This window comes from Megalobrama amblycephala, linkage group LG7 (genome assembly GCF_018812025.1).
Source record: "Megalobrama amblycephala isolate DHTTF-2021 linkage group LG7, ASM1881202v1, whole genome shotgun sequence".
In the NCBI taxonomy this organism is placed as follows: domain Eukaryota; kingdom Metazoa; phylum Chordata; class Actinopteri; order Cypriniformes; family Xenocyprididae; genus Megalobrama; species Megalobrama amblycephala.
In genome coordinates, this window is record NC_063050.1 from 15,424,110 (window position 1) to 15,496,198 (window position 72,089).

The 72,089-nt window shown below is 36.5% G+C and overlaps 4 protein-coding genes and 1 long non-coding RNA gene across 9 annotated transcripts in view; 3 read left to right on the top strand and 2 right to left on the bottom strand.

The window, feature by feature from the left end:
* Positions 1–7,872: 7,872 nt before the first annotated feature.
* On the top strand, positions 7,873–12,005 carry LOC125271826. The gene is made up of 4 exons (XR_007185720.1): positions 7,873–8,079; positions 8,239–8,304; positions 8,473–8,554; positions 11,726–12,005. It is a non-coding gene; the product is annotated as an uncharacterized LOC125271826 (long non-coding RNA).
* An 8,188-nt stretch (positions 12,006–20,193) lies between these two features.
* Positions 20,194–22,518, top strand: LOC125271819. Its single transcript, XM_048196078.1, has 4 exons — positions 20,194–20,426; positions 21,025–21,216; positions 21,365–21,461; positions 21,554–22,518. The coding sequence occupies exons 1-4, from the start codon at positions 20,400–20,402 to the stop codon at positions 22,507–22,509; spliced, it is 1,272 nt and encodes a 423-aa protein (XP_048052035.1). The 5' UTR covers positions 20,194–20,399; the 3' UTR covers positions 22,510–22,518.
* A 385-nt stretch (positions 22,519–22,903) lies between these two features.
* On the bottom strand, positions 22,904–24,814 carry LOC125271818. Its single transcript, XM_048196077.1, has 2 exons — positions 24,360–24,814; positions 22,904–23,904 (listed from the first exon to the last, which is right to left on the bottom strand). Exons 1-2 carry the CDS (start codon positions 24,775–24,777, stop codon positions 22,904–22,906), a joined length of 1,419 nt encoding a protein of 472 aa, XP_048052034.1. The 5' UTR covers positions 24,778–24,814.
* Positions 24,815–24,987: 173 nt separating this feature from the next.
* Positions 24,988–50,760, top strand: LOC125271814 (NACHT, LRR and PYD domains-containing protein 12-like). 5 transcript variants are annotated; one of them, XM_048196070.1, is made up of 15 exons: positions 24,994–25,321; positions 25,999–26,074; positions 26,365–26,460; positions 26,751–26,846; positions 32,513–32,608; positions 32,859–32,954; positions 37,712–39,490; positions 44,312–44,482; positions 44,698–44,868; positions 45,082–45,252; positions 49,141–49,311; positions 49,543–49,713; positions 49,942–50,112; positions 50,339–50,509; positions 50,619–50,760. In XM_048196070.1, exons 2-15 carry the CDS (start codon positions 26,010–26,012, stop codon positions 50,626–50,628), a joined length of 3,435 nt encoding a protein of 1,144 aa, XP_048052027.1. In that variant the 5' UTR covers positions 24,994–25,321; positions 25,999–26,009; the 3' UTR covers positions 50,629–50,760. The 5 variants fall into 5 exon arrangements, with proteins under 5 accessions (XP_048052031.1, XP_048052029.1, XP_048052030.1 ...); XM_048196071.1 differs by having other exon boundaries at positions 37,715–39,490; XM_048196072.1 differs by lacking the exon at positions 49,141–49,311 and having other exon boundaries at positions 24,990–25,321.
* A 13,796-nt stretch (positions 50,761–64,556) lies between these two features.
* The window catches only part of LOC125271815 (protein dachsous-like), a 35,070-nt gene continuing 27,537 nt past the window's right edge, over positions 64,557–72,089 (bottom strand). Inside the window, exons 21-25 of the mRNA XM_048196075.1 lie at positions 71,956–72,089; positions 71,290–71,475; positions 67,018–67,068; positions 65,719–65,737; positions 64,557–65,612 (exon numbers count right to left, since the gene is read on the bottom strand). The exon at positions 71,956–72,089 is cut by the window's right edge and continues 31 nt beyond it. Of these exons, the coding sequence (XP_048052032.1) occupies positions 65,589–65,612; positions 65,719–65,737; positions 67,018–67,068; positions 71,290–71,475; positions 71,956–72,089 (414 nt within the window). The 3' untranslated portion in view covers positions 64,557–65,588. The remainder of the gene's footprint in view (positions 65,613–65,718; positions 65,738–67,017; positions 67,069–71,289; positions 71,476–71,955) is intronic.

A 72,089-nucleotide genomic window follows, 5' to 3' on the forward strand; every position in this document is an offset into this window, starting at 1 on the left:
GAATCAGGTTGTTGCTTGATGATTGTCATTTTTTTCTTCACTGTCCTAGCCATAATAAATGTTGTAATTTCTTTGTTTATAAAATGCTTTATAAACACAAAGTTGCAGCAATCCAAGAAAACCTAATGTTAAAAAGGCAAGAGTCAAGAGCCCAACTAAAGCCACCGCTGATCTCCATCATGACTTTAAATGAAACTATTATTTTAAATGTCAGAAATACTTCTGTTATTTCTCAGTAAGCACTTCTGTAGACGTGTGACAGAAATAAAGTCAATCTGGTTAGTAATAAGTGAAGCTGGTAATGCTGTTTGTGGAGCTGTTTAATCAGATCTTCAGAGATTTAACTGAAGATTTATCTTCAGTTGATTTCATTTATGACTGTGGCTGGAAGTCAGTTGTAGTTTTTGTGTTCCTCTTCTCTGTTCTTGTTGTTCCTCTGTCCTTCAGTGATTCTGCTTGTTAACAGCAGGTGTTCATCACTAATGCCAATCATCACTTAATTATCTAATTAACTTCAACACTGATTTAGTGTTACCTTTTCACACTCTGAGTGTGGACTTATATAAACACCAGCTGTGTTAATTTAACACAGGATTTTGCTGTGTAGCATTCTCTCTTTTTGTTCACCTTTTTCTCCCTTTTTCCCATGATCAGGCTTCCTCGCTTTGAACATGACACTGTTACATGCCTGTACACTGGATTTATTTTGCAAGTTGATCACATTTTTCCATGCAGCTTCAGTGACTACAGCAAATTTTTAAAAGCAGTCTCAAATGTCAGATTTGTTTCTGAAAGCAAACGTCTCTGAATCTGATCATCATCTATGCCACAAACAAGTCGATCCCTCAGCATTGGGTCTAAAGTTGCTCCGTAGTTACAGTCTTGTGTTAAGCAACGTAACTCCGCTACATACTCTGTCACAATCTTTGTCGAATCAAATCAAATTTAAATCTCTGTACATTCTCTGTTAACACTTTACTTACTGTTTGTAGTAGTTACAGCAACAGACATAAACACTCCATGCCTCACACATGGGGTATCTTCTTCAACTAACTTTCCAGGTAAGAACATAACACTTGTAATACTAAAACATAACAATTTAGTTTATTTGGATAAATTTGTCTTTTATCAGATTTAACAATTGTTATCATTTCTATTTGTGCTGGTCAATTATGAACAATAGGTAAAATTGAACTGCTAGCAAAAACTTGAGAGAATTGGGTGAGGCCAAGGGACAGCTGCTGCAAATATTTGAGTGGATCCTCCCCTAACAGATGTAATCTCATTCCAAACTTTTGCTAAAACTTGAGAGCCCTGCTATCATTACTAAAAGTGATATTAAACACATTTTAGGGTTAAGAAATGTGCATTGTGCAATAAAGAAGTACTCCAAATAAAGATTAATTGTAATATTTCAATAAGTCTCAAGTGATATGTCAGTAAATATGTTGATGGATTTGTAGTGTACTTAGTATGAAATAAATATATTTTAAATACATTTCGGTATAGTTTTTTTTCACCACTAGGGTTTAGACTCACCAGCATAGAATATGTAATATTGTTGTTTTCTGGAGAAACATCTGCATCTTCAGCGATCACCCTGAGCACATTTAAACCCACAGCGGTCGCCTGGAGCAAAAGACACAGTTTAAAAAGAGATGTGAGTCAAACACAGTGACCACATATTAGTGACCAAACACACTACTGCTGTATAAAGATGACATTACACACACCTCTGACACTGTGGTGCTGTATGATTTACTCTGGAAGATCAGAGGATTGTCATTGACATCCCGAATATTTACCCACCGTTGATGTTTAACCTGCAATGCACAATGAAATATTTGTAATGAAGATTTATGTGTTGGTAATTGTTTCCATAATTCTTATTGAATGTTTTGATAGTGCTATTGTTTAAATAAACATACCCCTGTGTTTGAGCAGGTGACTGAATAAGATAAGACTCCTCCTGACTGGAAGAAGTAAAAAATACAAAAAAAAAACATACAGTATGTGGCACTTATTTTCTTTATGAAAGTAATATGTGTCTGTATGAATATGTAAGTATGGTTATGTTCATTTTTGTATTTATTTACTTGATCTAACAAAGAAAATAGTGAAACAAACCTCCTTAAGTTTTTCTGCGTCCAGTGGTTTGATGGTTCGTACAGTAGCGGTTGAGTCTCCGTTAGTGTAAACCAGCTCCAGAAATGACACACTAATGGATTCTAAAAATCCCTCCAGCACCAGACGATCATCATATCTGATATTAGTGAAAGTCTCTACATTTCCTGAAGGCCAGATTGAATACATATTTAAATACTCTTAATACACTGTCTAAGCATAAACACTGGATAATGCCAGTATTGATCTTGCATTACTACTCTTCTAATACTCCTCCCAGAAAGAATACTTTCAAATGAACACAGAGGGTTTTTATCAAAATATTAACAATTGTAATACAAATACATAAATATTATTTAAAAAAAGAAACACTATCACATTAATCCAATAAAACTGTTACTTCCAAATGTGGAATTAATATTGTGGACTAGTTATACTCAGTTGGTTAGATCTTGTGGACTCACCTTCATATTCCTCCAGTACAGGTGTGGAAAAGAAAGGAGGTACTTGTAATGCACAGTTTATCTCTGAGGTACCTTAAAAAACAAGTAATTGGTTTCAGGACTTAACAAACAAATAAAAAGCTAAATTCAGCAGCACACACTATACTAAACCACACAATCTATTGAAAAACAAGATAAATTAGACAGTTTAAAAAAATGTTCTGAAATGCTCTTCTCTTATATTGTTCTTTAGCTAGCAGCCTACATAGTGAAATGAACAGTAATCCTGTTTAGAGCACTGGTAATCCAGATTTGGTGATCTGAAAAAGTGTGTTTCTGGATCAAGGTGATCCATTTTGCTTTTAATAACTCTGAAGTTGAATTTTTATATAGAGGGTATGCATCGACGTCACTTTCCCGCTGGAACACGCTCCCTCAGCTGGACTGAGTGGCAAAAGAACCTGCTGCATGACTGGATTTAATAGAGGAAACTGCGAAAACTTGAGTAAAACAAACAATTACACTAAAGGTTTGGCTCGAAAGTGTTCCTTACAACTTGTAAAATAAACCTAATCCATGGATATTGACATGCAGCCAGGAGTCGTGTTTCCTGACATTAATATGTGCCTGATTTCGACGGCAGGGATATACACTGTTAGACCTTGCTGGGCTTTTTTACAGTATAATTTACTATTGATTGTACAGTTATTTACTGTAATCTACAGTATGTTACTGTAAAGATACCATGCACTAAATTTAAACTTGTGTTACCTCATTTCATTTGCAGAAACCAACTGTCTCAGACTACCATTTAAATTTACTAACTAACTTTAATTATATGCTAATAACATATGCATATTATTACTATGAACTTATTTCTTTAGAGTTAAAAAAAAAAAAAAAACATTTCAAATAAAAAGATTTTCACTGCATCAACAACATAGTCACCATCTGTTAAATAAAACAACATGCAGCATATCACCAATGTCTCTTGATCTTCTCCTGAACTTAAGCGCAAGCTCTACTCTTCAGCACAATGTTGACCCACAAAACTCAATTTTACAGTAAACTACTGGCAACACCAAACTGTTTTTTAACTTACAGTTTGTTACTGTTAAAATACATTTTGTGGGTGTGTCTTTTTATCTTACACCTTTAACCCTTTCAACCCCACAGGAACATCTTCTAGTGTCCACACTACAGAGTAAAAGTAACATTGATGCTGTGTTGCAGTGAGATAATTATGTTAATATTTAAGAGATGATTGAGCATTAATGATAAACACCTGCTGTTAACAAGCAGAATCACTGAAAAGAGGAACAAGAACGAAATAAATACAAGCAGAAACTATTTCTAACTAACTCTTCCAGCCATTACACATTATTACACTTATTACTGACCAGTTTAACTTTATTTTTACAGAAGATCTTATTGAGAATTAACAGAAGTTTAGATGTTGATGTTTTGTTGAAAATGTTTGGTTTGATGTTACCATTGAGGAGATCAGCGTTTGCTTTAGTTGAGCTCTTTACCCATTACTTTTTATATACCAGTTTTTGTTTTTTTCTCTGGCTGCTTAAACTGTTTTGTTATGGTAGAAACAAATGTGGGAAAAAAATATATACATATATCATTCAGTGTTGATAGTTATGTGTTGAAGACCTAACCATCACATAGTCTCTTGATTCACTGAATTCATACTGTGTTTTATCTATTGTTACATTATTAACAGACTAATATTTTACATTATCACCACTGTGAAACTACAGCAAAAGCTCCAACAACAATCAGCTAAAAAGAGTTTATTTTTAACACCATGCACAAAAAAACAGCCGTATCATTGTTTATACACACACAGATATCAAAAATCAGCACATCAATCTCAACAATGGAGGCAATAAATTTGGCCGTTTTTCTACAGCAAGGTCTAACAGTGTACATAAAGCAAATTTGCCTGTCAATATTTTATATAACTACAATATAGGTAGGTTTAAATCCGCGTAATCACTTATATCAATGTTATATATATCATCACATTGTCCAGCCCTAAAACTTAGCCCAAAAGCCCAAAAACTTATAGTTTTTGTCAGTGTTTATTTAAAAACATCAAATTATGTAGAATATAAGATGGTAAATATTTAATTGATGAGTTGTCAACACAATATATAACAATACAATATATACGGTATGATTTTACCTCAAAATCCAACAATTTGACACAAAATGATAACTGCAAATCCATGTTTCTCTGCTGGAGTCCAGTTGTTTCTGTGAATTGCAGTGATCCATTTGCTTCTTTTTTCTGTAGCTTTCGGCAGTCTTTAAATATATACCTCAGGTTTTGTGTCAAAGCTATTTGTAGAGTCAATCACAAAGCTCTTTCCCGTTTTGGATGTGTTTTGTGTGTTTTTTGCGGCATTCACGCTTTAAACCAATGCTGCCGCTCAGTCTTTGTGCCACTCAGTGGGCGTGACCGCAGTCATAACAGTCGACGGTGACGTCACATTATAGGAATCCTATCAGAACGTTTTTTCACAAAATGTAATATAAGTCTAAGGTGTCCCCTGAGTGTGTCTGTGAAGCTTCAGCTCAAAATACCCCATAGATTTTTTTTAAATAATTTTTTTAACTGCCTATTTTGGGGCATAATTAGAAATGTGACGATTCAGGACTGCTGCCCCTTTAATTGCTCGCACTCCCCGCCCCCCCCCCAGAGCTCTCGACTCTATCATTGCATAAACAAAGTTCACACAGCTAATATAACCCTCAAAATGGATCTTTACAAAGTGTTCGTCATTCAGCATGTCTAATCGCGTAAGTATGGTATTTATTTGGATGTTTACATTTGATTCTGAATGAGTTTGATAATGCTCCGTGGCTAAAGCTAACATTACCCACTGTTGTAGAGATTTATAAAGAATAAAGTTGTGTTTATGCATTATCCCAGCTAGCAGGGAACGTTCTCTGAACTTTGGCTAACATTCAGTAAAGGTTGTTTAATGTTTTAAAGAAAACATTTGAATGTAATGTTCAAAAAATGTTTTAAGAATGTTTTTAAATTCAGAAAATGTTCCTATAATGTTAAGTGCAAACAAATCTAGAACATTTTCCCTGCAACATTTTGAGGATGTTTTGAGGATGTTGTTGAGGTAACATTATATAATGTTGTCAATAAAACATTCGCACAATGTTTCAATAAAACAAAGGAAGAACATTCTCTCAGCAACATTAGGAAAACGCTATAAGAACTTCACTGAGGTTTGAGGTGATGAAATGTTCTGTATAAAATGTTCTTCTAATGTGACGTATTAACAAATCTAGAACATTTCACCTGCAACATTTTGAGGATGTTGTTGAGGTAACATATTATATAATGTTGTAAATATAACATTCGCACAATGTTTCAATAAAACAAAGGAAGAACATTCTCTCAGCAACATTAGGAAAACGCTATAAGAACATCACTGAGGTTTGAGGTGATGAAATGTTCTGTGTAAAATGTTCTTCTAATGTGACGTATTAACAAATCTAGAACATTTCACCTGCAACATTTTGAGGATGTTGTTGAGGTAACATATTATATAATGTTGTAAATATAACATTCGCACAATGTTTCAATAAAACAAAGGAAGAACATTCTCTCAGCAACATTAGGAAAACGCTATAAGAACATCACTGAGGTTTGAGGTGATGAAATGTTCTGTGTAAAATGTTCTTCTAATGTGACGTATTAACCACGATAGAACATTTTACCTGCAACATTTTGAGGATGTTTTGAGGATGTTATTGAGGTAACAGATTACTCAAAGTTGTAAATATTCACTAATTTTTTATAAATATTCACTATTATTCATTCCTTAAATTGAACAATCTCAGAACTAACATTATATTGTATTATTAAACTTGAGTTATCAATGTACTATTGAAATTAATTTCTGCACATTTTAATGTTTTCTTTTTTTCTACAATTGAAGAGTTCAGATGCAAAAGCCTGTGCAAGTGGCATCTGAAATTTTCTTCTTAAATTAGCATTTTTGTCAAGCTTGTATGTTTAGGTTCAGTAAATTTCACTTTAATGGCAATTAATAAGTCCTTCTCATTGCCATTAAAGTGTAATATGCTTGATAAACATGCTTGTTTTATAAGAAAATTTCAAATGGCACTTTGGCTTTTGCATCTGAAGTCTTCAATTATTATTGTACATAACTGATATAGCATTGTATTAGCAACAATTTCCTTCACTGTTTTGTTTCTTTACGCTTTATTAAAAGAAAAAAAAAAAAGAAAAAAGAAAAAAGAAACTTCCCCCCAGTGTTCAAGACATGGTTAGCTTGGTTTATGTAAGAATGGAGAATATACAATATTGCCACAATGTTCCATAATAAAGGAGTAACATTATCAAAACAACATTTGTAAAATGTGGATATTATTTCAGATTGTGATGAAGTTTGGGCCAGATCATCATTACATCTGGCACTTCTGTTTTGGTTCTGGGTGTGGCTGGCATCATGTTTTTAGCACCATTGTGTGAAACACCATTGGGCTTAACTCAAAAGAAACAAAATATAATAAGATACAAAATATAAGAAACAAAAGATGAAATGCCAGATTACTAATCCACACTTGCACCTTTTATACTGTCTTACTCAATTTACTTTTTACTAAGGGAAATTAATGTATAATTAATGTCATTTGTTTTTAAAGATTTTATGAACTGTAATACAAATGGGGAAACTTTGTTTTCAGTTGGCAAGCAATATTAAAGGGATAGTTCACCCAAAAAATTTAAATTCTGTCATCAGTTACCTACCCTCAAGTTTCTGTTGAACAAAGAAGATATTTTAAAGAATGTTTGTAACCAGGTTGCTTTGGGATTAATATGGAAGTCAATGGTGCCCCAGAACTGTTCAGTTTCCCACATTCTTCAGAATATCTTCTTTTGTGTTGAACAGAACAAATACATTTATACAGGTTTGGAACAACTTGAGGGTGTGTAAATAATGACATTTTTATTTTTGGGTGAATTATCCCTTTAATTTCTTTATTAACATTATTAACATCTCAATGGCATTTTCTGTAAATTTGCAACAAACAAATGTACAGTCTATTTTTGATTACAAGGTTAGAGAACATTTTCAACTCAGCCTCGTTAAAAAGTGCTTATTTTAAAATATGACAATCTACAGGGTGTTTAAAGGAGACGAGAGGCGCTGATTGGGCCATGGTAAATCGACGCGTAAAACCACCAATCACAGCGTGCTTTTCTCGTGACGTAGGGACATTTGAAATTGACGAACACCGCGAATGGTAGTTGAAGAAATTGGCGCAAAATGTCCCTGGTCTGATTGTCTTTTTGACGGAAAAAGCGAGTACGGACTCGTTCACAAACAGAGTCGCGGCAGATACAGAGTTGTGATGGAGGATGTTTTACCCGCTGGGACAGTTTGTGGCCCAAACAACAGAACTGTCTCCTGGTCAACGGAACTCTGCCCTCAACAATAAATACTGGAATGTAAGTTTTTAAATGTCTTTTTCAGTTTACATCTTTCGTTTATCCTTTACGTATACACTAAAATACGATAGATCTTTCTTAGAATGACATGACAATTACATTAATTGTGGTTGTATACTGCTTTTGAATAACAGCTAACTTAGATTTGTTTTCATCCAGAATCCAAATGGCCTACTTAAATATGGACACTGATGATGCAACAAAAAGTCTTCATTTACAACAAAGGTACTTTAATTTGTCGTTATGCGATATTGTGTTCTATATGAATACGGATACTGTACATTTGCTACTTAAAAGTGTTAATCTGATTATTTCTTTTTAACTTAAATAATAATATTAAAGTAATTCATAAAGATATGTTGAAATGGGAAAGATATGTTTTAATTTTTTTAGGTACTTTGGGGTTGACAGACAGCCATTGTGAAGGACACAATCTGGCAAAAATTTACCTGCAGAAGTGAATGGGAGGATATGGGTAAGTGGTTTTGTAAGTTTTGTTGTAAATCTTAATAGAATGTCTTTTAGGAAAAGTTTGTAGTAATTATTTACTAATATTTGAACAAAATTAGTAAATGTTGTTTTAAGGAATGCAACTTATTGTTAACCTATTTGAACATTATTATTATTATTATTATTAATATTATTATGTTTTCCTCCGAGTCTAAATTTTTTAACCCTTAAAGGATTAGTTCACTTTCAAATGAAAATTAGCCCAAGCTTAAAGGTCATTGCACACTGAGTCCAAAATTCGCATGCGAAACTTTCACGTTAAAAAATAAATTTGACCTCACGTTATGTCAATTGCGTTTGCACACTGTCTCCGAAACTTTAGTCTGTCAAAAAAATATTCGGATCAGGTTCGATTTTCTGCATTTTTCGCATCTGTCGCACGCATTTTGAGAGACGTTTTGACAATTCAGAGCCACCGTACGCGAACGCAAAAATCCAGAATGCCATCTGACAAGTTGATCCACGTCTTCTACAGCACAAAACAGCAGCACTTAATGACAAACAACGTGCGGAATACAAAGATACAGGTTGTGCCAGTAGTAAAGCATCAAACTGAACATCCTGAAGTAAACTTTGAAACGCTCGGGATAATCCCACAGCTCCTTGATGAGGTGGAACCGGGTGTGTCTCATACGTCCTGAAAAGTGAAGCTGCGGGCTCTTTGATCGCCCCCTGGAAGCTGGATGCAGTACAGGTCATAAACCCCGCCCGCTCAATGCAGACGAATGAGACTTAAGTTAAAACATAAAAATAAATTATGCTTCAAATAAAATTTCGAGGGGAGAGTGAAGATAAATAAATAACTATTAATTTTCAGTTTCTGTGTTATTCCACACCGACAAATTGAGCTGTTCAGCAGTAAACTGTACTAACTGACCTACAGGATCTGACGGATATCTGAGCTTTTCTCGGTAATGTTAAATGTGGACTTCATAAGATAATTAATAAACGTTATTAGTTAAGATAACACGCCTAACGTTAGCAATGACGGGAAAAAAAGCAGGTGATCGTTATCTGGCAGTTACTAATTATTTTTATGGGTATAAAATAATAATTAGCAGGATAAAACTATTGATAGCCTACTCTAATTAATTATAGAGCACTGTCTACTGCAATCGATCTCCCGTAACGTTAGTTTAAACCTTTTATTTAAAATGGCAGGACCGTTTCTGACATTTTAGAGTTGTTTCTAGTGGCATATTATATTGAGTTTATCTACTGAATTTGCTGTTTCAAAAATATTATTGCTTTAGAAACAGAATAGCCTATTATTTTATAGGTAGAATTTTAAATTACGTACAATTTATATAGCCTATTTAAAATACATCAATGATGACGCAGCCGTCTGGTCGTAAGTTTGATACCGCGACTCCGCCTCTGGGCTCCACTGACGATTCCTTCTGCGCATGCCCAGGTTCCAAACTGACGTTTTTGCGTAACATGTCAGCGCCCATCGGCGTCCGTTATGGCTTCAGTTCAATACAATGGAAAGAAGCGGCGTCACGTTGTCCATCTTTTTTTACAGTCTATGGGTGGAACTCTCCTTTCTCTCTATGCAATCTCGGAATTGAATGGACCCAATATTTCCTCTTTCTTTTTCTCTTTTTAAGAAGAGAGGAGACATCTAAATCGTGCTCACAGCTTGAAGGCTTCATTTTGTATTGTTTTGCATTTATTTTCTTTTTCCGCAACGCATTCATTTTTACGCATCGGACTCAGTGTGCAAGGTCTCAGTGCGTGACGATTTTTTAGGATTACGAAAAAACGCATGCAAAAATTTCGGACTCAGTGTGCAAAGGCCTTTACTCCTAGGTGTATATGACTTTCTTGCTTCTAACGAAGACAATCAGAGAAATATTAATAAATATCCTAACTCCTCTGAGCTTTATAATGGCAGTGAACAGGGTTCACGATTATGAGCTGAAGAAAGTGTATCCATCCACATCTATCCATCATAAACGTACTCCACACGGCTCCAGGGGGTTAATGAAGGCCTTCTGAAGTGTGAAGCCATGCATTTGTGTAAGAAAAATATCCATATTTAACAAGTTATGAAGTAAAATATCTAGTGGTCTGGCCAAAGCTAGATATTTTACTTCATATACACCTAGGATGGCTTGGGTGAATAAAGTTTGGGGTCATTTTCAAGCACCAAACACAGACCTTAAGACTGTTCTGAAGTTCAGTGCTATCATTTGTAACTGATCAGACTTAACAGTTTTCATATACAGTGTTATGCGTAAGTTGGGCAACCCTTTGCAGAATCTGTGAAAATTTGAATAATTTTAACAGAATAGGAGAGATCATACAAATTGCATGCTATTTTTTTTTTAGTACTGTCCTGATTAAGATATTTTACACAAAAGATGTTTACATATAGTCCACAAGAAAATAAATAGCTGAATTTATGAAAATAACCCAGTTCAAAATTTTGGGAACCTTTGGTTCTTAATACTGTGTCGTTACCCGGATGTTTTTTTGTTTTGTTTTGTTTTTTTGTGATGATTGTTCATGAGTCCCTTGTTTTTCCTTAACAGTTAAAACTGCCCAATATTCCCTGACTCTAAATGCGTCGTGTTTCGTTCTGGAGCATCAGTGAATGTTTGAAACTTTTTTAATAGTTGAGTACCTTAGTTGTTCTCAGTGTGAAAAGATGAATCTCAAAATCATACAGCCACTGCTGGAAAGGGTTCAAATATGCAGAAGATGCTTGAAAACTGAAGAATCTGCAGGAGCTGGAGGATTTTTCTGAAGAACAGAGCTCAGTTTAACTGCTCAGAACAAACAAGAGACTCATGAACAACCATCACAAAACACAAAAACAGATGTAACGATCCATAGACAAAATAACTGATGAAAACTAGCTATGTCGTAGCAATAGAATTGTTTGCACCGTTTTGCTGCAGCTCTGCACAAGTTGACTCGAGTTCGAGTCTTGGTTCGAGGTTCATGCTTTTCAAGCCAACATCAAAGTTTGTAGTTGTGTTATTAACAAAATGGATTAAGTAGATGTGTTTTAAATAGCAAACAGAGTAGATACTTAAAGTATTATATCTATTGAATATCAATATTGTTTGCGATCTTAAAATGTAATATGTATTTTGTGTTTACGCTGTTGTATGCTCCTCTGTTATAGGCTCTGAGGAAAAACTCTACACACAGACGCTCTACACACATAGACGGCTCAATGCTGCTAAGTGGCAGAGCAGCTGAAAACTAAAAGACAAGAAAACTAGAACATTAATACGGACAACTATATTATTTTTCTGCAAGAACCAGGTCAAGCAAAGACAGTGATGAGCACTCAGAGCAAACACAGCAGTCAGACGCAGGATTACACACTGGACTTTAGAGTTCTTCAACATGTGATGTTGGACATTTGCTGTTTCTAAAGCCAATAATTTATGTGGATGCCATTTATAGACCTGTTAGATTTTGTTTTATTTTTAAATTGTCTGTTTTAACAATGTTATAGCTAAGCTTTTTCTTTCTTTCTTTTTTCTTTTTTGAATATTTAGGAGAACATTCTGGGAACAAAAATAAAACTTCCTGCTAAAAAACTTTATAAGAATGTTAGGGGATAATGTTCTAACAATGTTATGACTAAACAGTTTTAGAATGTTTTTTGGAGAATGTTATCCTACCTTTAAGGAGAACATTCAGGGAACTAAAATAAAACTACCCGCTGAACATTATAAGAACGTTAAGGAATAATGTTCTAACAATGTCATCGCTAAACATTTGTAGAATGTTTTTTAGAGAATGTTATCCTAACATTTAGAAGAACATTTTGGGAACTAAAATAAAACTACCCGCTAAAAACATTATAATAACGTTAGGGAATAATGGGCGAGGCTAGCCCCTTTTTAGGGGTGCTTCAGCACCCCTAAAAAGGAGCTCAGCACCCCTAAAACTTGGAGTAAGAAATGTTATTCTAAAATTTTTGTTCGTCTTTTACAAGGTTAAATAATGTCCAAAACATACTCTGTAGTTTGTCGTTTAAAATGTATGTGTTAAGGATGAAAATGAAAACATCCCCCTTAGCAAATGATGTCATCCTCTTCTCTTCTTCTACTTCTCCTCTGTACCTGCACCGCTCAGCACGACCGTCATCCAGCGCGAAACACGCAGAGTGAGAACCCGTTATGTAGTGTTGTGAATCAACTAAGTTGCTCCAAAGCTGTGTCTCACACTTCTTTCCTTTTACCTAGAGTTGTTCCGATTCCGAAACCATATCGGTGAGTAGCCTACTGGAGTCAGTATAAAAAAAAATATCCCCCCTGGGTGATGCTACTCCTCAAACCACCAACAGAGCATATAAAATACCAAAAATATACATCTTTTTTTAAAACATCGCCAAGTAAAACGCTGCGTTTATATAGAACTGTCTCTTTACGACCACAACAAACGGGACACTTTTCAGACGCGCGTTCCGACCTCGCCTCAGCGCCAGGCGCAAGTCAAACGAGCGCGGAAAAGGTGCAGGTGACGACGAGGGAGCTTCAGTTGAACAACAGTGAACTGCAGTCAGATGAGATGTTGTCAGGCTATGTCGGTAAAACTCAGAAAAATTAACACGACTGTCCAATCAGCCGTTATACTGTGCTCCTGGCGCGCACTCAAGAATTGCATGCGCAAATGCGCCGGCGCGCGCTGCATAATTACCAAGCGGCAACCTCCCCCTTTCTCTCGTGAAGCCAATACGGAAGTAACTTAAACTGCGATTCATCGACTGGCCGCTAGGGACAGGCTCCAAAAGAGAGCAGAATCTCATAGAGTCCCATGTTAAATTGGCCAAGTTTACAGTTATACTATTGGACTATTGGAACATACCAAATTCAAAATGGCCGCCGCTGCATGTGCCGGTGCTGCAGGCAGAAGTAGAATTCGTACGAAACCTGAAATCTACCGCACAGATACAGGGAAAATGATTGTGGAAGATGAGTTTTTAAACTTTCTTTCTATTAAGATCAAAACCGTGAAACAGGACGAGATTGTTTTGATGGCTGTGGACCATTTTGGATCAGAATGGATTACAAACTCCACCAAACTGCTATTTGAACTGTGCCCAGGTACTACTCGCAAGCTTGTGGCTCATACTGGGCCGCAAAAAGATTCAAAGAATGTTAGGAATTGCCTTAGGCTTCTTAATGAAGCTGGTGAAAATGTTCCTCGGTTTGTTTCTCATCATCTTGATGAACTACCACCTGTGACTTTTAACAGCCTCGATGTTTCCTGTCTGCTTGGGAAGATTGAACAACTAGGTGCAGATATCACTACCATGAAACAGGCTGTGTCTTTGCAGACAAACACCTGTAATGATCTGCGGATTATTACCGCAGACATAAATCAACGTCTGGGTGCTATTGAGCAGCCTAGACCAAATCTGGAGAGAGGGCCTATTTTCCAAACCAACAAGCCTGGAACAAGTCATGGATCGTTCACTCCACAAGTCTGTGAGAAGACCCAAGCTGGCATGGAGGGCCAGACCAGCGAGAAAGACTCAAGCCAGAAGGTGGAGAGTTCTGCCTTGGGCTTGGACGGGTCAATCAGCGCCGCAAAGGGAGACCCACATGTCAAGTGGAGTGACGTGGCTGCTACCCCACCCTGGAACTTGGTCCAGGACAAGAGGAGCAACAGCCGTTGGAAACAGGTCCCCGTTAATGCTTCAATTAAGGCCAAACCTCGTCTGCATCCTCCCAAAGGTAAGAAAACTGGTGGCATTGTTGGGACTGGTACTGCTGGACTTGGGTAAAGTTGGTTTTATATTCGCACATTCGGACATCCGTATTCAATAGCCTTGTTAATCACACTACATTGGACATTCAGTGGACATTCACAAGTAAATATGCCATTAAAACAATACTTGCCTATTTTGATCGACTGTGAAAAATGTTGTAAGTTGACAATCGTTGGTTGTCAATATCATGTCGCTGCTTAAAATTCGCAAACATTAATATATTGCACATTTATTGGAAAGCCTGAATTTATCAGAAGTCTGAATGTGCGAATATAAAACCAACTTTACCGAAGTTACTGCTGGAGACATCCAAGTCATTAAGTCTAAGCTGGTGAGTGTATTTGCAACAAAATTCTCACCTGATTTAGACTCTGTCTAGTTACATGAAAGATAAACTTGGGCGTGATGTAACTTGTCAAAAGATAGAAACTGTGCAAAGCCGGTTCAGTTCATTTAAAATAACTGCAGAATGCGAAGAAGTGGGTGAAATGTATAATCCAGAGCTGTGGCCTGAAGGAATTTTTGTGCGGCGATTTTATGAAGCACGCAAACCCAAGTCTACAGGGGGGCTAATGGCTGTGATGAATGTGCCTTTGATGGGGGCTGGGGTACATGATGCCTAGTGCTAGCCACAGTGATGGTGGTCAGAGTGGTGTCATACAACTCACGGGGCTTGCGCCTAGGACAGACTGCTGGGGACAGAGCGCATCGTGTTATTGTTGACCAGCTACTGGAGACCACAGATATTCTCTGCCTGCAAGAGACATTTTTAGCCAAACAGGACCTTGATAAACTTAATTCTCTCCAGAATGATTTCCATGGAGCAGGAGAGTCCACAACTGATTTAAGCACTAGAATGGTACGTGGTAGAATAACTGGAGGTGTGGCCATTCTGTGGCGTAAGAAATATGACCCAATGATCAGTATTATTAGATTAGAGGTGGACTGGTGTATTGCAATTAAAGTTATGTATGATATGAATGTTTTTATTATTTTAAATGTGTATACCCCATATGATTGTTATAAAAATGAAGATGAATATATGAATAGATTGGCATTTTTAAATTCTTATATTAAGGAATGTACATATGCAAATATATTTGTGATGGGTGATTTAAATGCAGACATCTCTGATGATAAATCTCTCTTTGGTCAGCACTTGATGCAGTTCTGTCATGACAGTAAACTGGTTCTTTCCAGCATGAAATTTTTGCCTGTAGATAGTTATACTTACATCAGTGAAGCATGGCACACAACATCCTGGCTGGATCATGTAATCTGTACATCTGATGCTCATGATAGTTTGGAAACAGTTGAAATTATGTATGGGTTGACTACCACTGATCACTTACCTATCTCTATGACGATAAATGTTGATAACCTACCTGATTGCAGCAGTTTGACAGAAGATGGCGCCAATGGGGTCAAAGTGAATTGGGTAAAACAATCTAAAGAGGATGTCATGTTTTATTGTGGGAGGACAGATGTTCTCTTAAGGGAAGTACAGCTACCCATGGATGCTATTTTATGTTCAAATATTAACTGTGATGATGACACTCACTGTAATGACCTATGTGAAATGTACAATAGTATAGTGAGTGTTATATATGAGGCCAGTAGACCTCTACACACTCACCCTAGAAAGGTTAAGAATACCAAGCCTGGTTGGACAAAGTATGTAGCTGCCCATCAAGAAGCCGCTAAGACAGCTCATAGAGCCTGGGTTATAGCTGGTAGACCCAGACAGGGGCCAGAATTAGAGCATAAGAAACTTACAAATGCTAGATACAAATATGCAGTGCGTTTTGTTGAGAAGCATGAGCAAGCCTTAAGAGCTCATTCTATGGCTGAAAACTTGCTTGGTAACAATGTCACTGAGTTCTGGAAAGAGGTAAAAGCTACAAATAGGGCCAAAGCAGTACTGCCATGCCACATTGAAGGGGTGTCTGGTGGAGACAATATTGCAGAGCAGTGGAGGCTGCATTACGCAGCTTTATTTAATTGTATTAAAAGTGAACCTTATTGTGTGGGCAAGTTAAAGGAGGAAGTGATTCATTTTACTCCCAGTGAGGTTTATTATGTTATAGAGCAACTAGCTGATAACAAAGCTAGTGGCAAGGATAACATCACTGCGGAGCACCTTAAGTTAGCCAGCCCCAGGGTAGCAGTTCTATTGTCCATCTGCCTCACAGGGCTGATGACACATGGCACACTGCCAGATACCATTTTGACAGTCACATTAGTGCCAGTCATTAAGGATAAGGCAGGTAAAATAGGGAGTTTGGACAACTATAGACCCATCGCTTTAGCTAGCATTTTTTCTAAGGTGTTAGAAAAGTTGCTGCTAGATAGACTGAGTGAGTTCATTTACACTACAGAAAATCAATTTGGTTTTAAGGCCAAGCACAGTACAGATCTATGTATCTATGCCTTGAAAGAAGCTGTTGAATCCTACAGAAGGCAGGGTTCTACAATATTTCTAGGGTTTATTGATGCCTCCAAGGCATTTGACAGGGTAAATCACCATAAGCTTTTTACCAAACTTAAGCTTAGGGGTGTGCCTGGATGCATCATACGTATCCTGGTTTATTGGTATGCCAAACAACATATGAAAGTTAAATGGGGAAACAGTCTATCCTCACCTTTCAGTGTAGGCAATGGAGTACGGCAGGGGGGACTTTTGTCTCCAGCCCTGTTCAACCTATACATGGACAGCCTGTCGAAACAGTTGGGGAAGTGTAAGACAGGTTGTCTGATAGGGAACACTCTGTTAAACCATCTTATGTATGCAGATGATTTGGCTATTATGTCCCCCAGCTCTGTTGGGTTCCAGCAGCTGTTAGATATATGCTCTGAGTATGGGGTTGAGTTTGATGTAAAGTACAATACAAAAAAGAGTGTTGTATTGATATGTAGGACCAAGGAGGATCAGAAGCTGCATTTTCCAATGTTTTACCTGTCAGGGCAATCCCTCTGTGTATCTCACTGTACAAAATATCTTGGGCATATTATCACTGACAGGTTGGAAGATGATGCAGATATGTATAGGCAGAGACGAATGTTGTATGTTCAAGCAAACATGTTAGTCCGAAAATTCCATCACTGCTCTGATGATGTGAAAGTGAGATTGTTTCGTGCATACTGCACCCCTATGTATGCAGCCCCATTGTGGGTCAACTACAAAAAGGAGACCATGCGCAAACTTCAGGTAGCATATAATGACTGTCTGAGGATACTGCTAAAAAAGCCCAGGAGTAGCAGTGCAAGTAAGCTTTTTTGTGACTCAGGGCTAAGCACTTTACAGGCTCTCTTGAGGAACCTAATGTTTAAGTTCATGTCTCGACTTGATGGGTCTAAAAACTGTATTATAATGATGCTCACAAGCCCTAGGTGCAGCTCGGTTAGATATCAATCATATTTGTGGAAACATTGGTATGGGTGCCTGTTAAGACTCTCATGAATCAATATATGTTTTTATGTGTGTATGTATCTATTCCTTTTGTTATGTTGTTGGTCTTGTTGTTGGGTCTAGAGCCTGTAATAAAGTTTATATATATATAGCAGAAAAAAACATGTTTACAAGTTGGTTCAAATTGTGGTTTTGGTCTATACTGCTATTTTTGCCCTTCATGACAACTCTGAGGGGGGTGAATTTTTTTATAACTTATCCGTTTAAATTATATTAAGCCTTAAAGTTCTGCATAATTAAGGGCGTGGTCACTTGAGTGACAGGTATATTGCGCTGCTGTCTGTGAGCCATCATGTTACCTCAGCTGCCGCTGAATTTGGCATCTCAGCCGTATTTGTGCTCGATTATTTTATACAATTATAAAATATGGCTTGCTGCATAATATTCGAGACTGATGTGTGTCTGTGTAGATGTGCATGCATGGAGAAGAGACACAGAACACACGTTGTTGGATCGTGGCTCAGGCTGAAAGTTTTGGTTGTGAGATTTACTGCAATGACAATGGCGGGAGGATATCAAAATCCGACAGCACTGCTTGGATATTATAACTAAAACTGCTGCACTATTTTGAAAAAAATATATACTTTGGACACAGGCTCATTTGTTTGTTAGATACGATCGCTGCTCAGATTGCATCCTTTCTTGAAGAACGATGACAGAGAGCAGATCATTCAGAAGAAATGTGACATGTTTTTTTGTTTTGCAATGGACATTCATATTTTACCCAAGTGCCACGATTGGATTCATCTCGCGATCTCTATTTCATTATAAAGGTATGAAGTCCCATTTGATTTTCCATGTTGTTATTTGCACAACCAACACTACTGGTGTTGGAGCATCTATATCTTAAAAAACACCGTAGATTGACAATAAACCTTTAGAACGTTCTGATGATAAAACTTATCTTCATTAATATTTTAGATCGTATCTTAGATAGATATATAGCTCCTTTGCTTGCTAACATGGTCACGTCGAGCTAGGCGGGCGTGGTTTCAGCAACCAGTCATATCAGCTCAAACCACCTCCCCGCCTCTTTGCCCATTTTCAGTTATCCGGGAGTGACATGCTGTGACGCGCAGCTAAGATGGCCGCGGCCTCATTTAGGCGTCAAAACTATGGTCAAAACTGCTGTTCAGAACTCTATGGGTGACGTCACGGACGCTACGTCCATATTTTTTTTACAGTCTATGATAATTACTTTATAATAGACCTTATGTAGCCCCGCCCCTTTTCAGCGTTGCGCTCGTTGTCTTTTGACTTCCCGTTTTTTTTTCACAGCGATCTTACATTTATGAATGAACTGCTCGTTTTAAAATCTTCCCGATCTACTGACATTTGTTAAGACATATGCTTTAAACATAACAATGCTCATGATAACTTTCATTAACTCTACAACAAGTAAATCCACTTAACCAACTAATTATTCTTTGACAGCGATGCCATAGAAATGTACAGAGCTACCGCAAAACGGAAGTTCAAAGATAATTTTATAAAGATGGCGGCGCGCTTGTTTCTCTGGTAAATAAGGTCTATAGCTTAAATAAAGCGCAAAAGAAACTGCGAGCAATGACCGTCGTTGTTCTGTTGTAAGTTAAGTCATGAAATTACCAAACATGTGATTAAAGCTGCCTCAAAACTGTGCAGGCATGTATTTGTTGACATGGTTTTAAAGCTATTGTTATCCAATTTGTTGGCCTTAAAATGCACATATGTACACCAGGGAAATCTAAATTTTCTCGGGGGAGCATGCCCCCGAACCCCCCTAGCATACTACATTTTCTGACCTCGGTAATTAAAACCCGGCTTATTCTATCTAATGAAATCTGAGGTAAACGTGCATTTCTCCAAATGTGCGCACTTTTGGACTAAAAGTTTTGTGTGTATGCACTGTGATCAAAAATAAATGGGACCAAACACAATTGAATTTGTGTCTCGTTATTCAATTAATAACTAGGCTAAAAAAAAATCAGAAAAAAAAAATCTGGATTTTGGAGTTAGTTGAATCAATGTTAAAATGATAAAGTTATTTTTCAATAGACATATTTTTTGTTTTTGTGTGAAAAGAGGGTGGGTGGTGGCAGTGGGGCTCATTGGGTGCTCAGCACCCCTAAAGCTCTGACCCTAGAATCGCCCCTGCGTCCAATGTATGTTGTGATTTTCTGTTTACTTTCTAAACCAGCACAGAAAGGACTTTCTCCATCTCTTCCATTCTAATTTTTTTTTTTTTTTTTTTTTTATTAAATGTTTAACAGAAAAAAAACAATAACAACAATTGTCATCGTCATATAACAATAAAACAATACGCCAGAGTCCAGTCTTTCAGTCCAGATTAAGTGCCAAGTCCTTAAACACATCCATTGTTCTCAAAGCCTTCAGGTTTTTAGAAAATTCAATAGACCTTTTTCACAAAAACCGGAAATACGTCATGGACGTGTAAACGTTTTTCCGCTTTGCGCTTACTCGCCAAAATGTATACCGGCAGAGTGTTTTCTCTTAGCCTTTTAAATCTGCCAAAAGTCACCTTTGCAGATGTGGTAAAAATAGTGGATGCAAATTCCTCCACCAAGACCACAAAACTAGACAAAGGCTACAAATTCTTTCATGAAGAATTTATCCACGATTACCAAGGTAAATAAAGCCAATCGCTATAATGCTAGCTAGCGTTAGCGTTTAGCAAACTACCGCAAATACCATGTTATGCTGGACATTAGTGTTCTTCATTATGTCTGAAAATGAATTGTATCACAGCGACATACATTTGTAGTTTGCATTTTTCTATAATGATAATGCTATAATATAGTATAGCTGTTTGTTTCACAATTAGATACATACAGTAAACGGTGTAATGTGTAGCATATTTTTTTACTGGCAGCACAAGTTAAGGCAGCATAAGTGAAGTTTTGTAAAACAGACTATTTTGTTTTCCTTTTGGCATTCATAGTATCAAATGTACTCGAGGAACAGGTTGTAGTGAGAGGTAGATGCTTCAGGTCAATGAGGAAGAACGAGGAGCCTCACAAACTGGAGGTTTGATAGTAAACAGAATGCCAGTTGGCAGAAGTTCTGAAGTTGCTGCTTTGGCCTGGTGTTTAATATTCTTCTTGCTGCGGTTGCAGCCCTTTCATTTTTTTCAGTAAGTTCAGAGTAAGCGATCATGTCAACAGATGTAATGATATAATATAAGTATTGTAATCTAACACATTTGTTATTTCTTACGATTGTGTAGATCTCACTCGGAACAGAAAGGGCAAACTTAACGGCCTTTAGATGTAGTTGTGTGGCTGGAAAAGGGTTTTGCAACCATGTAGTTGCACTCTTGTACCAGACTGCACATTTTTCACAGCTCTGCCTGCCTGTTGTTCCACCTCCTCTGGCCTGCACTAGTGAGTTACAGAGATGGCACCGACCAAGAACACAGGTGGGTTTGTGATAAAATTAATCTACCTTGTTTCTTTTTCTATTTGTGTATCAGCATGACCATTGAACATTTGGTTACTTGCAATAATTTTTTCTAATAATTGTGTCTGTTGTTATAGCCTAACTTAACTGTTTGTTTACCTTTTAAGGGGATCCATCCTGAAGCTGCCAGTGAGCTTGTTGTGCGAAAGCCAAAAACAGTGGGCAAGAGTGGTCTGAGGTCTACACTGTACAGAGCATATTCAGGTGCCAATTCTCCCTGTATGGTTTTTATGGTTAGTAGTATTCATTTTTTGTTTGACCAATAATTGATTGTTATTATTTATCTATTTCTAAAGGACCACTTCCAGATCCTGACATTATGGCATCAGGAGCCAAACTCCGCCAGCTGCACCCCCAGTGTCTCATGGCTCTTGTTTTAGATGACTCAGAGGAGCTGGAGCTGACACCATCGAAATTTGGGCCTGTGCCACGTGGATCACCAATGTCCTATCATTGTCCACCTGAAAAAAACACTGGCTTCATATTGCACCACATGGCTCCAGAATTCCCAACTCTTCCTTTGATGCAGCATAGTTTGTCTAGCCTGCAATTTGTGCCAACAATACATCAGCTAATGCATCTCCAATCTTTGCAAGTGTCAGCGGAAATGTCTTCTGAGTGTGAGAAGGGAACAAGAGAGCAGTCCAAATGTCCTGCATGGGCACAGCTTCGACGTTCAAGGCTGACGGCCAGTCGTTTTCGGGGTGCATGTTGCTACAAGAAGGGAAGTGTGGAGCAGGAGTCCGCAGCCAGGGCATTAGCTGCTCAAATGATCAGAGGCTCAGCGAGACAAACAACAGCAATGAAGCGTGGTTTGCTGATGGAGTCTGAGGTGCTGGCATACTATGCTGAACTTATGCGTGTGAATGTGCTGCCTGTAGGATTCATCATTCATCCCAACTCACCACATCTTGGAGCCAGCCCAGACGGGAGGGTGTATGATCCCTCAGAATCACCCCCATTCGGTCTTGTTGAGGTAAAATGCAGCACAAAGAATGATGTGTCTCAGGTTGCTCACCTCAAGATGCAGGATGGTAATGCCACTTTGAGGCATTCTCACACCTATTACTGGCAGGTTCAGGGCCAATTGGCAGTGTCTGGACTGGAATGGTGCGACTTTGTCACTGACACACTGACAACATTAACTGTAGAGAGAGTATGGCGCGATAATCACTTTATTACAGAAATGAAGGAGAAACTAGATTTGTTTTATTACAACAGCTACATGGATGTGTACATTGAATCAAATTAAATAATTTGTATGTTTATGTATTTTTATGTTAACTTTTTAAAAAGGCCATTGTCTGTAGCACTTAGAGGAGATAAGGTATTTAAATCATATGGATTCAGTTACCTTTTTCTAGTGTTTTTTTTTTTTGTATTTGTACCTTTTAAAAACCTGTTCCAGTTGTATTTATTCAACTCAAATTGTAAATAAGTTATGAAAAAATACTTTCAAAAAGCTTCAAAAAAGTAGCTACTCTATGAAATAAAAAGATTCACCGTTTTGATCAAAGTTGTTTTAATTACTGATCAATTTTTACTTTTCAATAACTATTGACAAATTGTAAATATGAAGTACAAAATGCAGGGAACCTATTAACTATTTACATATTTACATAACATTACAACATCATTTGATTAATTTATTCCTCAAGACAAAAAGGTCCCTGATAATTGGACAGGACACAACAGTTGAGCCACATCTGATTCACGCTTCCAATCAGTGTAAGTGGTACAGGGGAGTCCCAGATGTGGAAGGACTTCACTCTGGCTATCGCCCTCTCCACTATAATCCTGAGGCGGGCAATGGCTTGGGTTTGTGCTGTTTCTTCCTTGCTGAATTGTGCTGAATGCTTAAAAGGTGGAATGATCAGCTTTGCTCCAACTTCAGCAAGGAGGTCTTCAATAAGAAAGCCCTTATCTGCCATAACATCGTCCCCTGGCTCCAGTATGGGAAGGATTCCACAAATTTTGGTGATCTCCTTGTCTGAAATGCAGCCAGTGTAAAGAGGTGAGATGAATGTAATCAAACCACAGGGAGCTACTCCGATGAGGCCTTTCAGTGTTGTTCTGTTCTTGTAGTTGGAAAAGGTTTCTGACTGCAAGGTCAAGGATGAGGCGTTCTCCAGAGCAATTTCTGTGCAATCCAGAATGACCCTGACATTAGGACAGTATTTCTGGAATTTCGGTGGCATACTTAATTTGACCTTTTCCCTTTTGATCCAGATTTTGACTGAGGACAACACGATAAAAAGATAATTAGCCCAGGTGATGGTAACCCTGCTGACAGTGGCAATGCTCACATTAAACATGTCAGCAATTAGCTGCTCTTTCATGCCCACAGCAACCCGGAAAGAGTACATCAAAAACTCATCAATTAATGGCATGATGCGAGGTGGGCTGGGTTCAGGACAGGCTTCATCCCCGATCCTCTTTGCCTTGGTCCAGTACACCAGTCGAGAGGCAGATGGTGCGATAGACTCCCAAAAGATTCTAAATAAACCCTCAGATGGAAATTTAGTGTAGAATCTGATTTGGTCATCTGATGCACAATATCTGCTGAAGAGGGTGGGAGATGGCAGGTCTACTCTCTTCAGTCTGGCTTCCAAATCTTCAATGTAACCCAGGGCCTCATCCAGTGCTCCTGTAAAAACAAATCAATTATATTAGTTAATAAAACTATAAATTGGTTAATACTATTAAAAAAATATGCATTTATGATAATATTTTGTATTAATTGAAAAACCTAAATATAGCTTGCTTCACGTTTACACACCTCTATGGTACATAAAGGATACATTAGATTTTGTTTCTCTTTATAATAATAAAGAGTCTCCTTAACTCCCTTTTGAGTGGTGATGTAACAATTAAAATTGTGTTTCTAACACTAAACACTGACACTTTTGTTTCTTACACTGACAGGAATAATACATTTTTAAATGTGTATTATCCCCCAACTAAAATTTTCTCAGACACCATGAATACCACTAAAGGATGCTGATGTATCACATTTTAAACCACTTAAAACATACTTGCAATGATGTGTACATTTTATATTTATAACACAACTGTAATGTTTAGACGTTATTTAAACCTTACCTGCGGGTGGGTGTGTCACATAATCGTGATCCATTTTAATAGCCTTAGAAGCTGCACTGTTGTCATCCGCCTGGGAGGGGACCAGCTGACGTTTGTTCACCCTTTCAAATACAGACTCCCTTTTGAGTGGTGCTGTAAAATTGTTCCAAGGGAACAGGCTTGGGACAACACCACTTTTAAGGCGACTGATGGTTGTTCCACCGAAGTAATCCTCCTTGGCAAAGTGTCTGCTACAGACGTAAGTGTTGCCTTTCCTCACAGAGAAATTCGGCCCTTCTTCTCTTCTTACAGCATGAATCCACAAATTTCTTGTTGCTTGGTCAGATGGAAATGAGTGAAATGAGAGGTATGGTTGTTTTTGGTTACAACATGAACAACCCGGGACACAACAAAAACTTCTGTTTTTGGACTCTGCCATTTTTGCATTTCCCGCTATCTACTACTACGGTAACAGGAAGTGTCTTTGCACGTTCTCAACTAACTTCCGGTTAAAAATGCGGAAGTGTGAAAAAGGTCTATAGAGTCAAAATACATTTTTTCCATTCTAATTTCACTGCTTCCTCCTCTGGTATTTCGCGCGTCACCAGAACCACGTGATTGCAAACAACCTATTGAACAACTTTTCGCAGCAAATGGACCCGCCTCTTATAGCAACTTCACCTGTAAATTAATTGCATGGATCTGCACTTCGGATTCTAACAGAAAAAGTAGCCCATCTGGGTGTCTTTGGAGTATCCTATTCATTTCAACATACTTCGATTTGGGACACACTATTTCTCATTTCGAACACTATTTATGACGGATACTAATTGGGAAGTAGCTGAATGAAAGTGAAAGTAAAATCCATCGGCCTATGTTGTTATTTAAGAAAACAGAAACATCTCGCCTATAAAATCAAATAGTTTCCTTCATGTAGATTTTCTTGACGAAACATCAATGTCCACAAACACTTTTCCATTGAGGTGAGTGTTACAGACACAGTTCAAGTTATCAGTTTTCTACCTGGCGCCGTGTCTCAGTTCAGGCCAGGGCCCATTGTATTTTGCTAATTATATTATTTTACATTTATTTCAATATAATGCTAAGTAAACACATTTTTATGTTTTAAAGTAGACTAATGAATTTGAATTCAGAACACCAATACACTTCGTGCTAGAAATAACAATGTTTAACATTATGCTGTGAAAATCTTCTTATAAAAACAATAGTTTGATTTTATATTCAAATATTTAGCTCTTGACATCAAATATACAGGAGTTTCAAAGAGTTAGTTTTCTCTTATAGATTTACCAGCACAATATAAAACTGTCTTTCAAATTTTTTGGCACAAAGTACAGAAATACTGACTGTAAATAATGTGGTGCATTGTGATGATATTCGCTAGTTTAGGACATTTTTTTGTTATTTTATCCTCAAAACTTTGCCATGTAAAGAGTTGACAGGTTTTGGATTATTAATATAACTGTGGTTTTACAGAGGCATATTGAACCTGTGTCATATCAACCGTATCCTCATATGTAGGATTTGGACTATATGATTTTCATGCACATGGATGTATCCATTTCATGATTTCCTGAGAATGACTAATGATAATTAATTTAGCATAAATATTCTAAATTCCCTTCATGTTTTGTTTCAGGTCAGTACCCCATGAAGAGTGACCGGTTAATGGATCCTCCCATTAAATTTAGTGGACACACTGATCCTGGGTTTAGGTGAGTGCTTTACTAAACACTTATCTTACTACATCTGTGTTGAAACTAAGAAAATTGTTCATTAATGCTGTAAAGGGACTAAAGTGATTGTGTGTAATGCATTTCAGATGTTATTAATTAAAAGATCTTAATTTACAGATCACATGTGTGGATGTGCACCTGCCATAAAGTCTCCAACAGCATAATAAATATTAATAAAATAATGCAGTCACCTGAATCAGTTCATTACAAAAGTCATGAATTAAAGGATGTGTGATTTACATTCACTTGTGTTCAACTTCACTGCACAGATCGGACCCTCCAGAACCCAGTTGTGTGTCCATGAAGAGTGACCGGTCAATGGATCCTCCCGTTAAATTTAGTGGACACACTGATCCTGGGTTTAGGTGAGTGCTTTACTAAACCACTTATCTTGTTACATCTGCGTTGAAACTAAGAAAATTGTTCATTACTACTGTTAAAATGGACTAAAGTGACTATATGTAATGCATTTCATACGTTATTAATTAAAAGATCTTAATTTACAGCTCCAATATGTGGATATGTACTTGCTGTAAAGTCTCCAACAGCATAATAAATATTAATAAAATAATTCAGTCACCTGAATCAGTTCATTACAAATTCATACATTTAAGAGTGTGATTTACATTCACTTGTGTTCAACTTCACTGCACAGATCGGACCCTCCAGAACCCAGTTGTGTGTCCATGAAGAGTGACCGGTCAATGGATCCTCCCGTTAAATTTAGTGGACACACTGATCCTGGGTTTAGGTGAGTGCTTTACTAAACCACTTGTCTTGTTACATCTACATCATACAACTATGAAAATTGTTAATTAATGCTATTAAAAAAGAACTAAAGTGACTTTACAAAAGTCATACATTTAATGTGCCCCTATCATGGATTTTTTGAAAATTACCTTTCATGTAGTGTAACATAGCTCTAAGTGAATGAAAACATCCTGCAAAGTTTTAAATCTGAAAGTACACTGTATATAAGTTATTGTCTCTCGAAAGTAAGTCAACTCTGATTCAATTAAACAAGTCATTTGTAAAACGTCACAACGAAACATTAGCATATTGCCCTCCCACATATTGCGCGTGCAGACACCGGGGAAAATTAATTTTTTCAACAATACCACAGCAGTACAATCTTTTGTTGTGTTAATGTTGTGTTAATAATTGATGTTTATATTTTCTAGCAATCGTACAAAATTCATAGTTTTATATGTTATGTTGTGTAACGTACACCCTGCTAACCGGCTAACTCACGTTTCTGTAGTTCTGCTGTTCAGAAGTGGGGCCAATATTGACTAAAAATGTATTGATTAATGCAGCTTGTCTGTCTTATTACTTGGAGTAATGATCAAGGATGGAGCACGACTTTTGTTACAAAGTCTAATGCATTATCAGCTTTTCAAGTTTGTGCTCGGCTAACGTGGAAGTTTACAAACATACTAAAACTGTTTTTTTCTCTGTGTTTTTTTTAGTATAATAGAGTGGAGCTTTATCTGTATTGTAATAGGATGTTAAGATGCTAGTCCGCGCTAACTAGTTGAAGTGTTCTCACTGTAAACATTGTAATGTCAAACAATAAAATGTTAATCTCTTTTAGTTAACAATTAGCTTGCACAGACGTTGCTTTTAGTCGTTATGCTCCTCACCTCTGGAACACCTCCGGAACCTCCTTACCTCTGGAACTACCTTCCAGAGAACATAAGATGTGCTGAAAACATTAATAGTTTTAGATCTAAATTATCTTTAGTCTTCCTGTAAAGTCTTATTAAACCCTTTTTATACTTTGTGTTTTACTTTGTTTTTTAATGTTGTATTTTATATTTCATATTTTAATCTTTATAAATTTTATTTTAATGGGTTTATTTTTTTTATTGTTCTTTTTAATTTGACTAATTGCTGTATCTATTGGTTCCTTGTCAAGCACTTTGAATTGCATTAACTTGTTTAGAAAAGTGCTAATTTTATATAAATAAAATTTGCTTGCTTGTTTGCAATTAGTTAGCAACAGTACACCAGCATGAGCTGATATAATTATCACTCCATCGGCAACTACAGTTACTGCTTTTAAACAAAGCAACATGCAGTATAACATCAGTGTTTTTCAGCTCATCATTGACTGGAGCACAGGCGCTACTCTTCAACACAATGGTGACCCACAAAACTCAGATAACAGAACATTAAACACTAACAGATCTTTCTAGATCTCAAAGCATCTTCACTTATTACAAACAGGGATGGGCAGTATTTCAGATACATGTATTTAAAATACGTATTTGAAATACAAAATACTATTTTGTATTTTGTATTTTAAAGCCTTTGGAAAAAATCAAATGTAATTTGTATTTAAATACATTTAAGATGAGTATTTTTGTATTTTCAAAATACTCAAAATACTTTGAGACAGTCAACCTCTTTATCAGGGTGTTGTTTTCATGCATCAACTAGTTCAGACCAGACACGCACCCCCCAATCCCAACATTCATGCACGTTAGCTGCAGCTGTACAACCCAGCCTTGGATCGGCAACTTTTCTGGAATAAGGTGAGGATGTGCTACTTGTTGATTAAAGTAGCTTGTCAAATGTGTTTGAAGCATTAACGTTACTGCATGTTAGGGATGGGTGATATCATATGACAATATCGTAGATTCGTAGCGATGATATAAAATGTGAATCAATGGAACTTTTTCTAAATTGTTTACATAGATAGGACTTTCCGCTTTCTCTTTAGCTTTGTGCAGTTGAAGCCTTGTTTATACTTTCGCAATTCGCATGGCTCTACGCCATGAACCTGCTTACTGCGCGCGCTCCTCGGTAAACCTACAAGGCTTTTATGCTTGACGTGCTCTCCGTTGTATAATTCTATGAAACGACAGAGGGCGACTCTGAGTAATTGTCCTCCAAACCACCAAAAAGCAGCGATGAGAGGAAGTAGTTTGCCGAATAATAGAGTGCCTCAGGGATGACGCATTTTTGTAGGCAAAACCCGGAAGCGAGTTAGCATTTTAGCTCTTCCGGTTCCAACGCCGTAAAGTCTATGGGTTTTTTGAATGGGTTTTTGCTAAATCCCCTGAAATAAGGTCTGTGGTTAACAAAGCCTCTAAATACTTTCACGTTTTGATCTATGACATAAAACACACCAGTTATAACCCACTTGTGATTTTTTTAAAACTTTTAATGTGTCTTAAAGGTCCCGTTTTTCGTGGTTTTTTGAAGCTTTGATTGTGTTTATAGTGTGCAATATAACGTGTTCATCTTTCGCGTGTAAAAAAACACAGTATTTTTCACATAATTTACTTATCTGTATACCGCTGTTTCTACTGTCATAAAAACGGGCTGATGACTTCCTTGTTCTATGAAGTCCCTCCTTCAGAAATACGTAATGAGTTCTGATTGTGCCAGCGGTTCCTGTGTTGTGATTCGACAGCTCTGAGCGCACCGTGCCCGGAAAAGTCACGCCTCTTACCATAACGTGGAGATGCACGCGCTCAGTGTTATTGTAAACATGTCTTTAATTTTACCCTATCAATTTGAGCCGGAATCAGCGCTATATATATAATAACAGCGTTTCGACGACATGGCGACAAACACACTCTACAAACGCAACTCTTGTGTATTCCTGTGGGCGGAGGTTAGTCAAAAAACTGTTTTAGTGACGTCATTAAAGAAGGAAGTAGAGGGATGTAGTCCAAACTGGCCGTTCGATGTAGGCGACTTCTGTTAAATAAAATATCTCGCTTGGCATTGAACTTTGAGCTTTAAAATTTTACAGATTTTATTTATACTCTAACAACAACATTACACACTAACTAAAGTTTGAAACATGGAATCACGAAGAACGGGACCTTTAAAATCGGCGGTTGCTAACAAATTGCTAAAAGGGACTACTTCCTTTGGCGGGGACTTTAGACGTCATCACTAAAAACGGGACATTTGGACAGCATTTCTCATGAAAAAGTGGATAAGTATTCATAACAGCACAGATCATAATCAGTGAGCATGTTTTTAAATAAAGTTGTTTTCTAAATAAAGTTTGAGGAAGCTTGGTGGTGACTACGTTGATCCGCGACTATGGTGTGCTGTAGTCCGTTTATAGCCTACTGTTAGCCTTTTATATCTGACGACTTTATTTAGGCTTCAAAATCTATAAATGTTGTGTTAACTTGTAAAGATTATCTTGATAGACAAAACGTGCAAGTGTCATAACCCTTTGTTAAACACAGAGCTTATTTTCTGCGATTTTCCAAAAGTCTATGGGAAAAATGCATAGGCTTTCAACCGAGGGAACCCGTGCGCCGCTAACTTCCGGGTTGGCCTACAAAAACGCGTCATCCCTGGAGCACTCTATTATCAAACACCTCTTATACTATGTCAAACACCTGTCTCATGAGAAGTTTGTGAATAAATGGATTTCTTCACATGTAAACTGATTAGGTTGTAGGTGATTTTGACAACACATGTGAAAAAGTTTTTTTAGTACACTTCTTAAACCCTAACCAAATAATCAAGTTAAATCCAGTAAACTTGAAATTGTGACTTGAGACATTAGAACAAAACATATTAATATGATAACATATGTATAACACTAAATTGAACAATACAGTGTTATATATGTTTTTTAATTCATTAATTATTTTATTTCAATTAACGATTGTATTAAACACCGACCATTACTTTATTCATTATTTCTGCTATGCAGGCTCATTTTGTAAATGTAATCATTTTAAATTGTACAAACATGGTGCTTTATGAAAATGTAACTGGACACATTTCCAAATTGTGATTGTGTTTACCCATCTATGCAAATGTTTGTTTATGTAGAGACTAAATAATTAGGTTAATCATTGTCTGTCTCCATCAGTTTAGTGTAGTAATTGTGTGCATTTGTGATGACAATGATGAAAGATACACTACACTTTTAGTTTTATTGTTCACCAAAAAAGTGCCAAATGATTTCTAATTAATTTTTTTTTTTATTTTAGATAAACTTTATATTTTATAATTATGTATACAGAAACAAATAAACTTTACATTAAATAAATATAAAAGTTACTATACTACTTGCATAAAAAAAGCATCAAAAGAGTTTGAAATTCAGTTTTTGCTGTGGTATCAAAACTGATATTGATAATTGTGAAACCATGCCATATATTGTTACTGTGAAGTAAAATTAAGATTTTGGTCATATCACCCATCCCTATTCTTTGCTATATAGCAGAAAAGGTTCCCACAGTTTTACAGTTTTTTTAGTAGTGTTCACCATAAGTAATAGACTACATTGTAACCTTGTCAGAAGTAAGTATATAAATGGCTGCTATTTTGCACTACATAAGTTTATTTGTAATTACCAGCAAGGAAGCAAGCACTTAAGAAAGAGAGAGAGAGAGAATGACAGAGAGTGCAGAAATTAGGTAAGGAATCAAAAGTCAGTAGGCCTATGTAGTTTCTTAATTCACTGTGACTATTTATAATTAGCAAATTACACATTTTCACATTGGCTTTTAATGATGGTGATAAAACATAATAAAAGTTAAAAATTAGTTTGGTTTTTTTGTAGTTTTTTATTTCCTACAGGGCAGGGGAAGGGAAGAGGTATATAAAATTAAAACGAAAGTTTCTAAGTAGTTGCACACATCTAAATGCTTTTTGGCATTCAGAATAGGCCCAGATAGATTTCAGCCTAATAGGGATACCTGCACTGAATCTTCAATTTCACATGTATTTTGTGTATTTTCAAAATACAAAATACTGTATTTGTATTTAAATACATTTTCCCACATAGTATTTTGTATTTGTATTTAAATACATTTTTCCACACAGTATTTTGTATTTGTATTTTAAATACATTTCCATGTATTTACGCCCATCTCTGATTACAAAGCAGTATAACTTTATTTCTTTCATTCAAAGCTTCTTATTAAGAATTAACAGAGGTTTAGATGTTAATGTTTTATTGAAAATAATAAAGTTTGAAATCACCCTTATGGTATAAGCACTTGCTTTAGTTGTGTTCTTGACCCTTGACTTCTTTACTTTAATGTTTCTCTGTCTGTTGTAACTGTGTTTCTGAAGAACATTTGTTATAGCAAAAGTTATGAAAAGAAAAACTGATCAGATGGTGATATTGCTTATTGGTGATTCAGTCATCATGTAGGAGCCTTATCTCTGAAGACATTAATTAGGTTTAATAATTTCACATAGGGATGTGCGATCTTGACAAAAAATTATATCTTGATCTTTTCTGGGATTTTCTCAATAACGATAATTAGATAATATTTTGCTGAGTGTGTTTATTCTGTTGGTACCTTGGCAGGTTTTTGGCTGTTGTGGGCAGCTGTGAAAAATAAATATTTAAAAAAAAAAAGAAAAAGAAAAAAAAGAGTGTGTGATTTACATTCACTTGTGTTCAACTTCACTGCACAGACCAAACCTTCCTGAATCCAGCTGTGTGTCCATGAAGAGTGACCGGTCAATGGATCCTCCTATTAAATTTAGTGGACACACTGATCCTGGGTTTAGGTGAGTGCTTTTCTAAACACTTATCTTATTACATCGGTGTTGAAACTAAGAAAATTGTTCATTAATGCTGTAAAGGGACTAAAATTTATTAATTTCCTGCTCAGATATGCGAATGTGCACTTGCTATAAATCTCCAACAGCATAATAAATATTAATGGAAAAATTCAGTCACCTGAATCAGTTCATTGCAAAAGTCATGAATTTAAAGGTTTGTGCATTATATTCACTTGTGTTCAACTTCACTCCACAGACCTGATCCTCCAGAATCCAGCTGTGTGTCCATGAAGAGTGACCGGTCAATGGATCCTCCCATTTACTTTAGTGGACACACTGATCCTGGGTTTAGGTGAGTGCTTTACTAAACATTTGATTATACATATTTATATTTAGATTTATTCATTTGACAGACACATTTATTACTTAAGGCTGGGACACACTGAGCCGACGGTCGGCTGAGTGTCAGCCGACTTAAGTATTTTTTGGTGTGTTCTGTCCGTTGACTCTAGTCAGAAGCTTCTGGGTTTTTTGGGCCAATTCAGCATGTAGAATCCATGTCGAGCAGAGAGAGAAATCTGATTGTCTGTTCAGTTTAGTAGGACTGCCCCTAATATTTGACTAACCGTTAATCGACTAGAAGAGGCTTGGTTGACCAAAATTTTATTAGTCGGTTAGTTGCAGAAAAAAAATCCACAGGAAGTGGTGTAATCACACAGGCTGTGACAGCCAGATCGTTTAACGGCAGGAAATCCAAACATTCGCCTATCATTCATCAACCTCTAGTATGACATGAAGTAGCAACTTCCCATTTAACAGAATTTTGTTATAAGAACATTCTCTAAATATTCAGTGTTGGTTCTGGGAATGTTAAAAACGTCCCGAAATGTTTTCTGAGAAAAACACACAATTACTGATAAAGAAACATCTCTATAATATTCAGGGCTCAAGAGCTCAACTAAAGCAAACACCAACCTCCATGTTGGTGACCTCAAACGAAACATCTAAACTTCTGTTAATTCTCAATAAGAGCTTCTGTAGACGTGTGACAGAAATAAAGTCAGTCTGGGGCATGTTTCCCGAAGCGGTCGCAAGTTCCATTGTTATCAATAGAGTTAAATGGGACTTACGACCATGGTTTCGGGAAACGCACCCCTGGTTAGTAATAAGTGAAGCTGGTAATGCTGTTTGTGGATTTAATGTTTAATGTTTTAGAGATTTAATGTCTTTTATCTCCAGTTCATCTAAGGCTGTGGCTGAAGAAAGTTGTAGTTTGTGTTCTTATTTCTCTTTCTTTCAGTGTTTGTTCACAGCAGGTGTTTGAATGATTGAAAGAATGTTTCAGGAACATCATACTAACCTTTAAATAACATTCTACTAACATTAAGAAAACTGAACATTTTCATGTTCTTGGAATGTTACAAATCAACATTCTTACAATGTTGAATTTTAGATCAAAATTAAGTTGAAAGAACGTTTTTAGTATTTTTAACGTTCCCAGAACCAACACTGAATATTCAGAGAATGTTCTTATAACAAAATTCTGTTAGCTGGGTAAGCATATAAACAACATTTAAAAACTTTAAAATGCTCTGTCATTTTTAGTCATACAGATAAGAGTAACGCAACGGTAAAGGGTCTACTTTTATTTCTGTAAACTCACAATAACAACAAAATGTGCTTTTGTAAAATAATGAAAACACTCAGGATGCGCTTTCTGCCGTCTCTGTCTCTGTGAAGTGGAGCACGTCACAAAAAATGAACCAAAACTTAGCGAATACTTGCCTCACAGACACAAGAAATATCTATAGAAACTTGAAATGTCTCCTTTTAAAGTGCCCCTATAATGCTATTTGAAAGGTTAGCACATGTGGGAACTATATCAATAACAGTGCATACGTTAGCCAAGCACTAACGTGAATGACTGATGTAACATTACAGTTTGTAAAACAAATCTTGCTCCATCCTTTATCATTACTCAAAGTAGTAAGAACAATAGACAATCTGCAGAATTGGACAAAGTTTTAGGTAACAATGGCCTACAGCTGATAAGCAGAAGTATTTATAACCTGAGTTAGCCGGAGACATACACAATATAGCTAAAACACAAAACTATGTTTTTTGAACACTCTAATAAAATACATCAATAATTAATCACACTTACAAGTTGTGATTCTGTGGAGCAAGCTGGTCCAAATAAAGCAGGTTTCTTTAATCACTGATTCTTCACAGCCTCATCCTTTGGATGTGAAAATAAACCAAATTTATTTCTGTAGCGCAAAGCACAGCCTCTTGTCGACATGTTATCCACACAAACGAACTACAGCATTTGGAAAGGGGTTCAAGTTTTTTATGAACGTAGGCCGGCATTATGCAAATGTGTTAACTTGTGACGTGAACTTCACGGAAATGGGATTCGAATTATACAAATGACTCATTTAAGCAGTTCAGACTCAACTCTTTCTTTTGAGTGACAATAGTTTTATTTATGATGCACTTTGAGCTTTACAACTTTGCAGACTGTTTACATTCACATACAGCTACATTACACGCTGCATGAAAAGTAATTTTTAAAAATAATAGGGGTACTTTAAATGAACCAATTCAAATGGAAAATAAATATTCTCAGATTATGAAATAATGCTTATGAAACATACATAAAGGTGTGTCCACTATGTGGAGATGACAAGTCAGCATCGCTGACTTAATCTCTGCAGTCGAAAACATTATCAATAAATTATTAAAATATTTAGACAATCTCCTTCTGTTTTTTCAAGACCTATAAGATAATTACTTTTGCTGTTGCACTGTGCCATGCTTTATGCATGTGCTTGAGTGCTGATTAGGCTTTGTATTATATACAGTGGGTACAGAAAGTATTCAGACCCCCTTAAATTTTTCACTCTTTGTTATATTGCAGCCATTTGCTAAAATCATTTAAGTTCATTTTTTATCCTCATTAATGTACACACAGCACCCCATATTGACAGAAAAACACAGAATTGTTGACATTTTTGCAGATTTATTAAAAAAGAAAAACTGAAATATCACATGGTCCTAAGTATTCATACCCTTTGCTGTGACACTCATATATTTAACTTGGGTGCTGTCCATTTCTTCTGATCATCCTTGAGATGGTTCTACACCTTCATTTGAGTCCAGCTGTGTTTGATTATACTGATTGGACTTGATTAGGGAAGCCACACACCTGTCTATATAAGACCTTACAGCTCACAGTGCATGTCAGAGCAAATGAGAATCATGAGGTCAAAGGAACTGCCTGAAGAGCTCAGAGACAGAATTGTGGCAAGGCACAGATCTGGCCAAGGTTACAAAAAAAATTCTGCTGCACTTAAGGTTCCTAAGAGCAAAGTGGCCTCCATAATCCTTAAATGGAAGACGTTTGGGATGACCAGAACCCTTCCTAGAGCTGGCCGTCCGGCCAAATTGAGCTATCGGGGGAGAAGAGCCTTGGTGAGAGAGGTAAAGAAGAACCCAAAGATCACTGTGGCTGAGCTCCAGAGATGCAGTCGGGAGATGGGAGAAAGTTGTAAAAAGTCAACCATCACTGCAGCCCTCCACCAGTCGGGGCTTTATGGCAGAGTGGCCCGACGGAAGCCTCTGAAGCATGGAGTTGCGAAAAAACACCTGAAGGACTCCAAGTTGGTGAGAAATAAGATTCTCTGGTCTGATGAGACCAAGATAGAACTTTTTGGCCTTAATTCTAAGTGGTATGTGTGGAGAAAACCAGGCACTGCTCATCACCTGTCCAATACAGTCCCAACAGTGAAGCATGGTGGTGGCAGCATCATGCTGAGGGACAGGACGACTGGTTGCAATCGAGGGAAAGATGAATGCGGCCAAGTACAGGGATATCCTGGATGAAAACCTTCTCCAGAGTGCTCAGGACCTCAGACTGGGCCGAAGGTTTACCTTCCAACAAGACAATGACCCTATAAGCACACAGCTAAAATAACGAAGGAGTGGTTTCACAACAACTCCGTGACTGTTCTTGAATGGCCCAGCCAGAGCCCTGACTTAAACCCAATTGAGCATCTCTGGAGAGACCTAAAAATGGCTGTCCACCAACGTTTACCATCCAACCTGACAGAACTGGAGAGGATCTGCAAGGAGGAATGGCAGAGGATCCCCAAATCCAGGTGTGAAAAACTTGTTGCATCTTTCCCAAAAAGACTCATGGCTGTATTAGATCAAAAGGGTGCTTCTACTAAATACTGAGCAAAGGGTCTGAATACATAGGACCATGTGATATTTCAGTTTTTCTTTTTTAATAAATCTGCAAAAATGTCAACAATTCTTTGTTTTTCTGTCAATATGGGGTGCTGTGTGTACATTAATGAGGGGAAAAAATGAACTTAAATGATTTTAGCAAATGGCTGCAATATAACAAAGAGTGAAAAATTTAAGGGGGTCTGAATACTTTCCGTACCCACTGTATAGGCAATTAAAGGCTCATTATTATGATTTATGGCTTATTAATATAAATGTGCGATTAGCAGACTAATTGCTTAAATTAAGGACTACTAGTTGATTAGAGAAATCTTTAGTCGAGGGCAGCCCTACAGTTTAGCGAACGAGTCAGTGTGCAAGAAAAATCAAAAGTGATGAAAGCAAGCAAAGAAGTCATGACAGCACAGAAAGAAGGCTGTTTTAATTTTTACGCCATCTTACCTGAGCATTCCACTGCATAATTATTCTCATAATAACATGAGCGGAGTGGAATAAAGGACATGATCAGCATGATTGATACTTAAAACGGTAAGTAAGTGCTGCTTTGTTTATGGCTCATATACTGTCCCTGCAGTCTATTTTTGAAAGACTGATATAGAGGAATATATCTGCTTAAATAGACGGTTATCTACAGTACTTTACACGCAGGCACAGAATACGCATGCTAGTTGACAGTCGACTGTAGTCTTTTAGGTGTGTTCAAGCACAGATGCATGTGACACGGGAAAACACATTCGGCTTTCATTAGTTCTAGTTCTTTGGTGTGTCTCTACCCTTACGTAGCAGGATCCTGATGCAATACAATATCCTGATACAATGTTTGTATATAATTTATTTAACCTTATTTTTTTCTTAAAGTAGTGGCCCTCAACATGCCAAATTCCTCAAGACATTCAGATCAAATCTGAGGAAGAAGTTTCAGTGTCTGTATGAGGGAACAGCAAAGCAGGGAAACCCAACACTGCTGAATGAGATCTACACAGAGCTCTACATCACAGAGAGTGATTGTGGAGAGATCAATAATGAGCATGAGGTGAGACAGATTGAGACTCAATCCAGCAGAGCAACAAAAGAGGACACACCGATCAAATGCAATGACATCTTTAGACCTTTACCTGGACAAGACAAACCCATCAGAACTGTGCTGACAAAGGGAGTCGCTGGCATCGGAAAAACAGTCTCTGTGCAGAAGTTCATCCTGGACTGGGCTGAAGGGAAAGAGAATCAGGACGTCCAGCTCATATTTCCTCTTCCTTTCAGAGAGCTCAACTTGATGAAGGACAAACCACTCAGTCTTTCAGAGCTTCTTCATGTCTTTTTCCCTGAAACAAAAGAAATTAATCCATTCAGTGATGAATATAAAGTTGTCTTTGTTTTTGATGGTCTGGATGAGTGTCGTCTGTCTCTGGACTTCAGTGTGAAACTGTGTAATATTTCTGAATCAGCCTCAGTGGACGTGCTGCTGACGAACCTCATTACAGGGAATCTGCTCCCCTCTGCTCTCATCTGGATCACCTCCAGACCCGCAGCAGCTGATCTCGTCCCGTCTGAGTGTGTCCATCGAGTGACAGAGGTACGAGGCTTCAATGAGCCACAGAAGGAGGAATACTTCAGGAAGAGAATCGATGATCAGAGTCTGGCTGATAAAATCATCACACACCTGAAGTCCTCAAGGAGCCTCTTCATCATGTGTCACATCCCAGTGTTCTGCTGGATCTCAGCCACTGTTCTAGAGAAGATGTTGAGTGAAGCAGAGAGTGGAGAGATTCCCAAGACTCTCACTCAAATGTACACAAACTTCCTGATCATTCAGACCATCAAACATGAGAAGGACTATGAGAAGAAAGTGAAAGATGAAGACATGATCCTCAAACTGGGGAAACTGGCTTTCCAGCAGCTTATGAAAGGAAACCTGATCTTCTATGAGGAAGACCTGAGAGAGTGTGGCATTGATGAGACAGAAGCATCAGTGTACTCAGGACTGTGCACTCAGATCTTCAGACAGGAGTTGGGCTTGTATCAGGGGAAAGTCTTCAGCTTTGTTCATCTGAGCATTCAGGAGCATCTAGCAGCTCTTTATGTGCTGCATTCATTCCTGCTGTACAAGAGGGATGTGCTCAATGAAAACCTCAGCTCTAAACATTCACATGAGTTCACGTGTCACACAATATCTGACCTGCATCAGAGAGCCGTAGACAAGGCTCTGCAGAGTAATAATGGACATCTGGATCTTTTCCTGCGGTTCCTTCTGGGTCTCTCGCTGGAGTCCAATCAGATGCTCCTGAAAGACCTTCTGACACATGTTAGAAACATCTCGTACAGTAAAGAGAAAACGGTTGAATACATTCAAACAAGGATAAGAATGAATCCCTCACCAGAGAAATCCATCAATCTGTTCCACTGTTTAAATGAACTGGGTGATCGTTTTCTCGTAAATGAAATCCAGGAGTGTCTCAGATCTAGAGGTCTTTCAACCACCAAACTGTCCTCATCACAGTGGTCAGCCGTTGTCTTTGTTTTATTAACCTCTGAGTGTTTGGATGAGTTTCATTTGAGTAAATACATAAGCGGATATACATCACCGGATGAAGTACTTCAGAAGCTCTTGCCTGTAGTTGAAGCCTCCAGATCAGCAAAGTAAGTCTGAGATCAATCATCAGATCTGTGAGTGTGTGTGTGTGTGTGCTGTAGTGATGTGCTTCTCTGCTCTTTGTTGTCTATAGTAATATTAATTTGGGACGTAAAAAACGTCCAGTTTTCTTGACGTTACAGGAACGTTTTTATAAGGTATAACGTTCCTCAAACGTTCTTTCAACTTAATTTTGATCTAAAATTCAACATTGTAGGAATGTTGATTTGTAACATTCCAAGAACATGAAAATGTTCAGTTTCCTTAATGTTAGTAGAATGTTATTTAAAGGTTAGTGTGATGTTCCTGAAACATTCTGTCAATCATTCAAACACCTGCTGTGAACAAACACTGAAAGAAAGAGAAATAGGAACACAAACTACAACTTTCTTCTTCAGCCACAGCCCTAGATGAACTGAAGATAAAAGACATTAAACCTCTGAAGATCTGATTAAACAACTTAAATGCTCAAACAGCATTACCAGCTTCACTTATTCATCTAAGGCTGTGGCTAAAGAAATTTGATCCCTCTCTAAATAGTGTTAAAATAACACTGAATCAGAGTCAAAGTTAATGAGATAATTAAGCAATTAATTAAGTGATGATTTAGAAAAAAAACAAAAAACATAAATGACTCATTATTATGATTTTCCATTTCCGTGTTTTGTGCAGAACCAGTACCGCTGGGGGATGGAGCAGGGTGTGGTTACCCAGAGTGCTGTTGTGTTATGTATAGGCCTACACAGTACAATCCACAGAGTTAAATCAACTCTGCTCAGAGTACATATGGTCCCTCTCTGAATAGTGTTAAAATAACACTGAAGCAGAGTTAAAATTAACAAGATAATCACCAGAGTCACTGAAGAAAAGAGAAACACAAGAACTACAACTGACTTCAGCCACAGCCTTAAATGAAATCAACTGAAGATAAAAGACATTAAATCTCTCAAGATATGATTAAAAGAGATGATTCACTTATTACTAACCAGACTGACTTTATTTCTGTCACACGTCTAAATAATTTCTTATTGAGAATTAACAGAAGTTTAGATGTTGGTGTTTTATTGGTCAATAAATTATGCCACCATCGTGGTGGTCAGGGTTTGTTTTAGTTATACTCTTGACCCTTTTATGTCTTTAAAATATTTTGTGTTTGAGCAATTACAATAGTGTTTCACAGCGAACACTTGCACATTGCTGAATCAAACGATTGAAGGAACAGATCAGCTTGAATTTGCTGCATGAAAGCCATTTCAAATTAGCGTCACAAAGAGGTTTTGATGAGATTTGGCTATCACAAAAGTCCAACAAAATTCCATTAAACAAATGCCACTGTAATACTTCAGTGCTAAAAATGAACAATTATTACTGCTCAGGCTTATACGTGAAAATAGCATACGATCCTCAACAGTGGTGACAATAATTATTCATACTGCAGTGAATGATGGGAGTTTTGTCCTATGGTGATACCCAGCATTCATTGCAGCGTGAACCATCTTTTTTATCACCATTGTTGAGATTCATATGCTGATTCTTGATGTCTGTGTGTGTCTAAGTGATGCAGTAGTTCAAATGTTTTAATGCATTACATGGTTTTAAAATGAAATGGTATATCTGTTTGCTGCAGCACTTTCTTCTCATGCTGTAGTTTCACAGGGTTGCTAATGCAAAACCAAAATGTACAAATGACTAAACATATGATCAGTTGCTTTGGATACAATCAGGCCATCTCAAAATTAGTTTTTGAGACAATGCATATGTTGTTGTAAAGCAGTGAAGGCAATGCTTATAAGTTGATATAGAGCTTATAAGCACTGACTTCACTGCTTTACAACAACTTATGCATTGGTGCAGAGAAAAATCTAACATAGAAAGCCAAGGTTAAGCAAACGCTGTTCTCCATGGTGGTGGTGTCTTTTTTCTTTTCTTTTCTTTTCTTTTCTTTTCTTTTCTTTTTTCTTTTCTTTTCTTTTCTTTTCTTTTCTTTTCTTGACCAATAAACCTGGTCTATTTACCTCTGTTAATTCTCAATTCTGTTGATAAAGTCAGTCAGGTTAGTAATAAGTGAAGTTGGTAATGCTGTTTGCAGAGGTGGAAAGTCCAGGGGTCAGAAAGTAAAAGTCCTGCCATATTTTTCATTCCACCCACTGAAGCAGTGTTAAAGTTAATGAGATAATTAAGTGATTAATTGAGTGATGATTGTCCATTATTGAAGACACCTGATGATAACAAGCAGAATCACCAAAGGAGAAAATCACAATTTTTAAGTGACCATCATCGAGATCAGGGTTTGCTTTAGTTGGGCTCTTGACCCTTGACTGTTTCATATTAGATCTTGTTTGTGCTGTTAACTGAGTTGTAACAGCCAGGCAAGTAAATAAAAACGATGGTCAGGTGTTGTTGGTTATGTTTTCACATAATCATTATTTGATCTGAATCAATGAACTCATTTAGAACCCAATCTCTGAGTTAGATTTACATTATTGATTACAACAGCACTGTGATTCTACAGAAGAAGATCAGCTTTATCAATATAATCTGAAGGATTTCACAAAAGTTGTTCTGAATAAAACAAAAAAAACCTTCTTTCAGGCAAACACATACATCAAGAATCAGCCTGTGAATCTCAACAGTGGTGACCATCATAAAGCATGTTGCAGTGGATTCTGGGAGCCACCAATCAAAATTCATCCATGGCTCCCATCATGCATTGCTGCATGAATAAATTATGAGCTGAATTGTCTTAGTAATTACCTTTATTGCCACTATTTTTATTTATTTTTTTTTTATTTATTTTTTTTGTGACATTTTAGTAGCTTGTTTTCTAAGGTTGAGTTTATCTGTTGTCACGGTCAGCTCGTTCTTGACCATAACATAAAGAGGATCACACAAACAAATGAGTTCTTTGAATTGCCATGTTGTTTATTACAAAGTTATCTGTTCCAAACAAAATAGCACAATGTCTAGGGGATTAAATAAACCAAAAGAAAATAAGAATCATGTGGATAAGAAAGGTTGGGAAGAACAAAAAAATGAAAGCAGGTTGGAGCAAATGACTTCTCCGGAGAAACATGTTCTACCAGAGGAAGTACTGTTGAGTAGATCAGCCAGATATTTATACTCTCAGGCTGATTCTTGATGTCTGTGTGTGCCTAAAAGAAACTTTTTTTTGAAATCCTTCAGATTATATTGCTAAAGCTGTGCTGCTATAATTAACAATGTAAATCTAACTCAGAGATTGTTACAGTTACAGCAGCCCAAACAAAATCAAATGTTATAAGGTCAAGGGTCAAGAGCTCAACTAAAGCAAACACTCATCTCCATGATGGTGACTTAAAAATTGTGATTTTCTCTTTTGGTGATTCTGCTTGTTATCATCAGGTGTCTTCAATAATGCTCAATCATCACTCAATGGAGAGTATGCACTTGACGTCACCTTCGACTGTTATGGCTACGGCCATGCCCACTGAGTGCCACAAAGACTGAGTGGCAGCATTGGTTTTCAGCGTGAATGCAGTGAAAAACACACAAAAACACATCCAAAACGGGAAAAAGCTTTGTGATTGACTGAACAAATAGCTTTGACACAAAACCTGAGGTATATATTTAAAGACTGCTGAAAGCTACAGAAAAAAGAAGCAAATGGATCACTGCAATTCACAGAAACAACTCGACTCCAGCAGAGAAACATGGATTTTCAGTTATCATTTTGTGTCAAATTGTTAGATTTTGAGGAAAAATCATACCGTATATATTGTTTTGTTATATATTGTGTTGACAAATCATCAATTAAATATTTACCATATATTCTGCATAATTGGGTGTTTTTAAATAAACTCTGACAAAAACTATACAAGCTTTAAGGCTGGACAATATTACGATATATTTAACATTAATATAAGTGATTACTCTGATTTAAACCTATACCTATATTGTAGTTATCTAAAATGTTCACAGGCAAGAAACACAACTACTGGCTGCATGTCAATATCCATGGATTAGGTTTATTTGACAGGCTGTAAGTAACACTTCCAACCTTTAACCTCAAATCCAACCTTTAGTGTAATCGTTTGTTTTACTCATGTTTTCGCAGTTTCCCCTAATAAATCCAGTCATGCAGCAGGTTCTTTTACCAGCTGAGGGAGCGCGTTCCGGCGGGAAAGTGACGTTGATGCATACCCTCTATAAATCACTTAATTACATTAACTTTAACACTGCTTCACTGGGTAGAATAAAAAATATGGCAGGACTTTACTTTCTGACCCCTGGACTTTCCACCTCTGCACAGGATGAGGTGTTTAAACTTTCTCACACAATGAATAGACTTTTATTCTTCAAGTATTTTCTGCTGGTATAAAATATGCAAACTGTTCATCTCTGAGCAGATAAAACACGGCAAACACAAAACCAGCATGATTTTTAACTGGCTAATAGTGACTATCCTGTTAGCATTAGACTTGGGAGAATTTTTATTTATGATTATTATTTTTCAGCAATATTATTATGTTGTTTTTGCTCTGTGATCATGTGTACATTTGAATGTTGTGTACACTGTAATCACTACAACTGTTGATGAAGTCCACTCTGAAACTGATATTTGTCTTGAACTTGGTCTTAATTTGAACAAGAATAATACTATTTTAAGGGATTATCCTCCTTATATTTTTCCCATCATAATTTAGATTTAACACACAATAAAGCAAAAGTAAACAAAAAGTAAAAAAGAAAATAAAAACATGAAACCCACACAGATTTAGTATTTAATATCTCAGTCTCTCTGTGATTGTGTAGTTTCTGCTTAATTGAGAGATTGTGTTGTTGTTCTGTAGGTTGGATTATTGTAATATCACAGATGAAGGTTGTGCTGCTCTGACTTCATCTCTGAGATCAAACTCACTCCTCAGAGAACTGGATCTGACTTGGAATAAAATAGGAGATGAAGGTCTGACGCTGCTCTCTGATGGACTGAAGGATCCTCACTGTAAACTGGAGAAACTGACGTAAGATCATATATTAATCTTAACTGAAACAAGAATCATATTATTTTAAGGGATTATTCTCCTTATGTTGTTCAAATTATTTACACTAACACACAATAAATCAAAAAGTAATAAAAACATGAAACCCACACAGATTTAGTATTTAATATCCCAGTCTCTCTGTGATTGTAAACTGAATTCCAGCTGAACTGAGAGATTGTGTCATTGTTCTGCAGGTTGTGTAGGTGTAATATCACAGATGAAGGTTGTGCTGTTCTGGCTTCAGCTCTGAGATCAAACTCACACCTCAGAGAACTGGATCTGTCTAATAATATAATAGGAGGTGAAGGTCTGACGCTGCTCTCTGATGGACTGAAGGATCCTCACTGTAAACTGGAGAAACTGACGTAAAATCATATATTAATCTTAACTGAAACAAGAATCATTATTTTAAGGGATTATTCTCCTTATGTTGTTCAAATTATTTACACTAACACACAATAAATCAAAAAGTAATAAAAACATGAAACCCACACAGATTTAGTATTTAATATCCCAGTCTCTCTGTGATTGTGAACTGAATTCCAGCTGAACTGAGAGATTGTGTCATTGTTCTGCAGGTTGTGTAGGTGTAATATCACAGATGAAGGTTGTGCTGTTCTGGCTTCAGCTCTGAGATCAAACTCACACCTCAGAGAACTGGATCTGTCTAATAATATAATAGGAGGTGAAGGTCTGATGCTGCTCTCTGATGGACTGAAGGATCCTCACTGTAAACTGGAGAAACTAAAGTAAGATCATACATTAATCTTAACTGAGACAAGAATCATATTATTTTAAGGATTATTCTCCTTGTGTTGTTTAAATCATGATTTACACTACCAATCAAAAGTTTGGAATCGGTAAGATTTTTATTGTTTTTAAATGAAGTTTCATCTTCTCACCAAGGCTGCATTTATTTAATTAAAAATACAGTAAAAACAATAATATTGTAATATAATATTATTACAATTTAAAATAATGTTTTCTATTTGAATATATTTGAATATGTAATTTATTCCTGTGATCAAAGCTGAATTTTCAGCATCATTACTCCAGTCTTTAGTGTTACATGATCCTTCAGAAATCATTCTGATATGATGATTTGAAACATTTGTTGTGTACAATATTTTTTCCAGGATTCTTTGATGAATAGAAAGTTCAAAAGAACAGCATTTATTTAAAATATAATCTTTTGTAAAATTATAAATGTCTTTACTGTCACTTCTGATCAATGTAATGCATCCTTGCTAAATTTCTGTATTTCTTTAATTTCTTTTCATAAAAAAATAAAAATAAAATAACGTACTGACCACAGACTTTTGAACGGTAATGTATTTCTATTCATCAAAGAATCCTGGAAAAAAAGTACACAACTGTTCTCAACATAATAATCATAAATGTTTCTTAAGCAGTAAATCATCATATTAGAATGATTTCTAAAGGATCATGTGACACTGAAAACTTGAGTAATGATGCTGGAATAAATTACTTTACAAAATATATTCAAACAGAAAAGAGTTATTTTAAATTGTAATAATATTTCACAATATTACTGTTTTTACTGTATTTTTAATTAAATAAATGTATTTTCTAAGTTGAACTGAAAGTGTTTATTCCTATTTTTCCACTTCTGTGTTTTGTGCTCGCGGTTGGAAGGTACCAGTACCACCAGGGGATGGAGTTGGGTGTGGTTACCCACAGTGCTGTTGTGTTATGTATAACCTATATGGCACATCTGACCAGAACCGTAAATGTTGCCAATTATTACTCCCATTATTACAGTTCTTTTTTCATTGCATGTTGCTCCAAGAATACATTAATATGCAAATTAGATACAGTGTATAGATACATTGTATTGAATGGGAAAACCGATGTATGGCCATTTTACCCTCATATTGCATAAAGTAAAATGGTATATCAATTAATTCCATTATATGTTTCATAACATAGTTGAGAATCATCTTTATACAAAGTTTGGTTAAAAACAATATTGAAGCCTAAAAATTGATTGGTGATTAAAAAAATCCCATTGTTTTTGCCTATAAATGTCATTTCATGTCATTTTACTTTTTAAACAACTTAGTCCTGGTGTCCACTACAGAGGACATATCATAACATATGAATAAAATATAATTTTTAAAAAATGTTATTTTTTGAACCGAAAGTGTTTATTCCTATTTTTCCACTTCTGTGTTTTATGCTCGCGGTTGGACTGTACCAGTACCACCAGGGGATGGAGTGGGGTGTGGTTACCCAGAGTGCTGTTGTGTTATGTATAGCCTATATGGCACATCTGACCAGAACCGTAGCAAGGGCTGTGTCAAATGTGTGACCGCACAGAGCCTCACGCCGAAGTAAAGTGACGGCTGACTTGATGATGCAAAGCCAATAGTTAAAGTTCATGTTCATGTTTTTGTCCTTTGAAACACGTTGATAGTTAAAAGACAGCCAAAAGTGAGACTGTGTGTATCATGACTGTATTAATCTGCTTGTTATTAAAATGTATTCAGCTTTAATTTACAATATTTCTCTGAGCGTGTGACAGTGATTCGTTCATGTCAGTCAGTGCGGCATCACATGTCAGAGAGTTCAGAGAGCTTTATTCAGTCCATTTTAGATTCTGATTTTGGACGATTCTGAAATGGGTCAAACTGTAATTTAATTTATTTAATAACAGAGAATTAAAAACCACCGTTTAATAAAAAGAAAAAAAATGAATTTGATGTTTAGTTTTCTCCCTCCTGCTGTACTGAATCTGTACCGAACCGTGACTTCAATACCGAGGAATGTACCGAAGTGTCATTCTTGTGTGCCGTACTCTCCTAAAACACACACACACACACACACTGACTACCAAATAATTTCACTCTAAATTTTAAAAACAAAAATATTTTCTTAAATTGAAAAACACCTGCATTATTTTATCTTTGTAATGTCATTGATTGAATCAGTGAAATATATATGTAAGGAGACGGGACACAGCATAGTATCCATGTGCAAGCTTTTATTAAACAGAGTTCGTAGTCAGACAGGCAATGGTAGAACAACAGCAGACAGGTATGGCAGAGAGCAGACAGAATCGCAGTCAAAGAACAGGCTATAGGTCAGGGCAGGCAGATAACAATCATAAGTCCAAAACAGAGCAAATAGTCCAAAGGGCAGGCAGCAGAGAATAGTACACGGGGAACAAATGGCGTCAACAACAGGCAGGCAAACAAGATAACTAACGCTCAGAAATGCAACCGTAGTATACAAGACCTCACAAAGTATGTGAGGATGTGAGAGGCTTAAATAGTCCAGATAATGTGCTGCAGCTGGGTGTGGTGATTACTGATTGGTGGAGTGAGTGCAGGTGATTTGCAGGGAGGATGCTGGGAAATGTAGTCCGGGAATGACTGGGAACGTGACAATATAAGAGGAAGAGAAATAATAGATCAGATTTTTTAATGTAAATAAACAAATATATATATATATATATATATATATATATATATATATATATATATATATATATTTCAGTGATGCTTTGGATGAACAATACAGTCGTGCTCAAAATTGTTCATACCCTTGGTAAATATGACCAAAGAAAGCTGTGGAAATAAATCAACATCGTTAATACTTTTGATCTTTTATTTTAAAAAGCAATTTTATTTGCTTCATCTGACCATAGAACATTTGAAAACTAACTGACACTACTGGAAATTCAAACAGGATTGGTTATATTGTCACATGAAGCAAAAAATTAGCTTTTTTAGCAGCAAACACTTAAGATGGGTTTGGTGCATACAGGGGTAAAAAGTACCCCATGTGTAAAATGAAATATGCTGCTGGATTTTTAGTGTTGTGAGCCTATTATTTTCCTGCTGGAGATCCTGGACATCTTGTTCAGATACATGGAATCATGGATTCTATCAAATACCAACAGATAAAAAAATCAAATCCTGACTGTCCCTGTTAGAAGTCATATAATGGGCTGTGGTTGGATCTTCCATCAGGACAATGATCCAAAACAAACATCAAAACCAACACAAAGCACAAAATGAAGCTTCTGCCATGGTCTTCCCAGTCCCCTGAGCTGAACCCTATAGAAAATGAGTGGAGTGAACTAAAGAGAAGAAGCACCAACATGGATCTGGGAATCTGAAGGATCTTGAGAGATTCTGTATGAAGGAATGATCTCTGATCTCTTGTCAGGTGTTCTCCAAGCTCATCAGGCATTATAGGTGAAGACTCAGAGCTGTTCTCTTGGCAAAAGGAGGTTGCAAAAAGTATTGAATAAAAGGGTATGATTAATTGTGAGCAATGTGTATAAGAGAAAAACATTTCTCTCATAATGAGATTTTCCTCCCATTTAAAATTATTATTCTCCAATGAAAGGTTGGATTTTTGTAGATTTTTTAAATAAAAGATCAAAAGTATTAACGATGCAGATTTATTTTAAGGGATTATTATCCTTTAAAATATCCTATATTTTTCCCATCATAATTTAGATTTAACGCACAATGAAGCAAAAGTAAAAAAAAAAAAAAAAAAGTAATAAAAACATAAAACCCACACAGATTTAGTATTTAATATCCCAGGCTCTCTGTGATTGTGTAATTTCTGCTGAACTGAGTGATTGTGTCATTGTTCTGCAGGTTGGATCAGTGTAATATCACAGCTGAAGGTTGTGCTGCTCTGGCTTCAGCTATGAGATCAAACTCACATCTCAGAGAACTGAATCTGTCTGAGAATAAAATACGAGATAAAGGACTGATGCTGCTCTCTGATGGACTGAAGGATCCTCACTGTAAACTGGAGAAACTGAAGTAAGATCATACATTAATCTTAACTGAAACAAGAATTATATTATTTTAAGGGATTATTCTTCTTGTGTTGTTCAAATGATTTACATTAACACACAATAAAGCAAAAAGTAAACAAAAAGTAAAAAAGAAAATAAAAACATGAAACCCACACAGATTTAGTATTTAATATCCCAGTCTCTCTGTGATTGTGTAGTTTCTGCTGAACTGAGAGATTGTGTCGTTGTTCTGCAGGTTGAGTCGGTGTAATATCACAGCTGAAGGTTGTGCTGCTCTGGCTTCAGCTCTGAGATCAAACTCACACCTCAGAGAACTGGATCTGACTGGGAATAAAATAGGAGATGAAGGTCTGACGCTGCTCTCTTATGGACTGAAGGATCCTCACTGTAAACTGGAGAAACTGATGTAAGATCATACATTAATCTTAACTGAAACAAGAATCATATTATTTTAAGGAATTATTCTCCTTATCTTGTTTAAGTCATGATTTACATTAACACACAATAAAGCAAAAAGTAACAGAAATTAATAAAAACATTAAACCCACACAGATTTAGGATTTAATATCTCAGTCTCTCTGTGATTGTGAACTGAATTCCTGCTGAACTGAGAGATTGTGTCATTGTTCTGCAGGTTGTGTAGGTGTAATATCACAGATGAAGGTTGTGCTGCTCTGGCTTCAGCTCTGAGATCAAACTCACACCTCAGAGAACTGGATCTGTCTGAGAATAAAATAGGAGGTCGAGGTCTGACTCTGCTCTCTGGTGGACTGAAGGATCCTCACTGTAAACTGGAGAAACTGAGGTAAGATCATACATTAATCTTAACTGAGACAAGAATCATATTATTTTAAGGGATTATTCTCCTTATCTTGTTTAAATCATGATTTACATTAACACACAATAAAGCAAAAAGTAACAGAAAATAATAAAAGCATTAAACCCACACAGATTTAGTTTAATATCTCAGTCCCTCTGTGATTGTGAACTGAATTCCTGCTGAACTGAGAGATTGTGTCATTGTTCTGCAGGTTGATAAAGTGTAATATCAAAGATGAAAGTTGTGCTGCTCTGACTTCAGCTCTGAGATCAAACTCACACCTCAGAGAACTGGATCTGTCTAGGAATAATATAAGAAATGCAAGTAGGAAGAGTCTCTCTGCTTTAAAAGATGATCCACATTATAAACTTGAGACACTGGGGTAAGTATTGATTCATATCATATAATAATATCATTTGAACTTGTCAATCCTCTGAACAGATGTGTCAGCAGTAATGCATATGTTACTGTCTGTTTTATTTTACTGACAGCTTTTGGTGATGGTGAATATGGAGCCACAATAGAGACATCATCATCAACACTGAAGTCACATGACCTTACCCATACTGGACTTTACTGTATATAAATGTACATGATTTTTTGTATAAGATCTAATAAACTTCCTCTCATTCATGCATTAGTGAATTGTTGTTTTTTTATCAGTCATTTCAGTGATGAGAGCAACTCAACACAATCACTACATCAACAGTACAGTGAACTTCAGAGCTGAGTTTAATCTGTTGTGGAGGAAATTTAAAAAAAAAATATTTTAGAAGTGTTTGAGTATGCACTCTCTGAGTCACGTAGAACAGCTACATTTAGGGATTTATTTCTGACTCTCTGCCAGGGCCTAAACAAAGACCATGGAGCTTTCATTCTTTGTCTTGCACTCTGCAGCTACTTGTGTTTCTGTATGACTGTTTGACCTTTGCAAGAAATAAAAACGTTTGAAAGACAATTGGAAGTGTTTGTCTCTTATGCAGAAAGAGTCAGTGTTGATTTTTGCCACAACAATTTGGTGGCAGAAGAGTGGGATTCCTTGGATGTGCCTTTTGGACCCAGGAGTGGACGGTGATGAATCATGGCCTAAGTCCAGGAAGCGCTACCCTAAAAATTGAGGGATGAGGGGCTGACCGCAAGGGTCCAGAACGGGACACCACTGGAATCAGTAAACAAACCCAGGAGGGGAATTTTATGGGAAATTGAATTACAATTATAAAATAATATATACAATTATAAAATAATATGGCTTTCTGCATTAATGGTCAAGATTCGAGACAGATGTGCATCTGTGTAAATGTGCTAGCATGCAGAAGATAAACAGAACAGAACGTGGCATTGGATAAAAGTTTTGTTCCTCAGATTTACTATAATGACAATAGCGGGAAGATATCAAATCTGACAGCACTACTTGGATATTATGTTACTTGGATTGATGTTTCCATTAGTTGGCCTCTTAACTTTTAACATATATATTTGTCTTCTCTGGCTGCTGTGGTAGTGTTTCTGTCAAACACATTAGCAGTAGCAAAGAAAACTGAAGCACGATCATGTCATTGATAATTGTCCAACAATTAGCTATCAAATAGCCTGCTTCACTGAAGTCATAATAATTGAATATAAATGTTACTGCAAAATGAAATCCAGATGTTTTGCAGAAATCAGTTAGAAGATAAATAAAAACACAAGAAGGAAAACTATGTTGACAAACACAAATATCAGTAATCAGAATATGAATCTCAATGATGGTGACAATAAACAAAATATTTAGACAATCAGATCAGCTGCATAATGCTCTGATGCATTCTGGGAGTTTTGTACTATAGTACCCAGCATGCAGATTCATGTGCTGATTCTTGATGTCTTAGTGTGTCATCTCAAAGTACCTTTTTTTAAAAATAAAATAATAATAATTTCTGCAATACAGCTCTAGCTCATGTCACAGAAACACAGGGTTTGTAATGTTAGTGTATTAATGGCGCAAAACATTTTTTTTTTCATCTAAACAACATCACTGATTAATAAAATCATCAACGGCTAACAGCCAACACCTGATCTCATTTCAATTTTTATTGCTGCTGCTAATGTGTTTGGTAAACACACTATCAAAGCAGTCAGAAAAGACAGTTATATATGTATAAAGTTAAGAGGCCAACTAATGGAAATATCAATCACCATCATGGTAACCTCAAATGTAACAAACGAGTTAAACCTGTTAATTCTCAATAAGAGCTTCTGTAGACGTGTGACAGAAATAAAGTCAGTCTGGTTAGTAATAAGTGAAGCTGGTAATGCTGTTTGTGGAGTTGTTTACAATGCTTCCTCCAACTTATGAACATTTACACCTTAATTAAAGCTTCCTTTGGGAAAAATAGGAATAAAGCTAAAATATCATTATAATGTTATCCACACATACATTATCCAGACGTTTATCCACACCTACGTTATCCAGGCGTTTATCCACATGTACGTTATCCAGACGCAAAGTAAAAAATATACTTTCTCAACTACATTGCCACCATCACTGCCGCGCACTGTGAGCGCAGCTCCGACACGTGACAACGTCTCATATCTTACTTCTGATGCCTGAATACTATGGGATTTTGGCCAGACCGCTGGCAAGTGTATACACGTTAGTTCTCCTCTCAGTTTGCTTAGCAATCATCACATTTTGTTGAATTCACCCCTCATACTCACGGCGCTCGTGCACACTGCGCAGTCTTCACGTGGAGGAGCGCTTCAGTCTATCTGTTAAAGCTGTTGCGGCCGGAGACACTATTCATTCCGGTGAAACCACAACATAAAATGTCCCTGCTCTTGATATACAATCACTAGTTAGTATATGATGTAACTACAGAAGAGTCAAGTTTTAAATAGGAAAAATATCAAATTATTATATTAATATTGTTTCTGAGCGAGATGCTAATGGTCTAATCATATTGTTTCTTTGCTGAAACTATAAATGCAGAAGAAGGATCTATGAATGGATCCAGTAACTTCTCTAATGGCCTCATTCTCCAACTTCTTTCACTAAGTTTCTTTAGCTTTCTTTTGGAACGTTTCGACGCATTTCTTGACTAAATCAGTATGCAGCACCCTTGCTTTTCTAATCCAGAACCAGTTTGTCTGCCACAACTGGACTGCATCCCAAAATCTGTTGCTTCTTCCACCGTTTTACTAACGCTAATCACATAATGCTGCTTTTCAGCTAGATTAGATATTTTAGTGCTTAAAACCCCTTAGTTTATGCCAAACCACTGTGTCACCTCAAATAAACCCTGATGTAAATCACAACTGAAACTTCAAAACATAACAGCACTAAAAATTCAACACAAAACAAATGTGTTGAGTTTGACTTCAAATAAAGGTTCTTTATTGGCATCAATGGTTCCATTAAGAACCTTTGACATCCATAGAACCTTTCCAATGCGTAAAGTTTCTATAGAGGAAAAAATGTTCTTTAGAATAAAGGGGAAAAAAAGGTTCTTAGAAGAACTATTCACTGAAAGGTTCTTTGTGGAACCCAAAATGGTTCTTTATGACACTGCTGTGAAAACCCACTTTTGGAACCTTTATTGTTAAGAGTTTGATTCTCACATGAACTGAATGACTAAAGGCATAAAGTACTACAGGTCAGGGTTATTATCATTTTGAAAATTATTATTTTCAATTTATCCTTTCAATTTAGCTTTCATCATGTTTCACTCTTAGAAATAACAGATTCAAATGTTTTAGGAACCTTTCAATGAACAGTTGTTAAAAGAAACATTTTGACTTAGTGTGGGGAACATTGTAAATAATCTAAATAACTCTCCACCTTCTGACTTCATGCGTAAACATTATGGGAAGCGTTTTCCCCCCTGACTTTCAACCGACAAGATCATTAACTTTTCATTAACTGACAAGGTAAAATAAAATTAGAATTAAATGAAATTACAATGGATATGTGTCTGTGACCCATTAATAAAATCCCAGGGGTTTAATTAGTTTTAGCCTATGAACAAATAGCTGAAAAAACAACAGAACATGAGGATTCATCATCTTCAGGCACCTGCAGCGCTTCTGAATGGAGAAAAACAGGCTTAAATCCTATAAAAGGAATAAATAACCTATGCACGAAATTTATTTTACCTAAATAATAAACATATTAACAAAATGAAAGGAACAAAATGCAACAAGTAATTTTCATGTTCATTTTTGAGAAGTCCATAGAAAGGAAATTCTTTTTGTTTTCTTTATTTTACAGGCAATTTTTTTTTTTTTTTTTTTTTTGTGAGTGCACAAAAATAATAGGCCTATTTAACCCTTCACAGATTCGAAATGTGTTACATAAATGTGACCATAAATGTCTGAGTATTTTTCCCCCGCTTTTATAAGAAAATGTAAGTGATTGCGCCGGCGCCTCACACGCACACACAACATTATTATTATTATTTTTTTTTTATGACTGAGCACTGTTCTTAATTCACTTACCCACATATTTCAGATGCTGTCCTCTAACACTCTCATCCTAATTATATAGAACAGATGTAATACAGACAAGCAGGCCAGAGTGAAGTGTGAATAGTATATGTTTTGTTACTGCACATACAGTAATTTTTCATATATACACTACTCAAAAAATTAAAGGAACACTTTGAAAACACATCAGATCTCAATGGGAAAAAAAATATCATGCTGGATATCTATACTGATATGGACTGGGTAATGTATTAGGAACAAAAGAAAGCCACATCATTTGATGGAAATTAAAATTATCAACCTACAGAGGACTAAATTCAAAGACACCCCGACAATCAAAGTGAAAAAATGATGCAGGCTAGTCAATTTTGCTGAAATGTCATTGCAGCAACTCAAAATGGTCCTCAGTGTCCCCATTTGCTTGTAGACATGCCTGACAACATCGGGGCATGCTCTTAATGAGACGACGGATGTTCTCTTGGGGCATTTCCTCCCAGATCTGAACCAGGGCATCACTGAGCTCCTGGACAGCCTGAGGTGCAACATGGCGGCGTCAAATGGACCGAAACATAATGTCCCAGAGGTGTTCTGTTGGATTTAGGTCAGGCGAGTGTGCACAGCAAAATCCCCAGTGTTAAATTAACACCCCTCAGTGTACACGTGTCCACACTACAAGGTGTTAAAAGTAAAACTGAAGCAGTGCTCTTCCACTCTGCCGGCCCGTGGGCGGGCCGAAACGACGTCATAATAATTTCACTTAATTTTTTAAAGATTTCTGGAGACTCTATCAAACCATATATGGTATCATTTGAAAGCTTAGAATCTAGTCTTTACAAAGAATATAATTACTTCTGTGTTTTTGTTGCACAAAGTAGTAAGATAAAGCTTAAATATACAATCATGCCAAAAACGCCCCTCCCCTTGACTACGACCAAGAAATATGAATATGAATATTAATTTTTCACATATTTCATAAAACAGACAAGTCATATATCACAAGAAAGCTCTCATTCTCAGGAATTCGGCTATATAGTTTATTTTGAAGAGGGAAAAGCAGCGATGGCACCAATAGAAGTGTTTTTGAAGTACTTGGAAGTGATGAGGCATTGACCAGCGACACCATGTTATGATTCAGCGAAAATGACAGCTCGCTTTTCTCGAGGGAGAGGAGAGGACCCTGCGTTTGACTGGTAAGCTCATATATTCCTGCATTTACAATGCTAATGGTTATTTAATGATAAAATTATTATTTTGAAATGGGAAGCACAGCAACTAAGCCAATAAATTGTTATATTTGACAAAACATTTGACGAAACTGCATATAAGTATGCATACTCGTACATATTAGCGCATATTAGTATATATATAAGTATGCAGTCTTCAATAAAATTGTCATTTGAGTAAATCTACATTTTGAAATCGTGAAATATATATATTTTATATTGTAGACAACTAACTAACAACTTTTTTTTGTTTCAGATGCTGCATGAGATCATGGACCACCGTCACAGATGGTCCTCACCCTCATCTCCAAGACAGGCCAGAGGAAGGTGATGCTCTCAACACAAGGGACAAAATATTATAGTTATGCACAGAATGATATAAATGTGGAGGATGTAGATCTTGTTATGCATTGTTAAAGACCACATACATTTTACTTTATATGTTATATTGTCTTGTGTCACCTGAAATGAGAATAAAACGTGTAAAACGCCAAAAATTCTTTTATGCCATTTATCATAGTACTTGTTCTGCATCTCAGAAACAAAGATGAAAATTAAGAAAATTAATAAATGATCAAATAAAGTGTTATATCATATAGTAAAAATAGGATTTTTGAGGTAATGCAGTCTGTAAAACCTGTTTTTGCAGAGGACAATCCAAAGGACACTTGTATACGCTAAAATATAATTTTGCCTCCCTTCAGTTACATTTCAATAACTTCTGTTTAGAAGATGATAGATACAAAATATTTTTTTCTGGTACAAACTGTCACCCAGTGGAATCAAAGAAAACAATCAGCAGCTCCCTAGAGCAAACAGAACCTGATATACAGATTTTCAAAAACAGGATTTTAAACAAAAAATACAAAAATCGCCTATTTTTTAAGTACTTATTACAGTATTTTAAATGCATGCAATGTTATTTCTGAAGTATTACAGTCTGATTTTGTTATTTTTAGGGGTTTTCTGTACAATGACACCAATATTTTACATTTCTCTCACTGTATGTGTGAAGGGTGAACATTTAAACTATGGTATGTCAAATTCAGGCGGAAATCTAAAATATGCCTCAGAGTGGAAGAGGTTAAAGTTAATGATGTGATTAAGTGATTAATTAAATGATGATTGACAATTAGTGGTGACACCTGATGTTAATAAGCAGAATCATTGAAGGAAAGAGAAAAAAGATTAAGTTAATTACAGTAAATTAATGTTTTATGGAAAGTTTTGTTTCAAGTCACCATGACAGAATTCAGCATTTGCTTTAGTTTGGCTCTTGATTCTTTACTTTTTTTAAAGTGTAACTTTAGTATTGGTGATTGTACAGCTTATGATTGTAACAGCAATATGAACAATTAAAAAAAAAAAAAAAATCGGACATTAAGAATCAGCATCTGATTCTCAAGAACGGTGACAATAAATAAATACAAAATACTGACAAACAGATCAACTCTGAACATCACAAAACAAGCTACTGTCACAACAAAACAACAGAGAAATAAAAGCAAACATGAACAATCTATCAGGACAATTCAGCTACATAATTTATTCATGCAGCAATGCATGATGGGAGCCATGGTGAGTTTTGATTGGTGGCTCCCATGATGCACTGCAACATAAAGCACTTTGTTTGATTGTCACCATTGTTGAGGGTCATATGCTGATTCTTTCTGTGTGTGTGTTATTTAAAAAAAACAACAACTTAGTACTATAAAAGTACTGTTGGATCTCGAGCTGTTATAGATTTACATTAATGAAAAATTAATAAAATGTTTATATAACCAGTTAATAATCCTGGATGTGACCAGTGAATCAGTCCACTACATGATGATAATATCACCATCAAAACACAAACATTGTGACCTAGCCTGCATTTCCCAAAGCATTGTAAGTATAAGTTGATTGTCAACTTATGCTTATGGGAAACGCAGCCCAGATCGTAGCCTCTGGCCATAACAAATGCTTTTTACAAACACTAAGTTGGAGCAGTCAGAAAAGAAATAATAATAAAAAGTAAAGGGTCAAAAGCCCAACTAAAGAAAACACTGATCACCACCATGGTGACTTCAAACTAAACTTTCATTAAAACATTCACATCTAAACATCTGTTAATTCTCAATAAGAACTTTTGTTGATGTATGACAGAAATCAAATCAAACTGGTTAATAATAAGTGTAATAATGTTTAATGGCTGGAAGTCAGTTGTAGTTGTTGTGTCTCTCTCTTTTTCTCTTGTTGTTTCTTCAATGATTCTGCTTATTAACATCAGGTGTCACCACTAATTGTCAATCATCACTCAATCATCAATCAATTATCTCATTAACTTTAACACTGCTTCAGTGTTACTTTTTAACACCCGGCAAGATGGACTCTTATGGAATGTTTAAAAATGTGTTTAAAATGAAATGTTGTAAAATGTGAAAATGAAAAGGATTTAATAAATTCTGATTTTAATTCAGTGTGTGTGTGTGTGTAAAATATATATATCTCATTATAGTCAACGATTGTACACTGTCAAAGCCAATTTTGTATCTTTTTTGAAGGGTTAATTTTTATACTGTTAAAAAAAAGTATTGTTATCATCAGATCACCTTCCTGACACATTTACTGTGTTAAAATCATTGACTCAGTGAATGTGTCAAAATTAACAAGTGTTGTCCCTAAACTCACAAAATGATGTGTAAGAATTTAGCCAATTTGAGTTGTTTTTTAACAAATGCTTTTTGACACATTTTGAATGTCTGTGTTTGACACAGTGAACGTGTCAAAATTAAGTGTTGTCCCAAAACACAAGCACTGATGTGTAAGTGATGTTTTTTTGACTGGACTTGACAAAGAGATCATGGCAAATTTGGTCTTCATGTTCAGAAGTAGCACAGGTGTTTTATTTTGTTGTTGTTTTCCTCTTTCCTTCAACGATTCTGCCTGTTAACAGCAGGTGTTCATCACTAGTGCTTGATTAATGACTTAATTATCTCATTAACTTCCTTCTTGAATGGTCTTGGTCTTGACTACACCTCTGATACAGATGTAATCATGTCATGGTGTTATTTGTGATTATAATTGATGATTATAATATTGCTATGACTCTACAGCATGAAATCCAGCAGTGTTTAAAGAAGACAAACTGAATGACTTTTTAAATGTGCACAAACATTTTGTGCTTCTGTTTAAAATCACCATTTTACACGAAACACTTTTAAATTTCTGTAAGTTTCAGACACACAGACATCACTTTCACTTTCAGCAGCTAATGACCAGATGTAATCAGTAACTAAGGAAACTAACTAGGAAATATTCAAAGCTGAACTGAAGCACAAGAAACAAATACAGGGAAGAAAACATAACTAAACAAAAAATAATCCTGACACTGCCAGTAATTTACTGGAAAATAAAACATACTGGAAAATAATGTATTTTATTTTTACGATAAAACGATGTAAAGCAATTTCACAGAATTAATACCATAGAAATGGCCTACAGTAGATTGCTGCCAGTATTTTACCGTTATTTATTTATTTTTATTTTTTTTTAACAATGCGGTAGGTAGATGATCTGGATGGACATTGTCAGATTTATTTTTTGGTAAACTACAGCATCAGCATGTAAACAAACATCCAGTTCAGCCTCCCATCCAAACGCTGAATAAATCTGACTTACCAATAGGACTCTGTACACTGTCGATATGCAGACAAACTAAAATAAATAAAATATAGAATAAATCCATCTTTTCCATAATTCATTATCAAGAATGCATGAATCCTCTAGTATGAATCCTGTCAGGGAAGAGAATGAATATTCCTCCTATAAATCTCCCTCTGAGCTGTTCTTTATTGTATGTCATAAACAGTTATTCTCAGGTATAAACAGGTATCAAAGGTGCTTCACAGAGGCCAATAATGAGAGATGTGGGAGGGATTTTCTGGAGAAATGTTCATGCAAGTTTATTTCAGGATATCTGAGATGACTTGAACCCAGATTTTGTTACTGATCTTGTTTTGAGTTTGTACCACACCTTCTCATGCAGCAGTTTATATATTCTAGTTCAGTGGTTCTCACTGCAAAAGCTATCATCCCAAATCTGAGTGAAATCAACAGTTACTGTACTTCAAAACAATTAACTACACTTTTAAATATATTACAAAGTTTTCTTTGTTTATCCATCTTATTTTTCAATACAGAAGTAAGGTGTTTTCAGTGAATGTGTGTGACTTCCGATTTATTAGCCACTATAGGGAAATAACGAGAAGAATATTAAAGTGCAGTAAACTGTAAAACAGTTTGTGCTACAAACCAGCATGTTTATATTTAAGAAAACATATAAAAATATAATGGTAAGAAATACCAGTTTGAAATATCAAGCAGCATAATGAGCTGTTTTGTACAGTTAAAAGTGAATGACACCGGAAGCCAGACACATTAAATTTACAAATGGCCGCACCTGATCTTACCTGAAAAATAAGATGGATACCTAACCGATATTTTCAGGCCATGGACCCTTTGGTAGAAAGATTTAGCAAGGAACCCCATTACATGTTGTATAGCTATACTAAGTGTTGCATTTTATACTTGCATTTGTAATGCATGTTTAAATTTAGATTAGCCCTAGACTCAAATATGGCTTTTGTAAAGATACATGACAACAATGAATAATTCACACCCTGCACTGCTGAAAAAATAAAATCTATTATCTGAGTAGTGTTCCTACTGCCAGCACAATCAAAATATCAAATATCATCTTATCACTGCTTGAAAATGATCAGAACATAATAATACAAGTCAAAGGTTACACTGTAACAAAATGAACTGTACAAAAATATATACAGGGGATTATATCTCATCTTCATGCTTTATGTAATAAAAGATTTGAAAGTGAAACATTAAGGTTACACCAATATGCTTTACTTTAGCAATCCACACAAATACTCTCTGCTGGATTCTTAAGATTTACCACATGACATGTGGTTTGTTGAGAAGTGTGCTATTATTTTTCTTGTATTCCATGTAGGCTATCTGAGCCACAGAATCTTTGTATATTAAATATAGAGTCATCTGAGCCTTAATAAGCCTGTTAACAAGCAGAATCACTGAAGGAAAGAAGAGAACAGAAAAAGAGACGAGCAGAAACAGAAGAACTACAGCTGACTTCAGCCACAGCCTTAGATGAAATCAACTGAAGATGAAAGACATTAAATCTATCAAGATCTCAACAGAGGATGATTAAACAACTCCAAAAAACAGCATTACCAGCTTCACATATTACTAACCAGACAGATTTTATTTACATTAGACATAAATAAAAGTTGTTATTGAGAATTAACAGGGGTTTAACTGTTTAATTTGAAGTCACCATAATGGTGAATAGTGTTTCCATTAGTTGGGCTCTTAACTCTTATTATACATGTGTCTTTTCTGGCTGCTGTGACAGTGTGTTTGTGAAACACATTTGCAGTAGCAAAGAAAGCTGAAACAAATTGATATCAGGTGATGATGGTTGTCTGTTGATCGTTTTGTGGTCATCACATCTAACAAATGTTGAGTGCAAATAATATATTTAAGTTACAAACCTTATGCTACTCCAGCATGAGTTCCTGCAGCAATCAGAAAATTCCAAGAGACATGAGCGCTAGACATTAATCTATGATGAAAGACACAGACATCAAGAATCAGCTTATTAATCTCAACAATGGTGACAATCAAAAGTGCCATGTTGCAATGCATGCTGGGTGTTTTGTACTATGCTGGTACCCAGCATGCATCCAACTTTTAATTGTCTAACTTTTACTAATTTTTTTTTACTAACTTTAACTAATTAAATAACTTTTAACCATTGTTGAGATTCATATGCTGATTCTTGATGTCTGTGTGTGTCATTATAGATTAACTTTTAGTGCTCATGTTAAAATCTTCTGATCATGCTGTAGTAACACAAGGTTTATAATGTAAATGTATCAATAGCACAACATAATTGTCAAAATGACATCAAGCCATTTCATGATGACTACAAAACAATCAATAAAGAAACCATCATCACCTGATGTCTGTTTGCTTTAACGTTCTTTGCTACTGCAAATGTGTTTAACAAACACACTGTCACAGCATCCAGAAAAAGACAAATGTATAATAAGAGTGAAGAGCCCAACTAATTGAAACACTAATCACCATTATGGTGACTTCAAATGAAACACATTAGAGTTAAACCTCTGTTAATTCTCAATTGCAACAACTTTTGTAGATGTTTAACATAAATAAAACCAGTCTGGTTAGTAATAAGTGAAGCTGGTAATGCTGTTTGTGGAGTTGTTTAATCATCCTCTGTTGAGATCTTGAGAGATTTAATGTCTTTTATCTTCAGTTGATTTCATCTAAGGCTGTGACTGAAGTCAGTTGTAGTTCTTGTGTTTCTGCTCGTCTCTTTTTCTGTTCTCTTCTTTCTTTCAGTGATTCTGCTTGTTAACAGGCTTATTAAGGCTCAGATGACTCTATATTTAATATACACAGATTCTGTGGCTCAGATTAGGTCCAGTTTAGGTTTATTTCTTTGCTCATGGCTGACATGTGGCATTGCGGTGGCCTGCTTGTGGCTCAGATCTGGCAAACAGAAGCGGCCCACACAAGGACCATAATTCATTGCAGCATGTGGGCCAGATCATCATGCCACATGTGCCAGATGTGGGCCGGTTCTGGGCCGACACAATGTTGCTGTGTGGGTGATTGTGCATCCAACTTTTCATTGTTTTAAGGTTAGGGGTATGTTTAATTAATAATAGCCCCATACCATAGCCATTAATAAAGCCCCATACCACATGAATATGATGCTGGTGAAGTATGTAGTTTCTGCTACACTAGAGGCATCTTGAGGAATTTCAAAAATAAAGAAAGGCTGCTCACTGCAGAGCAAATGGGTGGAGCCAGGAGTGAATGTAATTTGGGCCTAATGGGTGGAACCAGAATACCAACGACACCATGACCCTAACATGACCCACAACTCTATCCCTCCACCCAATTAGACATCCAGAGAGGTAGAGCTGGACGTAACACTTGTTTGAGATGCGCCTCGCCTGAAATTCTGTTGAGAGTGTGTAGCTGCAGTGAGGGGAGGAGTGAAAAAAGTGCAGGCAAGATAGACAGTTCTTTGTTCTTATAGTGGATCAGACACAAAGGTGAATATCACGAGATTCACACTTCTGTGCTGTGTTGCTGATAAACACATTTCAATTCCTTAAATCAGCAAAAACAGAAAATTTTAAACCTTTTTAAAGGTGCTAAAGAGGATGTTTTGTTTTATACATTTTTGCAATATTACTTGAAACTGTCTTTACTAACGGATAAAAGACTATTTATTAGGTGCACTGAAAGTAATAATATTAATATACATCATCTGTGCACAAGGTAGGGCCTTAAAAACATCAGCCAATCGTTTACGCGATCATCGCGCAAACGTTTGGCCCTCTGGCTTGTCAATCACTGCCGTGACGTTCCTTGTGAGAGACGAGCGCGGCTGCGCTCTCCAGTAACTTTCCACACTCCACAGGCTCCGCATGCAATGTTTTTGTCAGGAGACAGGAGTAACAACTGCAGATTATGAGTTACCTGCGGTGAGTCCGACATAATGAATCCAAAAAACACGACACAGCGAATGCCGGTAGTAAACACTCGTGTTCCAATACTCGTGCGCGAGTTTTGGGAGGCGTTCCTTTGAAGTGAGCTGTGAAGGAGGGGGGCTGTTCTTACACATGCGCTCATTTGAAAAACTCAGTAACAGTCTTTGGATTCTCAGTCGACGAAAAAATCCTCTCTATCACCTTTAAAACAGACATGTTGATCTGCTTTATTAATGCAGAAACGTTTTCTGAAAACACCTGCAATTGCTGATAAAGAAGCAACTCAATAGAAGTCAAGGGTCAAAACACTGATCTCCATGATGTCTTTTCAATAAGACATCAACATCTAAACCTCTGTTAATTCTCAGTAAGAGACGTAGATGTGTGACAGAAATAAAGTCAGTCTGGTTAGTAATAAGTGAAGCTGGTAATGCTGTTTGTGGAGTTGTTTGATCAGATCTTCAGAGATTTATTGTCTTTTATCTTCAGTTCATCTAAGGCTGTGGCTGAAGAAAGTTGTAGTTTGTGTTCTTATTTCTCTTTCTTTCAGTGTTTGTTCACAGCAGGTGTTTGAATGTTTGAAAGAATGTTTCAGGAACATCATACTAACCTTTAAATAACATTCTACTAACATTAAGGAAACTGGACAGTTTTATGTTCTTGGAATGTTACAAAACAACGTTCCTAGAATGTTGAATTTTAGATCAAAATTAAGTTGAAAGAACGTTTGAGGAACATTATACCTTATAAAAACGTTCCTCTAACATCAAGAAAACTGACGTTTTTAATGTTCCCAGAACCAACACTGAATATTTAGAGAACGTTCTTATAACAAAATTCTGTTAGCTGGGCTCCCTGCCGTGATTAAAGCATATTATAAGGCATTGTCTGGAGTCTGTCTGATAACTGCTGCACAGCAGTTTATTGAAACAATAGAAACCTTTGGACATAAACAACATAGGATTATCTTATCTTGATAGTTATATTTTATATAATAAAATATTTGAAAGTGAAATGTTACACCAATATGCTTTACTTTAGCAATCCACACAAATAGACTACGGAGGAACATGACATGCAGCTTGTTGAGAAGTGTGCTATTATTTTTCTTTTATATAAAGTATGTTCAACAAATATGTTTAAATATTTAAAATACAAGTATGTTTAACAAAAATAGAATATGAAAAAAAACTTATTGATTTTAAATCTCATATAAAAATATTCCCAGGAGTTATGGTCTATAAAAATGTCTTTGTACTGTATACATAAAAAAAGGAAAAAAAGAAAAGAGAGAAAGAAAACTTTTAGTTCTACATAGAGATATGTGTATCTCCTACCCAAGCCTAATCAACATTAACAAACCAAATTCCTTCATTAAGGGCCCTTTTATGAGACCGTTATTGAAGGTAAATGCGATGGTCAGTTCAAGGAAGTAATTTTAGAATTTATTTGACAAGATACCTGGACATTTAACTAATTTATATCCCTACCATAACACATTTCAACGTTTGTTTACCAAATGCCAAATGTGAATTAAAGACACAGAGGCTATTTGGAAAAAAACAAACAAACATTTATTTACATTTACACATTTAGCAGCTCTTGTATTTCTTGGGAATCAATCCACTGACTGTGGCGTTGCAAGCACTTGCTCTCCTGTTTGCACTACAGGACTGCTACAGCTTAACAGCTGTATTATTGAGTATGAATTCTGCTTTAAAAAAGAAACTCCAATTCAGAATAAAGTGTCAGTGACGTCTGGCTTCATGTCAGGTGATCTATACAGCCACTTACGAGACAGTAATACGTAATGAATGGAGTACAGTCATGCTCTCCTCTTTGAAGGGAATTCACCCTGTGTTGTGTATGTTGTGACTTGAGTATGTCATTGTGAGTCACATGATCAAAGATGTTAATCCTGTAATGCTGTAGCCCAGAGCCTGTTTCTGTCTTTAGAAGCCCTGATATTTGTGCTGTTTCCTCCATGTTGGGAACTCAACCCTTAAATTGCTGCCTACAAAGGCATCTCAAGTTTAGGATCAGGGCTGTAAATGTGTCTCAATCAAGACATAAGTTCATGAAGTCCTGTGCACTACTGAGAAGAAGTGAGGAGCCATCAGGGTGTTTTCAGAGGGCAGAGATGTTGTTTCATTCTCAGATAATAATGTCATTGTCATAATGCATCACTAATCTCATCCTGGGAAACACACAGGACAAAATTATAAATAAGAATTTAGATTCCATGTTTAATGAAAATTATACTTAATGAATTATGAGTTTGTTGTTACAGCAAGGTGCTTTACCTCTATGGATTCTGGGTTGCTGTTAAGAAAAGAAGAAACATTTTTAAACAAACATCTCAGAACAAACCAATGCATATAAAACAATGGTAACTGATGCAGATTTTGTATTTGAGAACAATCTTTTCACAAATTAGTTTAACTGATTATCAGGGGTTGTATTCACAAAACATCTTAAGGCTAAAAGTAGTTCCTAACTTGCCAAATTAGGAGAAACTCTAAAAAATAATGGGCATGTCAGTCCTAATTTTAGGATTACCAGCTCCTAAACCTGTAAAAAGTTAAGGGTAGTCAAGAGGACTCCTAATTCACTGAAACCAAATCACAAACAATCCTAAAATGGCTGTAGCTGGCAATCTGCTTCAGCAATTCACCCAAAGACACTGTACACAATTGAGGCAATAGGCGATGAAGCCTTTAATTTTCTTCATAAATAATGAATAATAAATAAAAAATATTTTAATTTATAGATTTTATTCTGCAATGACATTTATGGTTTATTTATATACAGGCAAATGTTAATCACACAACAAAAAATGTTAAATAAATGCATGAATGTTAAATAAGCCTACTGTCAGGTACTGCTTACCTGAAACATAGTTTATTTTATTTGGAACTCTGTCATATTTGTTTGTAATTTGATTCCTTGTTATTTTTTATATACAAAATTAAAATAACAATGATATATATCATTATCATGAAATAAAATTGATCATATCAATGAAATACTGTAGGTAAAATGGGGTTGCGAGTGGGGTGTCTGTCCATCCCATCCTGTATTCCACCATGAGAAATCTGGTTACCCTATGATTAGACCATTTGAATGAGCTCTTCCCAAAATTTGTTTATAAAACATAATTTGTCACTTGAATTCTGCAATTTCTCGAGATGCAGACATATAAGAGGCTGAAAAATAGCTGAACATACCTTTGTTTAATTAGTGACACTTACATTTTAAAATCTTTATTTGAATATGGCAACATTTTTATTTTAAAATCTTTATTTGAATATGGCAACACAATACCTCTTTCTACAATATTTCTATGATTAAATAACTGACAAAGGCCCATTCCCCTTCAGCCAATCACTGTGTGCATAGTTAGTAAGTGTGTTGACATCATCCATAGCAACGAGGTCAACCCCGCCCTTTCTCTTAGCTTAAGACTTCTCTCTATTCCTTAGGAAAAGTTGGTAAAGTCTTACCTAATAAATTTTACTGCTATTTAGGAGAACTCTTAGTGGTAAGATAAAAAATGTTTTGTGAATACGGCCCTAGTTCTTTAACAATATTTTGGCACTTACTTGTTAAAGTTAGCAAGGTTGTCAATACTGTGTCTCCTTTTTGTCTTTTTCCTGAGGCAACAAAAATATGTATTATACTTCACCAAATATATTTTTCTCACTGTGAAAAAATTACCCCTAAAACATGAGCAATGTACAAAGTCAACATGAAATGTCATCTTATCACTATAAAGACAACTGGTATTACAGTACTGCAGGTGAACGTTTCAGTTACGTATGTAACCCTCATTCCATGAAGAAGGGAACGGAGACGTTTTGTCAGAGATAGACTGACAAATTGTGATCTTGCTAGAGAGGCCAATCTACTTTGAGTGTAAACTAAATGAGCCAATGCACATTGGCATATAATAATTGCATTCAGCTGCCCTGCCTTGCAGCGTGGGTATAAATGAGCAGCAGGTGCAAGCGCATGTCAGGTTTTTGCTGAGGAGCCGAGCAGGTAACCCGGACACCCTTTGGAGATAGACAGATGAATTGGGATCCCAACCAAAACACCATAGGTGCTGCCCTTCTAGCCCTGCATAAGCCTCATGATCCCTTCGCACCTCTGGGAGGTGGGACAGGGCTTACACAGAGAAGGCGATCACTGCCCACTCAGTGAACTTGGATAACACTGGGAAAGCATGCCCTTTCCCTAAAAGGAACACTGCGGAAGCCACATCCTCCACCGGAGGTTCTAAGTGAAAAATACACATATGGACTAACCCAGTAGAGCCGTACTACATATGAAAGTCTCTGAGGTGGATCTCACCCAATAAGAGGAGGCTACTACCAGGCAGAGATGGCAGAGTAGGCTCTGCAAAAGGGAAAGACACTAGCTTCTGATTAGGAGCTGAACCATGGAAATACACATATGGGATCCCCTCAGTGTCACTGCATTTGGGCACCCAGCCTAACACCAGTTCTCAAGGATACAGCGGATGAAAGGCCTGGTGCTGGAGGCTCTGCCACGTCCGGCTGCAGAGGGTTATGGAGGAGCTCAACAGGATTTGCCCTCTGGATTAATATAAGTGCATTAAGGCGCAGCAAGCCAACACTAGGCCAGCCAACACTATCTCAGTGTTATTACCCTTTTGAGTTGAGAACATACCGGTGCAACATGAAAGCTATAGAATCTAGCGAACTTGTTAGGTGTCGCCCAGCCTGCAGCTCTAGCCCATCAGCGAGGTGCCACATGCCAGCACCCAGGAGGATGCCACACTTCGAGTAGAGTGAGCTCGCAACCTGAGAGGGCAACACCTTGGTAAGCCAAGGCGATGGCGTCCACTATTCAGTCATATCCAGTCATCACTATCCAGAATCATCGTCGCCCGAGAGATCTGCTCATCGGGGGGAGCGCCAAAGTGTGCGGCTGGTACACATCGCACAGATGGTCCAGCACGCTTCCCCGGCAGCTCCACTGGCTTTCCACCAGGACAAGAACTAGATCGAGGCAGAGGCACGGGAACCCCACCTCTTTTGAGGTATTGGACCCGTGACCGCAATGCATTCTGGGTGCATCATGCAAAAAAAAAAAAAAAAGCATGTCACCATTGTTGAGATTCATAGGCCGATTCTTGATGTATGTTTGTGAGTAAATCTCACTGTGATTTAAAGTGTTTAGTGTACAATCTGTTTTAAAACTTGTTCAGATTTTCTGATTAAAACTGTGCTGGATCTTTATATGAATCACAATAAAACGTAGTTAGTATGATATTGCTAATATTAAATTCAGTCATAAGATCAGTGAATTAAGCCACTACACAATGATTATATTCTTATCATGAAGCAGCCACATCATCTGATTGCGTTTTCTCTTGCTTTCCTTATCATAACAAACTCAGTTACAACAGCTAGAAAAACCCTAACAGTACAAAGACAAGTCAAACTACACAACTAAAGAAAACACTGATCACTATGATGGTAACATAAAAACTCTCAAACAAATTTCAATAAAAAATCAACAACAAAAAAACTCTCTCTTAATTCTCAATAAGAGCTTCTGTATATGGAGTTGTTTAATCCTCTGCTGAGATCTGGAGAGATTTAATGTCTTCTTTTATCTAAGGCTGAGGCTGAAGTCAGTTCTAGTTCTAGTGTTTTGATTTTTTCTGTTCTTCTTGTTTCTCTTTCCTTCGTTTATTCTGCTTGTTAACAGCAGCTATCTTCAATAATTCTCAATCATCACTTAATTAATTACTTAATTACTCATTAACTCCAACACTGATTCAGTGTTACATTTAACAGCCTGTAGTGTGCACTCTGAACAATGTTCATTTCATCTGGGCTAAACCATGTGGGCCCTACATAGGTGTGCTGGCTGGGAGGCGTCCCGCCAATGGGATCGTGACAGTTAAGAGGTTAACACCGAGTCAATGGGCTCCGACGAGGAATTCACACCCACAGCGACTTCGAGGAGTCAACGGGCGGGGAGAAGAGGAAGCCGTGGTGTGCGCGGAGCATCAGGCAGGGGACGGGCAGGCCTGTTTTGAAATTATCTTAGATCTGTAGTTCTTAAAAAATGAAACAAATCAAGCAGGGATACTTACTTGTCAAGCAGAAATGTGGCTAACTCTGCATCGGTTTTTAATCCTTTCAGGACACGCAGCTCCCTCCACCTCGGAAAAGCCGCTCCGATATTTACCCTTGTTTTATTTCGGGCTCTATCTAATTCTTTCTTTTTGGCTTTTTTATCATCATCATCTGTCTTTTTCTGTTTACCTGTCTTTATTTTATGAGCAGGTGCCACTCGAGGAATTGGCAGTTTGGATTGTTTGTCCGGCATAAGCAAAGCTGCGGCACACCGGTAATCTTGAATTTGAATGCCTGTACGCACTGTGCATGAGAGGGGTGTGATCAGCTCACATGCGAGCTTGATTGACACTGCTAAGACACTCCTCCTGGCTCTGATTGGTTGTTTCTTACCGGGAGCGGTGTATTTCTGCAAATGGCAATAGGACCACTGGGAGGAGCCAGAGGAGCTTGATTTTTTCACAGATTATCTGTCTCATATTCTACTGTCAGGACATAATGACAGATTTAACAAATATGTAACAAATACATTTTTACAAAAGTTACCTACTGCAGCTTTAAGTTTGTGTTGGATCTCTTCTAGAAATAAAATGATAAAACAGTTTTAATCAGAAAACCTGAACGAGTTTTAAAACACGCTGTACACTAAACATTTTAAAACTCCAGCAAAACTTCCTCACACACAGACATTAAGAATCAGCGAATGAATCTCAACAACGGTGACATGCTTCATGCCACAATGCATTCTGGGTGCATCATGCAAAAAAGAATACATTGCGGCATGAAGCATGTCACCATTGTTGAGATTCATAGGCTGATTCTTGATGTATGTTTGTGAGTAAATCTCACTGTAACTAAAAGTGCTTAGTGTACAATTTCATTTAGATTTTCTGATTAAAATTGTGTTGGATCTTTACACAAATCACAATAAAACAAGGTTATTAAAATATTGCTCATATTAATCTCAGTCATAAGATCAGTGAATTAAGCCACTACACAATGATGATATTCTTACCATGTAGCAGCCACAGCATCAGATTGTGTTTTCTCATGCTTTTCTTGCTATAACTTACTCTGTTACAACAGCCAGAGAAACTCTAACATTACAAAGACAAGTCAAACTACCCAACTAAAGAAAACACTGATCACCATGATGGTAACATAAAAAACCAAACAAATTTCAATAAAAAATCAACAACAAAAAAACTCTCTTAATTCTCAATAAGAGCTTCTGTATATGGAGTTGTTTAATCCTCTGCTGAGATCTGGAGAGATTTAATGTCTTCTTTTATCTAAGGCTGCAGCTGAAGTCAGTTCTAGTTCTAGTGTTTCGATTTTTTCTGTTTGAAACAGAAAACAACCAAATTCTGTTAGCTGGGAAGCTTCATTTGCTGCTCATTTATACAAGCATTGCAGATCAGCTGAATGCAATTACTGCATGCCAATGTGCATTAGCTCGTTTAGTTTACACTCAAAGTAGATTGGTGTCTCTAGCGAGATCCTAATTAGTCAATAGTTAGACAGATAAATAGATAGACAGACAGACAGAAAGATATACAGACAGACAGACAGATAGATAGACAGACAGATAGACAGACAGACAGACAGACAGACAGACAGACAGACAGACAGACAGACAGATAGATAGATAGATAGATAGATAGATAGATAGATAGATAGATAGATAGATAGATAGATAGATAGATAGATAGATAGATAGATAGATAGATAGATAGATAGATAGATAGATAGAGAACTTACTTAAGATAGATATTTGTCGACACTGAAGTCACACTGATTACAGCCAGCACAACAATGACAGCTATGAGAGCGATTATGAATGCTTGACTGGGATCTTCAGGACTGTCCTCTACTTTGATTTCCAAACCAGGGCCAAAAACCTTCTCCAGTTCAAATGTTAAAGCTTTGTGCTCAGTGTTCAGTTTCCTGTGGGAGTGAACATATTTCAGGTGCTGCCCATAAAACTCTCATCCTAATTATTTACAATAGATGTAATTCAGGCTAGCAGAAAATTGTTAAATGTGCATTTGTTAATGCACAAACATTCATTTTTCATATATAGAGCTTATATTTTTGTTAATGCACATATACAAAGTATTCAATTATAATGTATACAATTTCTAGAACTCGCACAATAAATATAACTGTATTTATTGTAAACATGCTACTTACAACTTTCCACATCAGCTTTCACATTAGAAGAGTCTAAATCCTGGAGGGCCACTGTCCTGCAGAGTTTAGCTCCAACCCCAATTAAACACACCTGAACCAGCTAATCAAGGTCTAATTAGGCATACTAGAAACTTCCAGGCAGGTGTGTTGAGGCAAGTTGGAGCTAAACTCTGGCCCGCCAGGACCGAGTTTGGATACCCCTGGTCTAAATAAACTGATATTAGTTCAACTTACTCTTTGACCTCTGTGGCTTTGATGACAGCTCCACTGGAGTCCATGGCAATGAAACTGACGTAGGTTTTGTCTGTAGATTCTTTGAGAATGGAGCGCATCTCATTCCCATCCTCAGCTCTCACACTGAGGATTTT

Excerpts from the sequence above, each read along its gene's own strand:
- LOC125271818 (XM_048196077.1), bottom strand. The coding sequence starts at position 24,777 with ATGGCAGAGTCCAAAAACAGAAGTTTTTGTTGTGTCCCGGGTTGTTCA. Across the intron at positions 23,905-24,359 it reads TGTGACACACCCACCCGCAG|GAGCACTGGATGAGGCCCTG; the intron begins GTAAGGTTTAAA and ends TTGTTTTTACAG.
- LOC125271819 (XM_048196078.1), top strand. The coding sequence starts at position 20,400 with ATGAAGAATTTATCCACGATTACCAAG. Across the intron at positions 21,217-21,364 it reads GGCACCGACCAAGAACACAG|GGGATCCATCCTGAAGCTGC; the intron begins GTGGGTTTGTGA and ends TTACCTTTTAAG. Across the intron at positions 21,462-21,553 it reads ACTGTACAGAGCATATTCAG|GACCACTTCCAGATCCTGAC; the intron begins GTGCCAATTCTC and ends CTATTTCTAAAG.
- LOC125271814 (XM_048196070.1), top strand. The coding sequence starts at position 26,010 with ATGAAGAGTGACCGGTTAATGGATCCTCCCATTAAATTTAGTGGACAC. Across the intron at positions 26,461-26,750 it reads CACACTGATCCTGGGTTTAG|ATCGGACCCTCCAGAACCCA; the intron begins GTGAGTGCTTTA and ends TTCACTGCACAG. Across the intron at positions 32,609-32,858 it reads CACACTGATCCTGGGTTTAG|ACCTGATCCTCCAGAATCCA; the intron begins GTGAGTGCTTTT and ends TTCACTCCACAG.